This window comes from Ambystoma mexicanum, chromosome 3p, assembly GCF_040938575.1.
Source record: "Ambystoma mexicanum isolate Mex_15411 chromosome 3p, UKY_AmexF1_1, whole genome shotgun sequence".
In the NCBI taxonomy this organism is placed as follows: Eukaryota; Metazoa; Chordata; class Amphibia; order Caudata; family Ambystomatidae; genus Ambystoma; species Ambystoma mexicanum.
In genome coordinates, this window is record NC_090925.1 from 78,138,487 (window position 1) to 78,210,575 (window position 72,089).

Below are 72,089 nucleotides of genomic sequence, written 5' to 3' on the forward strand. Positions count from 1 at the left end.
GCCCCTCTGGAAGGCTCTTTCTGTGCAGATGAAACCTCCCACTCTGTGTCCTGACTCGGAGGGTATTGGGAGAGAGCAAGTAGGGAGCTATCAGTGGCAGAAGTGCCTATTGCCAATGAAGGAGAAAAGGCCTCCTCCGCATTAGTTTTTAAAGATTCCTCCATGCTAACCACACTATTCTCTTCAGTCTTGCTCTGCCCTGAGTCAATCAAGAGAATGTAATCACCACCCACAAAAATATAGGGAGCTCACTCCCCCAAATCTCCTCGAGGAGAAGGGGGGGAGGGGCATTGATAAAGCCATTTTCATAGTTCCCTTCACTGGTGTAAAAACCAGTGGAGCAGACAAAATGTCATCGTAATCCCGGACCCCTGACATAGTTTCCCTTCTTGTCAAGGGTACTGTTCTCTTATAGGTGTATTTTGGGGGCTTCATACCCCGTATTAGAGAACAGGAAACGCAGAACACCTAAAACAGTTAGCACATAGACAATAGGAAAAACGGAATTTCAACTAGTCCTGAGACCATACAGGTCGGTTATTGCCAATGCTGGTTTAAAAGCAGAATGCTCAGTGAGGAATAATTCGGCCTCAAGAGCAACAAACGTGCTCCACGCTTATTCCCCTCAAGCAACCAGGCTTATAAGACTGCCTTCAGAGTACGTAGCAGTCAAAACAATAAGCAGGGGATAAGTGAGACCATAAGGTCCTATAACCACAAAATACGTCCAAAGGATTATTAACATCCTGAGAATGCTACACAAAACAGCGTACACAAAACAAGCCTTGTATATAGACGAGCCGCTCACCCCATCAGCCATATCAGCACACTTGCAGAAGCGCACTTCTGGGAAGCGCGTGTAGGTAGGTAGTTAATGCTTTCTGAGGGATAGAGGGGCCATGGCACAGCTAGGAAAACAAAATGAAAACAGATAAATGGGTTGCAAAGTCCATGTAAAAGTCCATGTCAACGGTGTCTTGTCTCAATCCATACCGTAGCTTAAAGTCCCAGTACACCATAAGGTAGGCAGCAGCCACAGTTTAGAGCAGCACGCAAGCACAATAAGGCACAGCAAGTGGAGTCAGCCGTATCGGCACACTTACAGAAGCGTACTTCTGGGATGCATACTGAATAATGTCCCATTGCTTCAAGACTATTTGTTTAACTCGATACAATTTAGTTGACTTGCTTGAAGTATTTTCTTGGAGCAGTGTGTCTCTGGCCAATTAGGAGGCTTTGGTTTTAGCAACAGATAAAGCTCCATCTTCATAATGCCTCGCTCTAAATTGCTCAAGCATCACATTACATTCTTTCTCATATTCAATTGGATCAGAGATGATACGGCGGTCTTACCAGTTGACTAGTATTTGAGGGATGGAAGCTTTTCTCATATAGAAAGCTGTTCCTGTAAATTGGTTTTCTGTATAGTAATGTAACAAACCCTCATTGAATTGAACATGAATGTCCAAAAAGTGTATTGTGGTCTGATCTGTACAGAAGGGAAACTTGATATGATCATGTAGGGTATTCCACCCCCCCAGAACTGAGGTTAACTCCATCTCAGAACCTTGCCAGACCCCAAAAATATTGTCAATAGAGTTTATAGCATGCTAAGTGTGACTGCGCCCTCTATCAGTATCAAGTGCTGCTCAAAATGGTACATAAAGACATTGGCATAATATGGAGCCATAGTTGCTCCCATCAGGGAGTGGTTTGGAGCAAAAAATCACTTTTAAAGCAAGATAAATTATTGTTTAACACTAATTTGAGTAGTGTAAGTGAGAAGGGTGGTGATTCAGAGGTTGGAGGTAAGGGAAAAACGATGCTGGTAATTGATTACCGGCATCGTTTACCGCTACAGGCTATTCTGACCTGTCGGACCGCTATTTACGGCACCGTAAACAACGATGCCGTAATTATCGGTCTTGGGTAGCGCGCGCCCCACCATGCCGAAATCAGCGGCATGGCGTAAACCGGAGCTGATCACAAGTAAGGAGCACACGTAAATAACAGCCTCCTTAAGGCCATAAAATACCTTACCGCATGTAGTACATACAGGCATCTGAGAGAAGGATTAAAGAACCCTGAGCAGTGGTTCCCAGAGCCACAGGAGCAAACATCCAGCACAGGTGGAGGCAATGGAGTCTGCCACAGCAGAAAAGGAACACACCCACACCCCCTCCCACACCAAGATGAGACGAATCGTGCCAGCAAGGGCACAACCACAATAACTACACCAACAACACCAGCCCCCCCCACTCCCATTGAGGAGACACAGGGGGAGAAGGAGGGGGAGACAGGCCCAGCATGCAGCACCAGGGCAGTGTCCGTCACCAACCCAGCAGCACCTATTCCCACGCAGCATGTCCGGTCCCTCAAGGAAACCCCTGAGCAGATGCACACCCCCTACCAGCTTGACTGTGACACCATCACCACCATATTTGGCCCGAGATAAGCGAGCAGCATAAAAATACACACTGCTATCCTGGCACAACTGAAGGTGTTGCCTATGCCCCACACCCATGCCACAGGCACCTACCAGCACACAGTGGGGCCCCATGCATGGCATGTCACAACCGTCCATTACACGGACACAAACAAGTGCTGCTTCACCTCCCCAAGCACACAAGGGCCTACAAATCCCTACCTAACATGGACAACCCAGGAGATATACAACACTAAAGTTGGCCCCCATGCATTGGCAGGCATGCCAAATGACATGGGTGCCCCTGACAGCACCCACATGTCCTAGGTGGACCAGCATGGCATGCAGGTGGCGGATAGCAACTGCAAGCAATGCCACTCCCCCCTTACATGCAACTTGCAGATGGAATGCAACGCAACCAAGAACATCACAAATGGGTGGGCCCGACATCAAGGAACAACTCATGACTGAATGGGCCAGCTGATCTCCACGCTACCGTGCCGCATGGGGCAACATGCAGGATGACATGCCTGGCTGCCTGGTGAGTCGTCTGACTGTGTCATGCCAGTGCATTGGTGCCATGAGGTGGGTGCCTGCATGAACAAACTGGGTCGAAATGATGAAGCCAGTGCACGATGTTCACCCCACCAACCACCCTGCCACAGAACCAGTGCAACGGCACATGAGTACTCCACTTCGATGGAGTAAGGCACACACAAAACACAACATTCCCAACAAATCCCACAACATATGCACCATTCATTTGCAGCCACCACAACCGTAAAGGCATATAGGAAGACCCACTGCATGTGTACAATGTGGCTGCCCCCAGCATTGCACCACACTGCAGACTCATCCCTGGGAGTGGATTGAACTGAGGGCAGCAGGGATACCACACCACACCACACCACGTCACCGGTTTGGCACACCCATGACATTCGCCCTATCTGGATTGGTTATTAGGAGGTCTATTGTTACCACAGCAACATTTGCCGCATTCAGAACATGAGTCTGCCACCTCATTGCAAAGGTTTTCTGGGAAGTCATTAAGTCCTGTACTAAGCGATTTCCAATATTTGGACTCAATACGATCCGAAAACAAACTACTTTGTCGGAGTGAGGCTTCCGCTCCATACAAGATGATTGGTATGACTTTCATTTTGTAAAAACTTAAGGTGTGCCTTAGCGAAAACTTTCCAAACTTTGCTTGTAGTATTTTTGATTGGGATATTAGAGATTGTGAATTGTTTAACTGTTTTCTTGTGCTGAATGGTTACGCCCAGGTACTTATATTGATCCACACTAGAGTTCACATTGCTGTAATTGCCATTTGTCTATATTTTTCCTCCCGCAATTCCTGTTACAAACCATGATTTGCGTCTTTGGTGTGTTGACTAAATTGTTGTCTAATGCATATGAGTCTCCCTGTTTGAGCATGTTTTGAAGGCCCCTACTGGTTTTAGACAACAAGATGAAATCCTTTGCATAGAGTAAGTATGGTATTCTTAATCCCCCCAATAGCGGCGGATCACCCACACAATTCTTGATCGACTTCCCAATGTCCAAAATGAAGGAGTTAAACAAGAAAGGGGCAAAGGCGCAACCGGTTTGGCACACCCATAGGAGTGTTGGAATTCACCATAGTACGGATCAGAGCGTATGATGATCATGAGCCACTGACTACATCCAACACACCCAACTACGGATTCGCACAGTACACAGCACTACATGGATATAACATCAGGACTGCTGCATGCATCAACGAAGCATGTACCACGAGATGTCCATGGCCCTCATTACGACCCTGGCGGAAATCGAAAAACGATGGCGGAAATGTAATACCGCCATCGAATACCGCTCGGTGCGATTATGACCCGTCACCGTAAAGTACGATGCCATTAGCGACACCGTAGTGAACGCTAACTGCACCAAGGACGCGCACGCGCGCCATGCAAAACCGTAATTACCACCATGGCGCAACAGTACGCGAATTCTGACCCTAGCGGACATTTACTTAACGCCATCAAGCATGGCGGAAAGTACCATTCCGCCATGGTGAGAATTACGGCATCGTGAACCAACCGTAAATGGCCCTACTGAGTGCCTGTACACCACTCCCTGCCCACATTGCATAACTCCTCGTAGGTGCAATGAAGTTACACAATGCAACCAGTGAAATGTACAAGTCACCCATGCATGCCAACGAACAAATGAATGTAGGGGCTCCAAGTGCCTTGTGAGTGGCCATCCATATTTGGCATGTCACCATTGCCGTACTGATGCAGCACAGGCATGTGAAGGTTCAAGTACAGCAATATGAACTGAAATATGAGACAAAACAACAGGCCCCCATCGCTTGACACCAGTGTAAGGCAACATTCAAAGCAGTATCCTGAGGGAGACTGCACCAGCCCTGTACTCTTGCCAGTAAACAAACCAACCATCAGCATAAGCATGTACCACACAAGTTGGCAGAGTGACTGAGCAGCCAGGCTCATCTCAAGAGGGGTAAATGGGAGCTGGAGGGCACAGATGGCACGAATACAGAAGCTATTCCAATGGACATGACCTCAGTCTCCCTCCAAGAAACGCACGCAAACACAGGCACCTGTGACCAGCCATTTTCTGATAATCACATCATTCCACCAATCCACCTGGCTGACTGGCATCTGTTACACAAAAGCTAATCCCCCGCCCCTGAGCATGACATCATTAAAACAGTCATAATGGCAGCCCCTATCCCTGACCTTACTGGGCTTCGTAGGCAAACGCGGCCAGTACAGTACCACGCAACTATACTCAGAAGCCGGAACCCAATGCAGATCTTCTCACAATACATCGCTCCACAAATAGGAATATGCTACATTCCTTGCAAAGAATAACGCTACACGGTTAATATCAGAATAAAAATTTAATGCACATCAAATTCACCAAGCCCATTCAGCTATTAGGTCATAAACTCCAAAATATTTTTCATTACTGTGGGCTGCATCCGCAATAAATGACCAGCTTCTTCTTGTGTGACGCCCTGTTCCTTCATGGTACACAGGGGCTACATTCACGTTCAAAAAGGCAACATGGAAGCGCCTAGAACCGCAGGGCCGTCCCATTAGGTAGGCACTAGTCCAGCTGAAAGGTTGATATGTTGCTCCTAGCCACTAGTACTGCGTTAAGGGCATGTGGCCCATTGGCGATCGTCCCATAGGATCGTAATGGTGCTCCACTGATTAACTCGAAGCAGCAGGTGTCGGGAGTAAAAGCCATCTGCAGGAGTGGCATACAGATGGCAGCGGCAAAAGGGGAGGAGATACCTGTCACCCAAATGAAATGAAAAAGAATAGTATGGGCATCAGAACTTCATTTGTATTACTCACTTCAATGATCACACTAAATCTACAGCCATATGCATGCTAGCCCACTCAAAAGGATTATTTCCACCCAAAAATCACTTCCGAATCATAACTATATAAATCGAGGTGAAAACACTATTACAAACGAGTGTTTGTGTGCATGCGTCTGTTAAAACAGAATCCATTAGATGGGATTAGTAACGTGCATAGACACAAGTGTTTGAAGGCGCGTCGAGACAGGGAGGGTTCAACAAGGGCAGATAGACGATGGTCCCACTATGGCAGCTCTGCATCACATAGCGCAGGGGAAGGGGATACATTCCAAAAAGCCATGTACATGGCAAACTGTCAATTAAATCATCTGTCCATGCATCCATACATCATTCCCTCATCCCGGTATAAAAACGCCTGATTATTTACTCACATAACATTTGAAATTTCCATTGAGCCTGTGCGTAATGCAGTCTGCAAAATCCACTGTGCTCCAGCCCGGAATTCTAGTGTTGTGAAGTAACATGTATTTGGGAACGTCCTGCCTTATCGTCCACTACGCCATTGCGCATCCCATACTATTCATATCAATCATTGCATTCTCGCCATGGCCCCTGTCCCAAGGACATTAAACAATAGAACGTTATATTTGCAGTCAGACCTGTGGGCGTCTCCTCGCCGCTAGCTGAGAACCGAAAGCGCTGTCCTTCGAATTCCTCATTTGCAACATCACGTCGAAAAGGCATCTGTGACCGCTAGAAATCACAAATTCATCCATGTAGTGCGGCAGTGTGTGAAAAAGGCAACTGGCTTCACTCACAAATGGGACGCCCCGCCCGTCGGTGAACCTCGGTACAGTGCTGCATGAGGGTCCACCGTTAATCGAGTACTACATTCCACTGACCCTTCACAAGTTTGTTCGCGACTGCAAAGATAGTATGTGAAACAATGGGTCCATAGCAGAATGAACATATAAACCAATATTTCACTGCCATCGGGATTAAATGCATGATTGTAATAGCAAGATGCCATGCATCAAATTGCAGCGTTGTGTGCGGGACGTGCTCGCCCAAAGGGGATTGCAGCTGGCACAGGTGGAATGAATCACCACAGGTGGAGGCTATACAGCCTGAAAACACATAAATTGCACACCCAACCCCCTCCCACAACCACACCCACTCCAAAATGCTACGGGCAGGACTAGCGATGTTGGCCCTGGGGGACCTGATAGCACTGCAAGTACTCCAACTTCAAGAAGAAGACGAACACAAACTACTACAACAACCGGCCGCACAGAGGAGACGCAGGAGGAGGAGGAGGAGGGCAAGGCAGGGCCAGCAAGGCCCACCAGCACAGCCACTATCACCACGCAGGCAGCCCGCAATCCCACGCCTCCGAGCTCATCCGTTCAACCTCACTGCTGAGCAGATCCACACCCTCTACCGTTTGGACCGGGACACCATAACCGCCATTGTGAACATGACACACGCTGACCTTGTCAGCATGATAGATAGCCCAACCGCCATCCCACCCCTACTGAAGGTGGTGTCTGTACTCCACTTCCTGGCCACAGGCACATACCAGCACACAGTCGGACAGTTGCATGGCATTTCTCAGCCACTGTTGTCACGGACACTATTGCAAGTGCTCGATGCCCTCCTGAAGCATGCAGACGACTACATCTCTTTACCATGCTCGGAGCAGGAGATTACAAACACAAAAGTGGGATCCCATGCACTTGCCGGCATACCGGGTTGCATTGGTGCCATCGACTGCACCCATGTGGAATTGGTTGTCCCACATGCCATGGAGGTCCAGTACCGCAACCGGAAACAATATCATTCTCTTAATGTACAAATGGTGTGAGACTCCAACAGGATCTTTACACATTGTTGTGCCCGATTTCCTGGATCAACCCATGATTCTATGGTCTTGAGGAACTCTACAATACCACGCTACATGGAGCGACACGCAGGGAACAGATCCTGGCTACTCGGTGAGTCTCATTTCATGCATGATAATGTGGGGTATGTGATGCGGCAATGACATGGCAGGAAGGGGGGGGGATGCGTACGTAGCAATGTCATTCCACAAACATCCTTTATTGTCCACATACAGGTGATGCCGGGTATCCACTGAAGAGATGGCTCCTTACACCACTCCGGAACCCACAGAACCAGCATGAGGAGGACTACAACCATGCCCACTCACGTACCCGTGTAGTCATAGAACAGGCATTCGGCCTACTGAAGGCTCGTTTCCGCTGCCTCAGCAGGTCTGGCGGGGCACTCCTGTACCGCCATGAGAAGGTTGCAAAGATGGTCATGGCATGTGTCATGCTACACAACATGTGCGTACGTAGAAATGTGCCCATGCCCCTGACGCAGAACTGCAAGCACCTGAAGATGGTCATGATGAGGGTGGGGATGTGGCAGCACCTCAAGGAGTCCGCGAGGCACAGGAGGCCCGTGAAATTCGTCAGAATATCATAGATTCATGCTTCTAGCACTCACGCCTGGTGGCTGATACATGGACACGGGACTTGTGGCACTGTGTGTGTCTGGAACATGCACAATGTGGACTGTACGCCTATAAAGGCCTCGTACACAAAGATCAATGTCGACACATCTCATTGGATGATTATGAAATGTTTATAGCATATGTGAAATTATATTACACACCCCATCGACCCGCCAGCCAAGATAGCCCAACACCCCATCCACCCTCCTACCTCCCCCCGAACACCAGTGTCCAAAGATGCTCATTGTCAGTGGGCAGACGCTATTGCAAGCCCCCTCTCCGGGTATCAGGGGCACCCCTGCCTGTGGAGCGCAGGTTCCTCCCAGATCTACGTTGGGGGCTGCCCTGGACGGAACTTGCAACGGATGATGTCTCTGCCTGCTCACGTCCATGCATGTCCCTAAGGCAGTGGTCTTCAAACTTTTTATGCCATGGCCCCCCTGAGCAGAAAATAAATTGTTCGGGACCCCCCTGCCCTGCCCCTCTGTGTTGGTGTTATTTTTTTTTTTATAGAGAGGGCTGCAGAATGCGTGGTGCCATAATTATGAAGGGATATGCTGTTGGGGAGACATTCCAAGACACTAGGACAATCACATCCAATCCAAACATAGAAACCGTGCAAGTAAACACAAAATTCTCCAGTAGGGCTTTTATTTTCTCAAAATACATTCCTATTAGTATATTCAGCAGAAGGCAATTTGATTTTACAGAGCAAGCACTAATGGGAAGGGTGGGCCTGTCTCTCTGCAGAAAGTGAGTCAATGTGTGGCTTTATTTTTGAGACCGCCACTCTGAGGTTGTCCTCCACTTCCAGCCTTGTGCGGTATTTAGTTTTCAGTACAGCCAATGCTGAAAAGCCTATTTCGCACAAGTAGGAAGACCCAAAGGGTAAGAGAGACTGTATAGCAGACCATGCCAATGTAGGATACTCCAGGATTACCTTCAGCCAAAAGTCACCCACTGCAATGTTCCTAAATTCAGATTGCAGAATAGTGTCCGACTGAACCTCAATCAGCTCCTCCAGGGCATCAAATGGAAGATGCACCACCTCCTCTGCCAGAAAAGGCTGCATCACCCAGTCATTAATGCCAGCATTTTCTTCAGGGAAGTATTTATCAAAGCTGGACCTTAATGTTGTTAGGTGACTTGTGATTGGTTCTAGGACATGCAGCAGGTTGTACTCTGTTTCCTCAATTGCTTCTGCAAGCAATGGGAACTGAACTGCTACCCCAGCTCCAATTGTTCGTTTCCAGAGGTCTAGCTTCCTCTTGAAGGCAAATACTTTTTTATTCATTGTAAATGAGTTGGCATTGGCTCCTTGCAAAGACATATTGAGGGTATTTAGCTTATCGAAAATATCAGCAAGGTATGCCAAGAGCACAAGCCAGCGGGGATCACACAGATGGTTTGCTTTGCCAGTGTCCACATCCAAAAGGAATTGCCGCACTTCATTTCGGAGTTCAAACACACGTTGCAGCACTCTTCCCCTGGACAGCCATCTGACTTCTGTGTGAAAGAGCAAACCATCATGTTCTGACCCCATTTCTGCACACAGAATTGCAAAGAGACGTGCTCTTGTTGGCTGTGCTTTGATGGCATTAACTATTTTTACAGCTGAACTGAGTACATCAGAAAGTTCATTGTCCATATTCCGAGCAGCAAGCGCTTCACGGTGAATTATGCAGTGTCCATACAACATGTGGAGCGACTGCCAACACTTTGGCCTTCAATCCCGATCTATCTCCACACATTGAAGGGGCACCATCTGTGCAGATTCCTACGCAGGCTTCCCATCTCAAACAGTGGCTGCTCATAAAATCATTTAAAATGTCAAACAGTTCTGATGCTGTTGCCCTGGTTTTAATGGCCTTACAAAACAAAAAGTCTTCCAATATTGTAGTTGCCCCACAGTACCTTACATAGGCTATTAAATGAGCCTCTCTGGATATATCTGTTGCCTCATCCAACTGTAATGCAAAGAGACTCGTTTGCAGCTGTGATTAACTGAGCAGTGATATTGTCTGCCATCTCAGACACACGTCGGCTGATGGTGGTGTCTGACAAAGGAATCATTTTTAGCTTGTCCGCTACACTTTCAGCACCCATTCTCCTGCACATTGCGATGGCTGCTGGTAGAACGACTTTCTCGGCATCGGTGAACGGTTTTTTATTTTTGGCAAGGAGGTAGGCAACATCATAAGATGCCTTCAGTGCACTGGCTGGAGTAGAAGCAATATTTTGCACTGTACTTTTCTGCTGACTGATGACTTGTAACTTGCGAGCAAAGAAGTCTCTGCTCTTGCCAATGAGCTCCCCATGTTTTGTTTCCAAGTGGCGTCTTAATTTGGCTGGTTTCATGCTCTCATTGGCTAAAATTGCTCCACACACCACACACTGAGGCCTCGTTTCACCTCTGATCACAACGGAAGTAAATCCAAGGTCTAAATATGTGCCATCAAACTTTCTGGCTTTTGCAGGTTTTTTTCCTGTGTCAATGTCTGCGTCTGCCTTCCTTTTCATACTACTGTTTTTGGGCAAAAAAGTGCTCCATTTCAAAATGGGTTCCTCACCTATGAAAAAATGTAAACTCCCATATTAATGCCTTTTCATATGCTTTGTTGATAACCTCATTTATGTACCGAATGAGGTACAGTAGGATTTGAAAACGATAATTCAAAAACAAAAATGCAAAACATGTAGCTGTGACAAAATCACACATGCACTAGAAGGCTTTTGAGCAAAAATGAGGGGCTGAAAAAAACATGGTCCTCCAATAGTGCACCACATGTTTTGTGGTGTTCTACATGTACTATGGGTCCCGACTTGAAGATCTGGTTAGTTTGTAGAATCCAAAGAAAGGCAAGGGACATTGCTAACTGCTTGTGCTGGCCACAATCCATTGGGGCATTATGTGGTGGTCCTCCAAGAAAGAAATTGTACCTTTGCCTCCAATAAGCCTTGAGACAACCATAGCCGCTTCACCCACCCCTTCACAATTCACTATTCACTTGTACAGAGACCTCATTTCTCACCCGCTTAGAGTGGAACCAGTCTGCGGCATACAGCTTGTAATGCAAAGCGCACATATTAAGCAGCATCACAAAAAAACAGGACTGAATACATCACTGAGCTAAATGAATTCTGACTGGCAACATGGGGGCAGTTGCTCCCCCTCCCCGAAGACTTAGTGAAGGCCCCTCTCATGTGAAAAGTTTGAAATGCCCTGGCGCCTCCAATTCGAAAGGGATATAATGCCCTGGCGCTGTCCCTGGACACTGCTGCTGCAGGAGAAATAAGGACCGTTGGGACCTCTGTTCTATCAACTAGAACAGAGGCCCCCACGCCTCGATTTTCCTTGTGTTTCTGGTCACTTTATTTATTGGTCATGTATGTAAATGCCACTTACCTTTTTGAAAGTAAAAAGAATAGAAAAGCAGGAACCTCGTGACCGCATGTAACTCCGGAGTTGATGGACGCAATCTGAAGCAGGATCACTGAAGCTGCAGGTGAGTACTATTTATTGTTGGAAGACGTGGCGCCTTCCATCCTCATTGGCTGTCAGTCAGCCAGATTGAGCTAGCAGCACAGCTTGAGGCCCTTGCCAAATGCAAGTTTAGAGAAGCTGGCTGTCATGGATTGGCTCACTCTCCCTACCACCCCTCCCATCTGAAAGTAGGGCAGTTTGTCACTAATGTGCCATCATTAGTGGTTTCCTGCTCTGCATTCATATGGGAGGGGCTGGTCATCCCTGCAAAACAAGGTGTGCGCTTTACCTTGTTTCATGAATAGGCTCCTAATGGAGCCTGCAGGGCCTCACAAAAGCCAGGCCCCTGACCTCAGTGTGACAGGGGTCGGGCCTTTGTGGGGCCTCAGGCTCCATTAGGAGCCTATTCATGAAGACAAAAGAATAAGCGCACACATTCTTTTGCCGCGATGACTTGTCATCAGGGCAAACCAAGTGTGTGTTTTTTTTTTTTTGTCTTCCTAAATAGGCTTCTAATGCGAGCCTGAGGCCTGGCCCCTGTCGCACTAAGCATGTGTGGCAGGGGCCGTGGATCGGGCTGTTGCTCTTTGATGAAGCAACAGCCTGATCCTTTGGTAATGGCTGCCAATGTTTACTTTCAAGCTGTGGATGCGCGGACCCCTGGGCATGAGGCTGCGACCCACCAGAGGGCCGCGACCCACAGTTTGAATAACGCTGCCCTAAGGGTTTGTGAGAGCTCAGTGAGCACACGGCACACGGCGCACAGCGGCAGGTTCACCACATACGTCTTTGGACGTCGCATGCAGTTCCCCCCCTCAGGCTCTCGGTGCTTCTCTCCATTTGTACCCTTAGTGTCTCTGTACTTCTCTCCATTTGTACCCTTAGTGTCTCTGTACTTCTCTCCATTTGTACCCTTAGTGTCTCTGTACTTCGCTCCATTTGTGCCCTAAGTGTCTCAGTAGATGTTTCTATGGCTGCCTTAGAACCCCCACATTCATCAGCATGCTCCTTGAGGAGCGTGGCCAGTTGCTGCTGTTGCACGATCACCTGGTCGAGGGACTGTTGCCTCTGCTGGGCCATGCCCATTTGCGGTGGTGTCAGAAGGGCTGATCACCTCATGTTGCCTTGCCACAGGGCTTGTGGGTGCCCCTGCGTGGTATCCTCATGGTGTACGGGATGAAACAAACAGGGGGATTGCGACAGGTCATGGATGGGTCCTACATCGACAGCACCCTTTTCTGTGTCGGAGCATGCTGGCATTAATCCAGTGTCACCTATGGTGCTGCTGCCACCAGAAGCAGTGCCTTCTGTGGCATCCATTGGGGGGACCTGTGGTGCTGCTGTTGTGGGCATGCTGGCTGCTGGGGTGCCTGTTGAAGTCCCCTCCTGTGTGCTGCCACTTGATTTGTGCTGCTGCCGTGTCTTGATCCGTGCAGCTGAGGTGGAGGGTCTTTGGCCGTTGGTCTTGGCCCTCTTTGCAGGTGTGCTGGTAGGGGGGTCCTGAAGCTCGTCGTTTGAATCGGACCCTGTGGTGGAGTAAAGGAGGGCGAGCGTTATTTATGGGTCTGTGGAAATTGGAATGGCAATGTATCACATGCATTGGGGTGGTACCTGAGGGTGATTTGGGTCAGGGCCTTGGAGGTGGTTTTATTTTTGTGTGGATTGAGGATGCAGTTGTTTTGCAGCCTGCAGTTAGGGTGTGCATGCTGCACGTGTAGAGGGTGTTTTTAGGATTTTTAATTATTTATGTATTTAATGTGACTTTTAAAGTGCGCTATCAGGCCAATGTATGTGGACGTTCTCCTGGACATGTGTTTCTGTTGCACTATGTGGACACATGGTACTTCACATGATTGGACATTGTGGATTTAGCATTGTTTTATTTGGCCCACCTACCTGATTCTTCGGATGTCTGCACTCCTTTCTCCATCCCTCCGACTCCCTCTATACTTTCCATTCCAATGGTGGAGGCACAGATTTCTTCCCAGGGGGTCAACTTGATGGGTGATTCCGATCCTCCCCCGGTAGCTGTGGCAATGTTACGGTTGGCTGATAGTATGCTCCGTACGCGTATCCGCAAGTCGTCCCATCGCTTTCTGCATTGCTGTGGGTTGCGGGGTGCGGTCCCCACCGCACTTACCCGCTGTGCCACCAGGGCCCATATGGCCTTCTTGTTCGCAAGTGCCGTCCTGGTCATTTGCGTGGAGAAGACGACGGCAGCATTCTCCTGGAGGGTCTCTGTGAGCACGGTGAGTTCCTCATGGGAGAAGTGGACCTGCCGCTTGCGGTCGCACGCTTTTTTCCCATTTTGATTGTTTTAACTAGGGTGGCTAACGGGTTGGGATGTGTCTCAGGGTCGGATTTTTAATGGTTGTGTTGGGATTCTGATTTTATAGGTGTACGGCGTGCTGTTTCCCGTTCCGGCCCCATGTTTTTACTTCCGTTTCCGTATATTTACGGTCACCGTATTTTGCGATTACCGCTCATTACGGTGACTGCTATGATGGGTGGCGGAATTGCACCTAGGGCGCCGTACGACGGCGGTGAGAGGTGTTTTGCGGACATTTCCGCCATCACGGACTTTGCACTTCCGCCATGGCGTAATGCTCGTGCCCGATGGGTCAGAATTAGCCGCACTTTACTCCATCGTGCAATGGTGGAAACGCTATTTACGCTATGGCGGTCAGGTCAGTTACTTTCCGCCACGGTCGTAATGAGGGCCCATGCCACTGTTCATGGACCATCTTGTAGACGCATCCCCCCCCCCCCACAGCATTCCATTGAACTGGACACATATTGTGGCCATGAATGGGCGGAATGCATCCATGGACATGTGCGTATGGCCATCAGTAACACGCTGCCATGTCAGCTAGGTTCAGTTCTCCTCCGTGACAGTTCAAACACTTAGCTTAATTGGGTAGACATGCAGGTGTTGGTGGCTGACCCTTGACACCATTGTACATGACCCCTGTCAGTAACCCACAGAACAGACCCAGGGAGCACTAAAACACTGGCCATACCCGTGCATGCGTGGAGATGAAGCAGTCACCTGGCTTGCGTAAGGCATATATGAGTTGGCGAAGCTGGACTGGTGGGGTAACCATCTACTGCTATGTAGTGTCCAAGATCCCCATGTCATGTGTAAAGCTGAACAAAATGTGCATCCCTTGGATTGCGTCTCTGTCCCCTGACATGGGACTGCTAGCAGCACATGAAGATGGAGTGAAGGAGGATGAGGAAGTGGCAAGAAAGCATCATGGAGGCGGTGCACTTGAGGGACATGTCGTGTGCCAAACAATGATTGGACATAACCAGGACACAAGTCAGCAGAGGGTGGCATTACATGGGCACACAGGGTACTGGGTGTGTGTGTATACTTGTAGACCATGCACTGTCAGTCGTCATGATACACATGGTCAATGATGAATATCCACAACGGTTAAACTTTGCAACACCAATAGTGTATTGAAAAAAATGGATGAGTGTGAACATTACCCCCACCCACCCCCCTCCCCCCAACTCCACAACAGTAGTCCCATGTAGTACGTTAAGGCCACATCTGGCAGCATTGACGATTAATTCATGCTCCCGGGGGAGGCATGTCCCTGCGCCTCATGGAACGCAGAGTGCGTCTTGGTGGGCTTGCTGGTGTGGCCCCACCAGATGAGGGCGTGTCCTCCTGCTGATGCTGCGGATTTGATTGGGCAGCCTCAAGGGCATTGGCTATGCGTCCTAGGACGTGACACAAACGGTTGGTGCTGTCAGTGACTGTCTGGCGCATTTCCCTGAGTACATTTTGCCATTCCACCCTGGCCTGGCGGTTGTCCTCCATGAACTCGGTGATTAGATCAGTGAGCTGATTTGCACGACATGTGCCAAATGATGGAATCCATCACTGAAGCGACTTGGCCCTACGCGAGGACTGTACTGGTGAAATTTGCCCACGATCATCGTACCCCTGCGTGTCTTTAGGAGCACTGCGGCCAGGTGTTTGTGGATCTCCAGAGTCACTGCTTGAGGCCAGGGGGACAATTCTGGGCTCCGGAGTGTGGACTGTGGGATGGAACTCCTCCTCGGACGCCCCACAGATGGATGAAGGGCTGTCCACATTCTCCTCGGGGCCTGTAGCTGCAACCTCCCCAGAAATGCTGGACTGTGCTGACGTTGGGGTGGGCATTGTGGCAGGCGCCGATGCTGGGAGGGATTGGGGGGTGGTGCAGCCTCCACTGACCTTTCCGGAGCCGGGGTGGGTGTTCTATTCGGTGCTGGAATGCGCCGGACCCTGCCACTGCCCATGGAGGTGGTTGGCCGGCTTGTCTGTGGCTCACCGCTGTCATGATCGGTGCCTGTGGGGGTAGAAGAGAGGGTCAACATGAGTGATTGTATGATGTCCAAATTGCATACATGGCTGCATTCACATTTCAGTCAATTGGGGTTTGTGGCCTTTTGGGTGTAGCAACAGCAGTGGTACATGTGCATGAGTATGACATGTACACAGGTTTCGGAGTGACTCATCCTGGCCTGGTAATGTGCAGTCTGGCTGGCACACTGTCGAACCGGCTGCACAGTGTGCATGATGGGATGTGCAAGTTAATGCACCATCGTTGATGTGCGTTATGTACTTGCACTTGGCCCTTGATTGCGTGGCAGTTGGCTCCCCATTAGTTGGATGGGGGGGAAGGCAACATGAGAAGGTGCCTTTGATGGCCCTTGGGGGAGTTTAAATCATGCAATGGCCATTGGCAGTGTAGACTTTGGACTCTTACCTCCTTCGGCAGATGACGTTGCCCCACACTCCATCTCGCTGACGCCCTCGATTGATTCCGTACCAATCAATGCGGCACATGTCTCCTCCCATGGCTCAAGTCTCACAGGGGAACTTAGGCCCCCTCCGGTCTGCATTGCCTGACTCCAGTTGGCGTGGAGGAGGCCCCACACCTGCAAGTCATCCCACCGCTTGCGGCAGTCCCTGGAGGTGCGGGGGGTGGTGCCTACAGCACTCGCCCTCTGGCCGATTTGTGCCCAAACGTTTTTTTTGCGGATGATGGACTCTCTCCGCATGTTGGGGCTGAACACAACGTCCGCATGCTCTGCCAGGTAGTCCACCATGGCCTGCAGTTCTTCAGGGCTGAATTTCTTCTTGTGGAGCCGGTCCGCAGTCTTCTTTGGGGCTTTTGGCATTGTTCCTTGTTGTGTGGTCCTTTTCCCCACTTCAGTTTGCTCCCAAGGGTGCTGGCTGATGAGGTTGGCAATGGATTGTGTGTGTAAAGATGGCCGCCGCGGTCCTTCCCGTTCCTGTGCGATGACGAAATTTACAGTTCTGTTGTTTTGCGGTGACCGTAATTTACGAGATCCGTAAATTACGGTCACCGTTATTTACAGACGCTGCTGCTTCCAAGGCGGTGTTATATACGTGTCGCAGCATGCCGGTAGGGGGTTTTGTGGGTCGTTTAGCGGCATTCCGCTCAGTACTTTTCCGGCATGGCGAAAAGCGCGTGTCCGCGAGGTCGGAATGGGCCGCAATTAGCTTGTCTGACGCTAGGGCGGTGTCTTACTTTCCGCCATTCCGGAAAGTACCAGTACTTGCCTCCTAGCTCAGAATGAGGGCCAAGGTCTTATTCACTTGTGATGCTGTAAATGCATTGGAGGGACAGGGCCTCCCTGTCCTTGTCCTGTAGTCCTTTTTCATATGTGTTCTGTATTGTTCTCTGCCCAGGAGTCCATGTGGGACTCTTGGCAGAGCAGCTCTTTTTTTTTGGTTTGGTGTACAGACCCTTGGGATACCCTTATGGCACCCATGGGTGGGGGTACAACCCTGTGCCCCTAGTGTATGTTTCTGGGGACCTGTGTGGGGGCCACAAAGCAGGGTATGGGCTGGTGGGAGCTCCATGCTGAATTTGACAGGTGCTCAGAGTATCCTCCATTTTGGGGATACCCAGGCCCTGGCATTGGAATCAGTTGATTCCTGATAGAAAACAAGATGGCCCCTGTGGCCTCTTGCTTTCTATTGCCTGTTACCTTGTTTTCCCAAAGTCCTGGGAAGCCCTGACTCTGTCCCTTCCCCCTGACTAACTCTTGGTTGGAAGTTCCATATATGGTATTGTGGGGGAAGTCCAGGCCAGACTGGCTGGAGCCTTCCCAGTGACTGTATGTTGTGGGTGGGACCTGGGTGAATGGAGTGTGTGACATATATGCACTTCTTGTTGTGGGTGTCTGGTTTCTGGTATGAAACACAATGACTGAGACAGCCCTACCCAAAACTGGTATGAACGCAGTGTGTAGTGCTGAATGGCTGGGTACTTGTCCCAATACATATAAGTATGCCTAATACCGTCACTGTGTTAAAGTTGAACTTAGAAGGTATTCCCAACATCATTGAGAGTGACCTAATAGCGTCAGTGTTAAAGTTGTGAGTCTTAACTATCAGATGTTGCAAGGTTTCTTTCTGATGGATGTTTTTAAACGGTAACAACAAAAGTTTAGCTTTGGAGTGATTAGCTTCTTTCTACACAGTATATCCATGGTTGGTGTTCCACTGATTCAATCTGAACCTCAGAAATGTACTCTGAAAATGCTGAGAGGGACATTTTGCTAGATAGTTCGCCAAGGTACCATATTTTTTGCTGCCAAATAAGTGAATGTTAAAGTCTTTATGATTAAAGCATTTCACTAGAGTCTCGGACCAATCATGCTGAAAAATGTTGACCTACGCCCTATCTGGATTGGTTATTAGGAGGTCTATTGTTACCGCAGCATCAGCTGCTGCATTCAGAACATGAGTCTGCCACCTCATTGCAAAGGATTTCTGGGAAGTCATTAAGTCCTGTGCTAATGCTGCCAAAATGGTTGTTTTCATTAAGCCCTCCAACATTTTGCGAAGGAGAGCACATTGCTTCCATGTCACCTGTGAGTAAAGCGATAATACACCCAGCTCATATTGTAGTATCGCTGATGGAGTGCTGCAAGGTAGATGTAGAAGCGATTTCCAATATTTGGACTCAATACGATCCGAAAACAAACTACTTTGTCGGAGTGAGGCTTCCGCTCCATACAAGATGATTGGTATGACTTTCATTTTGTAAAAACTTAAGGTGTGCCTTAGCGAAAACTTTCAAAAACTTTGCTTGTAGTATTTTTGATTGGGATATTAGAGATCGTGAATTGTTTAACTGTTTTCTTGTGCTGAATGGTTACGCCAAGGTACTTATATTGATCCACACTAGAGTTCACATTGCTGTAATTGCCATTTGTGTGTATTTTTCCTCACGCAATTCCTGTTACAAACCATGATTTGCGTCTTTTGTGTGTTGATGACTAAATTGTTGTCTAATGCATATGAGCCTCCCTGTTTGAGCATGTTTTGAAGGCCCCTAGGGGTTTTAGACAACAATATCAAATCATTTGCATAGAGAAAGTATGGTATTCTTAAGCCCCCCAATAGCGGCTGATCACCCACACAATTCTTGATCGACTTCCCAATGTCCAAAATGAAGAAGTTAAACAAGAAAGAGGCAAAGGCGCAACCATGCTTCATTCCTCTTTGGGTTGCTATTGTTGGGGACAATTTTCCATTAAGATCCGTTCTTACCCGCATAGTTGTATCAGTATGAAGCAGTATTATCAAAGCTAGTAAGGAGTGAGGGCAATGATGTTTACACAATTTTGCAAACAATAACATCCTGTCTACCGAATCAAATGCAGCTTTAAAATCAATGAGGGCCAAATATAAAGATTGGCAGCCTGCTGCTTGGTTCGCTTGCATCATGTTAAGGGCAAGAATGTTTGGAATCATACCCAATCCTTTTACGAAGCCCGATTGCAAGGGGTCTTTCAGATGTTTCGCATCAGCCCATATATTGAGTTCGCTCAATTAGCCTTGCAAAACATTTTCCAGGGGCATCCAGCAATGATATTGGCCGGTAACTTACAGGCAATTTGCGGTCACCTTTTTTATAAATTGGGACTGTGATTGATTGTGTCCATGTTTTCGGCAATTTTTGTTTTTGATTAATCGCCGAGAATATGTTGACAAGTATGTACGCCCACATCTCTGGATGAGATTTCATGACGTAATTTGAAATGCCTTCCGGGCCTACAGCCCGCGAATTACTGGCTGATTTAATTAACCCCAAAATAGCACTTTCATCAAACTCAAGATGAAACTCAATTACTGATGGTAATGATTCGTAGACCCTAGGCCCAGGTGGAAGTGAGGACACACATTCAAAGTATGAGACCCACTGATGGGTTTCAACTAGGGTGATTTGTAGATCTAATTGATGTGCACCAAGGGCTTGATTTAATACGGTCCACATTTTTGCGTTATTTCTTTATGCTTGAGTCTTCAACATATTAACACCATCACTCTGATAAAGCATGGCCCTGTGCCCCTGCATCCAATTCTTATGTGGTGTTTGTATTTTCCAAGAGAGAATCGCTCTGAGGGGAGGAGGAAGCCTTGCGAGTTTTCTTAACTCTGCACAATACAACTTTTTTCTTAGATGAACTGATGTATCAAAAGTGTGAAAATGACTCACGTGATGGCCCGCCGCCGTATTCCGACAGCTAAATGATTGAATTGTATCACTTTAAATCGACCCCATCTCGAAACCTTTGTTATCTTTTACATTTGATTGTGTTATTAACTGGTTGAAATGGATCAAGGCATCCTCTGTCCATCAGAGCCGATTTCTACCCGAGTTTACTACCAAACAGCCTGCACATGCGAGTGCTTGACAGGTTGATTGTCACCATTGACAAGCCATTCGGCACAGAGCATGTTATGATCGCTCACCTCATTAGTACAAACATGAAATGTTTGCATTATTGACCACAAAGCCGCATTTATATAAATATAATCAATTGTCGAAGAAGACTTGCCTTTGTGCCAAGTTGGAGCAGGAGGAATGTCAGATGAAAAGGCACCAGTCCACACAAAGAGGCTCCTGTGTTTTACTAGACAATTCCAGTGTATGAGTCGCTCGCTGGGTCGCTTCCCTTTTTTCATGAAGCAGTTTAAATTTAGATCACCCCCCAAGATTACATACGTGATGCTCTGGTCTTGTGATATCATGTCCAGCAGACAATTCAAATCTCTAAAAAAGCACTCATCAGAGATCCCAACCGTATTCCAATACACATTGAGAATTGCATAGTTGGCCCTTAGATGTTTCACTTTAATTAACAACATGAACTTATTGGGTGCTGCCCAAAAACTAGAGGACAACCCATTTTTGATCTTAACAGCTATCAAAAGGCCAGAGGTAGGTCTTCCCAAGATGGCTTTCGATGCAGGATTTAAATGAACCTCATGGCCATCCCAAAAAGGTGGGAGTGTCAACCAAGTCTCCTGTAAGAGGATGATGTCATATTGGTTCAGGTTGTATTGGTCATTATTTAAAAGATGTTTAAAGCCTCTTGTGTTCCAGCTAAAGCGGGCTATTGTATACTGCAAGGCAAAGGAGACTAGTTAACTCGACTTTGTACTGCACTCACAAACACAAGTTTTGACCGATGATTGTGACCTCTTTGAACCTCTGACCTCATAGGGTCTATTTTTTAAAGTTTCAGCTTGAGCCTTCACACCAGGTAGTGAAGCAGTTCCACTATTATCAATACATAGCGTGAAGCCTAGATAGTGTAAAGAACCCTTAGATTGCCATCTCACATTTTGAACCACCCTCGATTGCATCCACAATCTTACAGCATTGAGATTTAGTTTATCAATAAACTCAACAAGTGTTAGGTCAGAAGACACTATGTCCTCTAATGACTGGTTGTCGGAGAAAATCGCCATTACAGCTCTAAGATTCAAATCGAATTGGGTGCTCGGGCTGTGTCTTCACTTTAAAATTAAGGAACATAACGCAGGCCTCTTCCTTGCATTCGAACTTTCCAGTTTCGCTTCACCGTTTTTTAAATTTTTTTTATTAACCACCTTGGAAAACATTTCTTTATGACATTCAGCAGAGTTTAAATTAATTAGGCAAAGCATTTTCAATAAAAGTTAGAATAGCATCAGAAAGCTGAGTAGGGATCAAAGGGAAAATGAGAGTCTTGGGGACACTACCCAAGTTTGGTTGAGGCTCCGTAGGGAGCGAAGGGTTCGAAATAGAACCAGAGTAAGAGACTGGGCAGACAACTGCTTGCTTATGGTCAGGTAAACTTAATCCCTGGGATTTGTTGGCTGAGATTTGATCCAGCATTGGAGGGGAGGGTTTTAGAAATGTGTCTAAGTGAGGAGGAATATGACCAGCCATATATACGTCAACAGCCCTCCGTATTTTAGCTCTGTCTCGCCACTTCACTCATCAAGATCCCTTTCGGTCCCTTATCAATACCAGAGCCTTTTTTTTTTCTTTTTATTGCTAGTCTGTGCACTAATCAGTGTAGTAGATTCCGCAGACATCGGGTGTAAGATCTCTCTCACTAAATCATCAAGAGGTTCATATGAAGAGGCCTGCACTGGATTAAATCCAGTGAGATTACATTTAAATTTTGCCTGATTCAATAACATATATTTCCTCTTGATGGTTTTGGATACTGCGATTTTGTTTTTGCTAGGCATGGAGATCATTTGAAAAATTGTTTTGCCGCTGCCTTCCCTGCACTCTTGGGCGCAGATTGATTTTTCGGGAGTTTGGGTGCATTATTAGGGCCATCAGTCGGGCCGCCACAAGGATTTCCAGAGGGTAGCGGTCTATCATGAGCCTTGGGAGCACCTTTAGATTGGGTGAAGATTGAGTATAGCTCTTTAGGATGATTGGGCAACATATCCGACAATGGCTCCTGGGAGGAGGGGGGAGGGTGCAAAGAGGCACACAGAGGTGGAGAGTCAATCGAGTTTTCATAGATGATTGCTTTAAAACAAGGAAGGACACCCACTGGTGCAATGTTGGAACTTGCATGGGTGGGACACGGAAGAATCTGGATAGTACATATCTCGTTTGTTTGACAAGCAATAGAAGAAACACATGTTTTCGGGGGAATAGGGTGAACACATGACATGAGCAGTTGCTTATTTCTATTAACCCCTTCCATTTGCAAAGGCAGAATTTTTTTTAAAGTTTCCTCTTGCGCCAATAACCTGCGGTCAAGAACATTGTATAAATTACCCAGAGCATGCAGAGCTGAATTCATCAGCCTGAAAGTCGGTATTGCGCAGATGCAAAGATGTATTCGTACTGTTTGAGTGAGTACATGAAATGTTGGGCTGGAAATGCATTGACATACTGACAGGCTTCACAGAAATACGTGAAACCTCAGAGTTTGTCAGACAAAAACTTGTCTGAGAATACAGAATCCACAGGATCGAGATCAATAATGGCAACATCCTCAGGTTTGAGCAGGGCTGGACATAAAAGCTGAAGCTCTAGGAGCTGTTTCTAAATCGGCAAGATCGCTGATGGATTGAACAACACCAGGGACAATAACTGACACTTTGGGAGCCAATTCTAAAGACTTTAATATGGCAGTGTCTGTTAGGGACATGTCATTTAAATATGATTGTGTAGACTGAACCGAATCCAAACAATCAGCCGTAAAAGACACCGGCGACAAACATTTGGAAGGATCAAGAGCAGGAAAGGGGATAGTCTGCTTGTTACTCCCACTCGATGATACACTAGGTGCAGTATTCACAACCAATGTATTTCTGGCTCTATGGGCTGATAGTGATCCTTTGCAAAACAGGCAAATGTCTGCGTTAACAAGACCAGGATCATTACTTTTCCCTCCAACAGGTGTAGAGTATTCATGGTTAGAGGACCAAGAGAGTCCAGCAGGACTCATACCTAATGAAAGCGGAGCAAGTTTTAGAGGCATGCCAGTTTTAAGTGTGGGAGGCATCATTTTTAAGGAGCTAACGATGAACGTCAAACCTCACCAGCAAAATGCTAAGAGTGAAAAAAAAAATAAGAACACTTCAAGAGCTTTAAGCCCTCTCTAATTACCACAACTCAATGATTATGATCACAATCATGCACAAAAAACCCAGCAAAAGACCATTGCCCATCGCGCACCGTGAACAGTCAACAGTACTTGGCAGTACTTCACGGTGCGCGCGCGAGTGCATTACCTTGTGAGTATTAATAGAACAGGTGGGAGGTGAATGGGAGTGACAGAGTTCAGAAGGCGGAGCCACCAGTCAAATGGAAACCTTTGGGAACACAAAAATAAAGAAAGGATTTAGGAACTATATTTCAAATGCAAAGGCAGAGACTTGAGCATTTAGTCCAGTTCAGAAACTTCAGCTTTGTTGTTAAAGGGCTAGGAGCGCTTGGGTGACACAGCGAAAACACTCCTCCAAGGGTACAGCCGACCGCACCGCTCAGCACAACATTAGCAATGTTCAATGTTCACAGATGCACAAAATCCGGAAAGACAGCACTCGCGAAGAGCCACGCCACAGTCAACAGTACTTGGCAATACCTGCAACACAATTATAGTGCAATACAAATGTCCAGAGTCTGCTTATTATTTGTGGCTATACCCAGCAATCAGAATAAATTAATTTCAACTTTATGATTGTCAACACGGCCAAACACACTTTGGCTACATTGTTCTTCTTATGCGGCGACCAGCTGACAAAATTACAAATTCCTTGCTTCCTCCCTTTTTCCAACCATCTCCAACATTATTTGTTAGGCCAAAGCTCCCACAATTGGAAAGTGTACTCTATCTGCCTTCGCCTGCAGGAGATCCTGAGCAGGAGGAGTGCCGTTCATGACAGGGGAAGCTGGGCTCTCATCCTTTCATGTAGCCCCTCGCTGCTGGGCCTCAGAAGGAGGTTGACCACGGGAGAAGCGAAAACCTCTCCTATTTATCAAGCTCACTTCACAGACTTTAAAGTCCAACTGTACGCTGGCATGCCGCCACGCACCAGAGGGGTCTATGCCCCTCTTTGGCTCCCCCTACCGCGCCATATCACAACTCCATCAACTTGGTGCTTATGTTCCAGGAAAAAAAGATCCATGCCACTCTTTGACAGGTGTAACCCATCCCTTTCATGATACTCTGGTGACTGCAAATTGATCAGCCCGTGGGGTTCTGCGTGAACCTCATGCCATTGCAACACTTTGCCATTGCTCCGTTCAGTTTTCTTTGAGACTTCGATTGCCTGGTGTCACTCCGTCCCTCTCCATAATAGTGTCAGTATTATTTTGGACCACATCATTTCTGTGTCCCCCAGGTAGCACCCAACCTTTGCAAAGTCCCCATCATTTCTCTGAGCGGAAATCCCCTCCCAAGGTTCATTAGTTCTTTGCCCCCCAGGTGCATTATCGAGACCTTGTGTTTGCTGTGTCTCTAACAGTCTCTCCAAATGCTCTTCCAGCAGTGCCCATCTCATATTTGGAATTCCCACCACTGCACCTTGAGGTTTTGTGTGGTAATTTCTTCCCTTTGTGTTGTCCACCTCACTTTGGCCGTTGTCGAAACAAGTGGGTACCCACCCACACTGTTAGTCTGTTCCTACGTGGTCCTGTATGTTGGGGAAAGGGGGGGGTAGCACAATGATCAAACTTTGTCCAGCCTCATGTACCTCTTAAAACAGTTACACTTCCAACCCCCAATTCTCTTAATACCTTCCGGGGGCATGGCCACACCTGAAGCTGATCCTAGAGGAATGGTTGCCGAAGACTCCTTCTGTTACCCCTGTGTCTATGAGCACCAAATCCATCACCCCTTTAAACGGAAACCTGCTCAATGCTGAGCCGTCCGAGTGTAATAATAGAGGCGCCTCACCACTGCTGCAGGATGTCCTTGGCAAGTACCGGTGGCATGGCTGTCCTTGATGCAGTGCATCACAACTGACCTCTGTTTTCCCCATCTGGTCAATTTTTGTTCTCCGTAGGTGCAGGTGTGCTGTTTCCACTGAAACTGTTATATCGTCCAACTTCAGGAAGCCTATACCTCCCTCTTCTTTGTTGCACGATACCAGATCACTTATCTGGAGAGCCCCGAAGAACACCAAGCAAAAGGCTGCTCCGAACATGACAGGTTGAAAGCTGTCTCTGAACAGCCTAGCCAGCCCCTTGTGTATGACTTGCAGTTTTATTTAGTCTTTCGGGAGCCTTGCGTCCTCCTTTCCTATTATCCTGGCCCATCCTTTCATTGCCATCCTTACATATTGCTCTTTCGTCGGATCAGCCCCCCTTAACTTGTTGTAATGTGTGATCAATGGCAAGTGGTACACAGCCCATGCTCTATGCTTGTGACTTCTGACTCTGTATGGATCTTGCAGGCTGCTGGTTTTCCAGCTGCGGTATGTCCACAGGGGTGTTGATTAGTGATGCGCTTTAGCCCCCGCTATACTCCCAATGCGAGACAATGCTTCACTTTAGCTCCCTGGAGGTTGCTAGGGGTTCAGTAAGTGTTCGCCGGCTCAGATTTCATATGAGCACTGCTGTCTGCAAAAACGGCATGCAACATTGATCCCCACTGCTAGCACCTTCTTTCCCTTCGCGGAATTGTTGCGCTTCTCAGTTTAAACACCCTATATATGGGCACGGCGCAAGAAAGCAACTAGCGCACGGTTTTGTTCCTTCCTGCCAGCACTCAGTCTAGTAGCCCTGCAAAATAGATGTGCAGCATGCTTCTGTGCTACCGGAATGCCTCTTGAGATGCGCCAATGATCTGTGCGCTCCAACCTATTTCAGCTGCTCTGCTGCGCCAAACTTTATGCAGTGGTTGGGAAGTGCTTTGCCTGGAACCCACTGCTTCGGCTCATGCAGGCGATTGTACTGCAGTCACTGCTGCCCCTTTCAGCTGCAGCAGCCGGTTGATGGGTGGTCTCCGACCTGCTTGCCTTTGTGTAGTGGAATGCACCACGCCAACCTTTATGCTGTGGTCAGGATGTGCCTCGCCTGGCAGACGCTGCTTCTGCTCCCACAGGCAATTGTACTGCAGACAGTACTGCCTCATTCAGCCGGTACAGCCGGTTATGGAGACCCGCTCGCTGCACCTGTGTACTTCTCCCAAACTCTGCCCTCATGGATATGGATACTCCTGGGAAGTCACCAGCAAAAATAAGCGAAAGAGATCGCATGAGGCGGGCTACCCATTCATGTCCCTGTGACAGCAAGACCACTTGGCTGCCGTCTTTTCTTCCGGCTGCCCCCTCTTTAATTTTCCTGGGCTTGGGCTCCATTTTGCGCGCTACTGCCCATTCCTTTGTTTCACTTCCCAGACCATGGCCCAGGTTAAGCTTGTTCTTCCTCCAGGGTCAGCCTTGCCTCCCTCATCACCACCATAGCGGGGGCAACCCATTGCCGCGCCCCACCCTCCTCCCACAACTTCCCCTTATTCTGCCTGCCGCATTCATGCCCCCGCCCAACCGGAGTGATGCATTCTTGGAAATAACCAACAAAACACAATTTTCAAATTGGAAATCACAATTGCCACAGCAGCTTTATTTGCATAAAGTCAAGGAGTTATCTAACAGGCGATCCGTGTATCCACCACACCACAAGTTCTTCTATGCCGAGTGGGGCTTCATAGGTATACCTACCCCTTCCCCCTCCACCGTCCGCGTCCGGTGGACGCTTCTGGTTGAGCCCGGCCCTCACTACCAGTTTCACCCTACCCATGGCCATTTGTTGCTTAACTTTCCGGGTGCCCAACTATCACAGTTTCTAACTCACAAACACAACCTTTCCGGTGTCCAAATATCACAGTACACCTTTTTTTTTTTTTTTTTTTTGAGGTTTTAATAACTTTAATAATGTATACAATGTTATTATTTAATGTATAAACATTATATTATGTATAAAAAAAAATTGAGCCTTTGCCACCACATCAACTACGAGGGTCCTTTAATCTGTTAATCGCCTCCTGTGACCCATGCTGAGCCGATTGTCGTGCTCACGGAGCCGCCTTGCAAAACCGCCGTCCGGTCCCCGCTTCCTGGCCTTGCCCTTGACTCCGCGCTTGTGTTTTGCCGTTTTATCACCGCCCTCGCGCATAAAGCGGCCATCGACAGATCGAAACCTGGGCTTTTTAGCAGGCGATGGCGATTCTGTGGAGGTGGAAGGCAACAGGGCGGGGGATGCAGATGGTTCCACATCTGGGGAAGCCAAGGAAGCAGGCGGTTCCGGGAGGTTCACTGTGGGCGGCGGCATCCTTCTTTTGCATGTAGCCGGGAGGGCGGGGAGGCGGGATGGAAGTGCGTCCAAAGTATGCCCTGCAGAGTGAGTCGGGCTAGGGGGAAGAATGGAAAGTAAGAGTCGCAGAGGTCGTGGAAGAGTCCAGTGGAGGGACAGGAAGCATCCTGGTGTATGTTGAGGTCTCCAAGGAGGAGTTCAGTGGTCGAGGTCAGGAGGGAGGAGAAAAGGTCAGCCACTCAGAGAGGAAAGAGGTAGTCTGACCAGGTGGGCGATAGTAGCAATGGTGAGGGAGGGCCCAGGAAAGAGAAACTGCAGAATAGGCATTCAAAAGAGGAGTTGGCCTGCATAGGAATTAGAGGCAGGAATTCACTCCAGGAAGAGAATACTAAAAACATTCTCAATTTTCCCTTTTTAAAATTATGCCGCCCAACTTAGGGTGAGGGTGGGTGGGGATCACAAGGTGTCAGGGGTGTGGAGGGTAACAGTGTCCTGATGCAGTCGCCCACCTTATTAGTGTCCCCGAAGCACCTGCGACCGGATGTCAGGCCTTGGGGGGCGGGGGGTGTCGCCTCTTCAACCTCAAGTGGGAGGAAGAGTAAAGTATGACCACCCCCTGAATGGGATGGCCAGAGAGGACTGCCCGCTATGTAGGCAGTCACTCTAGCCCCCCTCCGGGGGCCGGTCAGCCTCTTAGCAGGGCAATCCCCCATTGACGCCCCCCCAATCTTGTGGACACAGCATGTGAATATCACCTTACATAATAACCACAGACACCATTGAAATGTATTTGGAAACACAAGGTCACAGTTTCTTTTGGAGCAACATAACATAGAAGGTCCCAGCCACATACTTAATGTAATACACATTTCCAGGATGACCCGTGTCATTCCCTCTGTGCCCTGTGGCATAAGCGGACATACGCTTCTGGTTCTGACTGTCAGTCGGTAAACATTTTCTGGACCACTGACATCAGATGGTGTAGCCTCAACTGCCCTGGAGGGGAATCAGCGCCCGTCACTTGGAATTGGCTCATGCCGGGCCATTCCTGAACTGCTCACAGCTGAAGCCGCAACGTCAAAACTCATCTCTGGCTAGGACCGCCCGACACACTGCCATGCTTTGGAGGTGCTTTCCTGCTGCCCCCACACAACTAGGACATACTCACCAACAACTCTTATCTGCAGCCAGCCCTTCACAATGCCACTTGTATTGAGTGAGGACGACATCCATTCCATTATCAGACAGATATACACCCTCTGAAGCAAAATACGATGGAAGAGAATTCAAACAGCAATGTCCAATGAATCTCAGACCTTCACATTTCACAGTTTTCCACAATCCTATTCAAGCGCCTCCTAGATTCCTCCATCCCTTCCTGGTAAAGGGCGCCATGCCAGAGCTGCCACGGGGCAATCTCTGACCAAAATATGTCTGTGCCAGGTAGCTCCTGAGCCGCTTTGATCAGGGCCACCTGTACATGGGCCAGCAAGCGACCCCAACCCAACTTGGCAAGGTCGGTGCCGCCCAGGTGGATGACCATTATTCTAGATGCAGGCCTCCACTGAAGCTGCCAATGTATTGCAGGTAACAAGGAATACCACCTGTTAAGGATTCCATTTGGGCCTCACATACTGGACCAGGATACTTGGTCTTAGCCTGGGATGTGGTGCTCAATAGGAATGCTTTTTCTTTAATTTCAATGAATTCAAATTGAGCCGGTACCAGACCCATCTCTCACCCCCTTTTACAAATACCCCTGGTCACAATGGACCATGAACCAGGCCGGTTGGTGAAAATACAATATTTATTTTTAAAAATCACAAAAATCAAACACATTTTAATATTGTCCAGCAATCACCAATGGGGTGATAATGACAATGGAAATGGAAGTAATACACTTGGTTAACCTTCTAGTAGGACATATCCAAATCACAATTGAATAGGAACACTTTTTGAATTAGGATAGATGGCACCCAAGTTAAGGTTTCCCCCTGCAATGTTCCCTCAACCCACAAATAATCGAAATCTGATTTTGAACCGTTGCAAAGGCCTAAAATGACACTCTGATTTTGACAAATAATTAATTATATGTGTTTAAATAAGGATATAGATATGTTTTATCACTATCAACCATAAGGTAAGGTATCACAACAGCATACAGTTCACAAAACAGATTGAAATTGAAAAACCATTGCAGCCGAATTCACACATGGAAAAGTTGCATTTTTCTTAGTTTGCAGTTTTAAATGCCAATGTTTTTTTCAAAAACGGGTGAAAAACACAATCGGAATGCGGTTTTTGGGCAGGTTGATAGATGCACTGCACAGGGACGATACAGAAGTGAAAGGAGGTCTGTAGCTGGTGAATTGGGAGATATTCGGAAGGTAGAATAAAGTTTGTTTTTAGGAAAATAGAGCAGTGAAAAAGAGAAAATCGGTTTTAAAAATGAAAGGCGAAGTTTACTTAAACTAATTTATCTAGACTATAATGTTAAAGAAAGCCATGGTAAGTTCAAAGATTGATTTGCGACGTTAACCTTTTCCCTGCCGGGTTCTGATCTGTGTGGGAATTAATTTAAATTACTCCAAATATTACTGAGTTACAAGATGAGGTGAATGAAAGAGTTGCGCTAACACTAGGAAACAAGAACAAGGTGCACAGAGAATTGTAACAGTCAATACAAGTTATCAGGGTATGGATAGGATTGCATAGAGCGGCACAATGACAAAAGTCAAGATGGGGTAGACTATATGTTATGGGATACTCACGGTCCGCTCTTAGATTTAGGATTATGAACAGTCAACCGGTTTCTGGACTCCAGGGCTCGGGTCACCATGTAGCGGCAGACTCTCCTAGCAGAACAACAGCTGGGCCTGTCTGGTCACCGGATAATCAGGACAGCTGGATGGCAGGGTTGCAGGGACATGCAGTTAGTGGGCAAAAAGCCAGGCTGGTCTCGGGGTGCTTCCCAAAAGAAGACCACAGCTTTTCCCTTTTTGGTTATTGGGATTTCTGGATTGAGGCCTTGCTGGGACGGCAATGCTTTGGGCTTGCAGTGGAATCTGGAATCAGATATGCTTTGGCTTAGCAGAGGGATCTGGAATCTGGCAAGATGAATGTAGAAGATCAGGAACGCAGGCGCATGAAATTCAGGAAAGAGTCTGTGTGTCCAAAGTTCTGTCAGCCACCCTTTTTATAGAGCATTGTCATCATAGAAGTATATGGTAGGGCATGCCTCTAAAAAACTGGATTGGTCAGGAGTGATAGTTGCTGCCTTCCTCTCAGCTGGTTGGGTTTCAAGGGCATGATGTCAGATTTATGATGTGAGTTTTACAAAGTCCAGTCCAACTCTACAATTTGTAAGACATTGGCCCTCATTACGACCCTGGCGGAAATGCAATACCGCCATCGAATAGCGCTCGGTGCGATTAAGACCCGTCACCGTAAAGTACGATGCCATTAGCGACACCGTAGTGAACGCCAACGCTAACTGCACCAAGTAACGGTACGCGAATTCTGACCCTAGCGGACATTTACCTAACGCCATCAAGCATGGCGGAAAGTACCATTCCGCCATGGTGAGAAGTACGGCAACGCGAACCAACCGTAAATGGCCCTACTGAGTGCCTGTACACCACTCCCTGGCCACATTGCACAACTCCTCGTAGGTGCAATGAAGTTACACAATGCAACCAGTGAAATGTACTAGTCACCCATGCATGCCAACGAACAAATGAATGTAGGGGCTCCAAGTGCCTTGTGAGTGGCCATCCATATTTGCCATGTCACCATTGCCGTACTGATGCAGCACAGGCATGTGAAGGTTCAAGTACAGCAATATGAACTGAAATATGAGACAAAACAACAGGCCCCCATCGCTTGACACCAGTGTAAGGCAACATTCAAAGCAGTATCCTGAGGGAGACTGCACCAGCCCTGTACTCTTGCCAGTAAACAAACAAACCAACCATCAGCATAAGCATGTACCACACAAGTTGGCAGAGTGACTGAGCAGCCAGGCCCATCTCAAGAGGGGCCAATGGGAGCTGCAGGGCACAGATGGCACGAATACAGAAGCTATTCCAATGGACATGACCTCAGTCTCCCTCCAAGAAACGCACGCAAACACAGGCACCTGTGACCAGCCATATTCTGATAATCACATCATTCCACCAATCCACCTGGCTGACCGGCATCTGTTACACAAAAGCTAATCCCCCGCCCCTGAGCATGACATCATTAAAACAGTCCTAATGGCAGCCCCTATCCCTGACCTCACTGGGCTTCGTAGGCAAACGCGCCAAGTACAGTACCACGCAACTATACTCAGAAGCCGGAACCCAATGCAGATCTTCTCACAATACATCGCTCCACAAATAGGAATATGCTACATTACTTGCAAAGAATAACGCTACACGGTTAATATCATAATAGAAATTTAATGCACAACAAAATCACCAAGCCCATACAGCTATTAGGTCATGAACTCCAAAATATATTTCATTATTGTGGGCTGCATCCGCAATAAATGACCAGCTTCTTCTTGTGTGACGCCCTGTTCCTTCATGGTACACAGGGGCTACATTCAAGTTCAAAAAGGCAACATGGAAGCGCCTAGAACCGCAGGGCCATCCCATTAGGTAGGCACTAGTCCAGCTGAAAGGTCGATATGTTGCTCCTAGCCACTAGCACTGCGTAAGGGCATGTGGCCCATTGGCGATCGTCCCATAAGATCGTAATGGTGCTCCACTGATTAACACAAAGCAGCAGGTGTCGGGAGTAAAAGCCATCTGCAGGAGTGGCATACAGATGGCAGCGGCAAAAGGGGAGGAGATACCTGTCACCCAAATGAAATGAAAAAGAATGGTATGGGCATCAGAACTTAATTTGAATTACTCACTTCAATGATCACACTAAATCTACAGCCATATGCATGTTAGCCCACTCAAAAGGATTATTCCCACCCAAAAATCACTTGCGAATCATAACTATATAAATCGAGGTGAAAACACTATTACAAACGAGTCTTTGTGTGCATGCGTCTGTTGAAACAGAATCCATTAGATGGGATTAGTAACGTGCATAGACACAAGTGTTTGAAGGCGCGTCGAGACAGGGAGGGTTCAACAAGGGCATATAGACGATGGTCCCACTATGGCAGCTCTGCATCACATAGCGCAGTGGAAGTGGATAGATTCCAAAAAGCCATGTACATGGTAAACTCTCAATTAAATCATCTGTCCATGCATCCATACATCATTCCCTCATCCCGGTATGAAAACGCCTGATTATTTACTCACATAACATGTGAAATTTCCATTGAGTCTGTGCGTGATGCAGTCTGCAAAATCCACTGTGCTCCAGCCCGGAATTCTAGTGTTGTGAAGTAACATGTATTTGGGAACGTCCTGCCTTATCGTCCACTACGCTATTGCGCATCCCATACTATTCATATCAATCATTGCATTCTCGCCATGGACCCTGTCCGAAGGACATTAAACAATAGAACTTTATATCTGCAGTCAGACCTGTGGGCGTCTCCTCGCCGCTAGCTGAAAACCGAAAGCGCTGTCCTTCGAATTCCTCATTTGCAACATCACGTCGAAAAGGCATCTGTGACCGCTTGAAATCACAAATTCATCCATGTAGTGCGGCAGTGTGTGCAAATGGCAACTGCCTTCACTCACAAATGGGACGCCCCGCCCGTCGGTGAACCTCGGTACAGTGCTGCATGAGGGTCCACCGTTAATCGAGTACTACATTCCACTGACCCTTCACAAGTTTGTTCGCGACTGTAAAGATAGTATGTGAGACAATGGGACCATAGCAGAATGAACATATGAACCAATATTCCACTGCCATCGGGATTAAATACATGATTGTAATAGCAAGATGCCATGCATCGAATTGCAGCGTTGTGTGCGGGACGTGCTCGCCCAAAGGGGATTGCAGCTTGCACAGGTGGAATGAATCACCACAGGTGGAGGCTATACTGCCTGAAAACACATAAATTGCACACCCAACCCCCTCCCACAACCACACCCACTCCAAAATGCTACCGGCAGGATTAGCGATGTTGGCCCTGGGGGACCTGATAGCACTGCAAGTACTCCAACTTCAAGAAGAAGACGAACACCAACTACTACAACAACCGGCCGCACAGAGGAGACACAGGAGGAGGAGGGCAAGGCAGGGCCAGCAAGGCCCACCAGCACAGCCACTACCACCACGCAGGCAGCCCGCAATCCCACGCCTCCGAGCTCATCCGTTCAACCTCACTGATGAGCAGATCCACACCTTCTACCGTTTGGACCGGGACACCATAACCGCCATTGTTGACATGACACACGCTGACCTTGCCAGCATGATAGATAGCCCAACCGCCATCCCACCCCTACTGAAGGTGGTGTCTGTACTACACTTCCTGGCCACAGGCACCTACCAGCACACAGTCGGACAGTTGCATGGCATTTCACAGCCACTGTTGTCAAGGACACTATTGCAAGTGCTCGATGCCCTCCTGAAGCACGCAGACTACATCTCTCTACCACGCTCGGAGCAGGAAATTACGAACACAAAAGTGGGATTCCATGCACTTGCCGGCATACCGGGTTGCATTGGTGCCATTGACTGCACCCATGTGGAATTGGTTGTCCCACATGCCATGGAGGCCCAGTACCGCAACCGAAAACAATATCATTCTCTTAATGTACAAATGGTGTGTGACTCCAACAGGATCATTACACAGTGTTGTGCCCGATTCCCTGGATCAACCCATGATTCTATGGTCTTGAGGAACTCTACAATACCACGCTACATGGAGCGACACGCAGGGAACAGATCCTGGCTACTCGGTGAATCTCATTTCATGCATGATAATGTGGGTTATGTGATGCGGCAATGACCTGGCAGGAAGGGGGGGGGAATGCGTACGTAGCAATGTCATTCCACAAACATCCTTTATTGTCCACATACAGGTGATGCCGGGTATCCACTGAAGAGATGGCTCCTTACACCACTCCGGAACCCACAGAACCAGCATGAGGAGGACTACAACCATGCCCACTCACGTACCCGTGTAGTCATAGAACAGGCATTCGGCCTACTGAAGGCTCGTTTCCGCTACCTCAGCAGGTCTGGCGGGGCACTCCTGTACCGCCATGAGAAGGTTGCAAAGATGGTCATGGCATGTGTCATGCTACACAACATGTGCGTACGTAGAAATGTGCCCATGCCCCCTGACGCAGAACTGCAAGCACCTGAAGATGGTCATGATGAGGGTGGGGATGTGGCAGCACCTCAAGGAGTCCGCGAGGCACAGGAGGGCCGTGAAATTCATCAGATTATCATAGATTCATGCTTCTAGCACTCACGCCTGGTGGCTGATACATGGACACGGGACTTGTGGCACTGTGTGTGTCTGGAACATGCACAATATGGACTGTACGCCTATAAAGGCCTCGTACACAAAGATCAATGTCCACACATCTCATTGGATGATTGTGAAATGTTTATAGCATATGTGAAATTATGTTACACACCCCATCGACCCGCCACCCAAGAAAGCCCAACACACCCCCTCCACCCTCCTACCTCCCCCCGAACACCAGTGTCCAAAGATGCTCATTGTCAGTGGGCAGACGCTATTGCAAGCCCCCTCTCCGGGTATCAGGGGCACCCCTGCCTGTGGAGCGCAGGTTCCTCCCAGATCTACGTTGGGGGCTGCCCTGGACGGAACTTGCAACGGATGATGTCTCTGCCTGCTCACGTCCATGCATGTCCCTAAGGGTTTGTGTGAGCTCAGTGAGCACACGGCGCACAGCGGCAAGTTCAGCACATATGTCTTTGGACGTCGCATGCAGTTCCCCCCTCAGGCTCTCGGTGCTTCTCTCCATTTGTACCCTCAGGCTCTCGGTGCTTCTCTCCATTTGTACCCTCAGGCTCTCTGTGCTTCTCTCCATTTGTACCCTCAGGCTTTCGGTGCTTCTCTCCATTTGTACCCTCAGGCTCTCGGTGCTTCTCTCCATTTGTGCCCTTAGTGTCTCTGTACTTCTCTCCATTTCTGACCTAAGTGTCTCAGTTGATGTTTCTATGGCTGCCTTAGTACCCCCACATTCATCAGCATGCTCCTTGAGGAGCGTGGCCAGTTGCTGCTGTTGCACGATCACCTGGTCGAGGGACTGTTGCCTCTGCTGGGCCATGCCCATTTGCGGTGGTGTCACAGAGGGGCTGATCACCTCATGTTGCCTTGCCACAGGGCTTGTGGGGGATGGCCAGTCGTCTTGTGGGTGCCCCTGCGTGGTATCCTCATGGTGTACGGGATGAAACAAACCGGGGGATTGAGACAGGTCATGGATGGATCCTACATCGACAGCACCGTTTTCTGTGTCGGAGCATGCTGCCATTAATGCAGTGTCACCTATGGTGCTGCTGCCACCAGAAGCAGTGCCTTCTGTGGCATCCATTGGGGGGACCTGTGGTGCTGCTGTTGTGGGCATGCTGGCTGCTGGGGTGCCTGTAGAAGTCCCCTCCTGTGTGCTGCCACTTGATTTGTGCTGCTGCCGTGTCTTGATCCGTGCAGCTGAGGTGGAGGGTCTTTGGCCGTTGGTCTTGGCCCTCTTTGCAGGTGTGCTGGTAGGGGTGTCCTGGAGCTCGTCGTTTGAATCAGACCCTGTGGTGGAGTAAAGGAGGGCGAGCGTTATTTATGGGTCTGTGGAAATTGGAATGGCAATGTATCACATGCATTGGGGTGGTACCTGAGGGTGATTTGGGTCAGGGCCTTGGAGGTGGTTTCATTTTTGTGTGGATTGAGGATGCAGTTGTTTTGCAGCCTGCAGTTAGGGTGTGCATGCTGCACGTGTAGAGGGTGTTTTTAGGATTTTTAATTATTTATGTATTTAATGTGACTTTTAAAGTGCGCTATCAGGCCAATGTATGTGGACGTTCTCCTGGACATGTGTTTCTGTTGCACTATGTGGACACATGGTACTTCACATGATTGGACATTGTGGATTTAGCATTGTTTTATTTGGCCCACCTACCTGATTCTTCGGATGTCTGCACTCCTTTCTCCATCCCTCCGACTCCCTCTATACTCTCCATTCCAATGGTGGAGGCACAGATTTCTTCCCAGGGGGTCAACTTGATGGGTGATTCCGATCCTCCCCCGGTAGCTGTGGCAATGTTACGGTTGGCTGATAGTATGCTCCGTACGCGTATCCGCAAGTCGTCCCATCGCTTTCTGCATTGCTGTGGGTTGCGGGGTGCGGTCCCCACCGCACTTACCCGCTGTGCCACCAGGGCCCATATGGCCTTCTTGTTCGCAAGTGCCGTCCTGGTCATTTGCGTCGAAGACGACGGCAGCATTCTCCTGGAGGGTCTCTGTGAGCACGGTGAGTTCCTCATGGGAGAAGTGGACCTGCCGCTTGCGGTCGCACGCTTTTTTCGCAACTTTTCCCATTTTTATTGTTTTCACTAGGGTGGCTAACGGGTTGGGATGTGTCTCGGTAGGATTTTTGATGGTTGTGTTGGGATTCTGATTTTATAGGTGTACGGCGTGCTGTTTCCCGTTCCGGGCCCATGTTTTTACTTCCGTTTCCGTATATTTACGGTCACCGTATTTTGCGATTACCGCTCATTACGGTGACCGCTATGATGGGTGGCGGAATTGCACCTAGGGCGCCGTACGACGGCGGTGAGGGGCGTTTTGGGGACATTTCCGCCATCGCGGACTTTGCACTTCCGCCATGGCGTAGTGCTCGTGCCCGATGGGTCAGAATTAGCCGCACTTTACTCCATCGTGCAATGGCGGAAACGCTATTTACGCTATGGCGGTCAGGTCAGTTACTTTCCGCCAGGGTCGTAATGAGGGCCATTGTGTCACCCTTCTAATATTTTTTTGTCATTTTAGTGTGAAATATTCTGCCTAAAATTCTATAACTTTACACATGTATGGATTATCATTAGGCATGTCAGTATTGATTTTCACATTGGCATAAGGTTTACTCTCTGTGGAATACCCAATTCGCTGCCATTTCTGTTCCCAAGGTGGCAGTGAAGGCTACAGCGTCTTAAATTAAAACCCACACAATTACATTAAAACTGTCAACTTTTTACATTCCTGCAAATTTCTGTTGCAAAAATAACCGTCTTCAAAGTTTCTTAATAAAATAGTCTTTTGAAACAAATGGGCATCCTTTGTCCTTCACTGGAACAATTTTTTTCTCTTCAGCTACCACCAACTGTCGATTCAGCCCAGTGTGGGGAGGGGGTTACCCAGTTTGTTTGAAGGTTTATAGTCCGCTGCACTTCACAGGTTAATGTCCCAGAAGTTCCATTGTAAGAGGCCTCAGCCCAGACAAAAGTCGGCCAAGTTAGCAATTATCACTTTTGTGTTCTAGCATCTACTGTGAAGGACCTTCTGTTGCTGGCAACCCCCAAGCAGAAACCTGTTTGGGGCTGATTTTTCCCCATGTAGCCAATGCAATTTAATTCCTTATTATTTTTTTAAATCAGAATAAAGCCTGTTGAATAAGATCTCCCCTATATGTTTCACAGCACATGTTTGTAAAAGTATATTTAAACATGTGGTGACTGCTGACATTTTCCTTGCAAATTTGGTTTATCTCAACCATCCGCATTTCCACATTGTTTTGTAGCCATAGTTAGCTTCTTGTATGCAGCAATTTCTTTAAACTCAGATGCACTGAAATTAACATAGGACCAGAGAGCCAGGGTCTTTTTGACGCATTGATCTTTGATCTTTGAAATTTTGTAGCCCTAATGTAAAGCGTTTCCTGCGTCATTCAAGGATACTGTTCTTGTCTGCTGGAGCACAATGTGAATGTGGAGGGGCATGGCAAGGTTTCATTAATAAAAGTATTGCGATGAGGAACAGAGGAAAAGAGCATCAGAGCGGCATCATTTTTAAATGTAAATATTTCCCTTTTTCAATGGGAACATTGGGTTTGCAGCAAAGCAGCACTGCTTTGTCACTCCTCTTTTGTACATGCAAGAACACAATGGCAGGCTTTCTCACTGTGCCCCCTTCTTCCAGCCTGCCCAATATGTGCTTGGCAAGATGGTGCAGACATCTTTTTGTAGCTTAAACAGTTTTGGTGTGAGGCAGTGGTGCTCACAGGAGCCAGCAGAGCCCTTTTGCTGCTTCTGCTGAAGTGCAGCTTGGTTATGGGAGGGAGTACAGCTGAGTGGTTAAAGATATCTCTCACACTTCATCCCTGGGGGGACCAGCCATATCACCCTTGTCCCCCGAAATCATAGGTTGGGGCTTACTTTCCATTGCAAGACCATTTTCTCTGCCCGTTTTATAAAGGGATGATTTATTTATTTTTATGTTTATAAAGCGCCACACGCCCGTAGGCCTCAGAGCATACACTTAAGGCATGACAAGACAAACACAGAGAAAGTAGCAGAAAGGTCAGCCGTGTTAAGAGGCAAAAGAAAAAAGGTCCTAAATTTGTCCAGGTTACGATTAAAGAGATGGGTCTTTAATGCCTTTTTAAAAGTAGATAAGTTGGCGGCTAAGCGTATGGAAGCAGGAAGAAGATTCCATTGTAGGGGAGCTTGGACGTTAAGAGTTCCCTCCAAAGCGGGCCAGTTTTTATCTGGGCTGAATGAAAGTGGGCGCTGTAGAGGAACAAAGATTCCTTTGTCAGTCTAGAAAAAAGGATACCTCTACTGTGTGACCCCAAACGTATTTTGATGGCCGTGGGCCAACCGTCTCATGCACGATATGACAGAATATAGGTTTCCGAGTTTGCCAATGAACGGCCATTTTGATGTAACAAGAATCGCCATTTTGTTTTCTAACCATTGCTCATTGCTTTCTGTTCTTATTGCTTCGCAGTACATTTTCCGCTTACACTGCTCGACTGTAAAACATTGTTGTCTGCACGTAAAAGGACAAGGCCGCAGGGCCGGGAGGATAACGAGAGTTCGTTGAAACACAATGTAGGCAGCGCCAGGAAGAATGCCCGGCTCCCTCCCGAATGTAGCCTTGAAGCAGAGCTGCATGGCATTTAATCATTTCGCAGCCCCCAGCCAGTCTAGTTATATGGTAGAATATGTTAGAATAATGCAGCTAAAGGCTTGAATTATGCTCTTCCTACGGCCCCCCTTTTGCTGTGCCCCGTTAGAATGTGTCGGCTCCCAGGACACGAATAGCACCTCATAGATAGCAAGGTCTGGAATGCAACTTCCTCCCCCCCCCCCCTATATGTAGCTCGCTTCCAAGAACAGAAGCGCTGTGTTCTGTTCAACAACTGAAAGATGCCTCCGCACTCACAAATTGCAAATTGTTACTAGAATAGATGCTTGAATGTGTCATAGTTGTCAAATGTCCATCACACCAAGTTCAAAGAAACCCAATAAAGGGGGGTGTTAAACATGTCCTAGCTGATAGTTTGATATGCATTTTGTATATATGTAACTGATGTACGTAATTCACTCTCTTGCGTCCCTCGAGGTCTAGAGATACACGTCGCGGGGCGTGAGACCGAGTTGGCCAACTGAGACTTTTTGCTTTGTAATAAACCCTAGCTTTGGGAATACAACCTCGTGTCTGGCGTATCTATCGTGTGTGGTGACTCGCCTTGTTTACATAGACGTAAGGGACCCCTTTCACCTTGTGTTAATATGAGGCTTGACCTGATCAGTGAGATAGGCCGGGCATATTTTAGAATGGCATTTGAAAGCCAGGGTCGCAATCTTGCGTGTAATCCTGTGCTTGATCGGAAGCCCGTGCAGGGCTTTCCTGGCGACAGAGACACAATCATCCCAACTGCATCATCTGTTGGTACAAATCACATGTGTCATCAAAATCACTTCATTCCTCAACCCCCCACCCCCCAACCCGCTCGTGACACATTTCAAAGCCTTGTTACCTGGAATGTGTGCCCGCTGTTGGGGTCTGCTTCCAATGAAAAACCGTGCATAGGGCCCGCTTGGGGCCATACATACATCCATCCTGTAGCAGCCGGATTCCCATCAACCCACCCTCATATTAGCTGGTGCTGACATCCCCTGTACAAAGGTTCTAGTGGCTGCCCCAATCCTGAAACCGTGCAGGGACCAACCCTTACCATGAATGCCCAGTGCCCCCAGGGTTTCCGACAGGACCTTCCTGAATTGGAACCTGTGAGGGGGCCAGCCTTCTTTGATCCTATGTTTTAGAGCATCAAGACAAGTCCCGGACAGCTGTCCTTCAGTGTGGACTCGTGCATCTCCATACTTGTATCCTTCCCTAACTGGTCCGTTTTGCATTTCCTCAACTTAATCACGACCTCTTCCCCCGTGCTCCTGCTGAACAAGGAAATGTCCCTTAAAGGAATGGCCCTACCTGATGGCATTCTTTGAGGCAGAGACCAACTCGCTAATCCTAAATGCCCCGGAAAAAAGCCCATGCAAAAGCGAACCTAAATAGGGCCAATTCATATGCATTGAAACACACCCAGGCCAAGGTGGCCAGCAACCTTACCAGTAAATAAAATTCAATTGGTTTCACCTGTCTTGTTTGATAGGCTCCATCCTGCCCCAGCCCTTTAATGCAGCGCGCAAGAAAAATCCTTTTGTGGGGTCAGGTTTCACTCTCAATTTGCAATAAAAAGGCACTGCTGCCAGGTGAGCTGTTGCCCAGCTTTTAGTCTTTCATTCCTTATGTGCCCACGCCACAAATGCACAGACCTGTTCCTCAAGTGTGCTCAGTACATTGCAATGCCACAGTTACCCTCAGGAACTTAGCATAGCTCTGCTGATTCCTGGACCTGATGCCTGGCGTGAGCGATCGCGCCCCCAATTCACAGAGTGTCCTGTCCACACTACCAACTGCCACCACTCCTTCTGAAACTGCGCCCATCTCGGCTTCACCACCGGATGGGCCCTCCGAAAGTTGGTCGACTGAAATCGAGAAATAGCATCAGCAGCAACATTCACAGTGATCTGCACATGCCGGGGCCCTAAACTCAATATTACTGTATAAGCACACCTCAACCAATTTCCTAAGCAGGCTAAGCACCGCAGGGCACAAGGCCGACTGTAGATTCATGGCTTGCACCACAGCCTTGTTAGCGGACCAGAAACGTACCCGCTTGTTAACTCCTTTGGCCATAACATGAGTGCTACCACAATGGAAACAACTCCAATGTTTGTTGTCTGTACCTTTATGTGCCATTGCTACAGCCAAAGCTGAGCACAACACTCCTGTCCCAAGATAATGCCAAATCCTTCACTGCCAGCAGTGTCTGAATACATTTGTAACTCGACGCTAGTCTCCTAGGGTGTCTTCCCAATCTGAACCCCGCTGAAGCTCTCTAAGAAGGTGAGCCACATTCTCAAGTCATATTTAAGGCCTGCACTGAGGCGGATGTGGTGGTGTTTATTGGAGACCCCTGCCGTTGCCCTAACTAACCTGCGTGCAAACACCCTACCCGCCGGGATTACCTTGGCAGCGAAATTAAGCTTTCTCAAGAGTTGCAGATTTTTTTTCTAGGGTGGTCCTTTCCTTGACCAAGTTGTTTGCAATCTCTGCTGGCAATCCCTTGATCTTTTCCTTTGCCAACTTGCAAATGCCTTCCACAGTATCCATTTCTATGCCCCAAAAAGTTAAAACCTTACAGTGGCCCTGCATCTTCTCTGGAGCCAATGGTATGCCCATCAAGTTTTGAAAGGAAGACCGCACGTGGGCACTGTCCTCTGACCCATCCCTGCCAGAAAACATGAAATAATCCAGGTAGTGGACAATGCTCCTCCTTTAATCCCCCCTGCAGGCTGCTCATTCCAAAAAGGTGTGCAAGACACTGAGCAACCCATAGCACACATTTCCCGACATAAAAGCTGCTCTCCCATTAGAATCCCAGTAAATGAAAGCTGTCGGGGTGTACTGGCATAAGCGGAAAGCTGATTCAATTTCTACCTTGGCCAACAGTGCTTTCCTGCCCATGCCGGCCACCACAGCCATGGCCTGATCAAAAGAAGCATAGTGCACCGAGCAGTGCTCCGGACTGAGCCAGTCATTCAATGACTCACCCCTTGGGTATGACGGGTGATGAATTAACCTGAACTTTCCTGGTTCCTTTTTGGGCACGAAGTTTCGAGGCTATACAATGAAATTGGGGAGGGGTGGTGGGGAAAGGGACCAGTAACCCTCCCCAACTCTAGCTCCTTACATATTTTCTTCCCCACCACTAGGGGTTCGTCAGCAGTGGAGGGTAGGTTTTTGGCCACCCAGCCAGTCAGGGGGCCCTCGTAGGGGATGTGAAATCCCTCTGTAAATCCCCCAAACAGTAAATCCCTCTTGTATTGCTTGGGATAATCATTCAAATTCTCCTGTAACACATGGAGATCGGGGGAGGGAACCTTGACCTGTAGGCCACTCCTGGCCTTCTTTGCTCTGGCCCCTGCCGCCACCTTCAGTTTTGATGCATTTTCGCCACTGGGTGGATGCCCCGCATTGTGCACACTCATGGGGATACCTGCACTTGGGCCCCCATGTAAAATTCCCTTTGTTAAAGGACTGGCATGGGTAGCCACCTGCTTTTTGACCTTCAGAAGGTCTTCCTGAGCTAGCATTGTTGGACCCATGGTTGTGTCCCCTCCCCCTCTGTCCCTGGGGGCCATTGCGAAAGGGCCGCCGGTTTGCCTTCTGGTCGTACTTACCATACAAAGACCTTCGGAAACCTTTTTGTGCCTAATTCAACATACTGCTGGCACCCTCTCTGCCCCCCATGAAGGAAACCCATTCCTACAGGTCTTTCTGATCCCAAGACATTTCAGAAATTGAGGCAATTTTTTTGTCTAAAGTCCCTATCGTAATCAATCCAACCAGTTGAGCCATATTTCTTTTGCTCATTCACAATTGTCTACCTATATTTCCACAAACCCGGGCCATGCTCTGGAAATGTTTCCATACCGCTGCCAACAAGGAAAAGGCCATATTCTATCTAAATATATTTTCCTCTCCTCTATATTTTTTCTGCCTTTCTTGTCATCCTCTTGGCTGATAGTTATATCAGGGGCCAGCATTCTCAACTGCCAACAAGGAGTATATATCGAAATACTCCCTCGCCCAAATACGCTTTTTAACCTGAAGGGGGGGATGTGCCACGCCAGAGAGTATCTGCCTGAAAGCAAAGGAGAAATGGTAACAAGTGGTGTGGAGGCCCCTGCGTCCCCCCTACAACTCGCACACTTTGCTGCGAAGGTCCTGCGGGTATGGGGGCCAGATCAGGTGACAGGCACAACCTTGTCCCCTTGGCTAAGTGTAGGGACGGTGCTACAAGCCGTGGCCGCTGGTGCCATCTCTACTCCTATGGTTGGTGGCGTTCCTACTGGACCCTCCCAGACTCCCCTTGTCACCTGACCCGTGCCAGTTATGGTGGGCGTGCTCCCACTTCACCTGATCAACCTCCTCATTTCCTCCAAGGCTATACCAAATGTTTCCATTGCTAACACATTGCTAGTCGGGAGCACAAAGGCTGTGCAACATTCCGCCCCTTGAGCTTGAGGAGGTGCCGGTGCCAAAGCCAGCGCCCTGTTCCATTCAAAGCACTGCCATCTGCAGCGCGCTTCTCTGCAGTTTGTAACGGTACTGGTTGCAAATGCTCGCTACCCACATGCGGAAAACCATCACTTGGAACCCTGCCTGTGTTTTCTTACCCTTGGGATGGCGCTTCCTTTTGGCAGGATGTGCCTTCGGGGGTACCTCGGTCGGTGGTGGGGCATCAACAGTGGGGGTGATGGGGGAGTTGGCAAATCTGCACCTGGACGACCAAGGGCTGGGTCGGTGTGGTGCCTGCTCACTCTGCAACTCCTTCGCCCAGCCCTTTCCCTGACTGCATATTTTCCTGAAAGAGCCCAAAGCTGGCGCTCATCCTCATCTTCACCCGCAATGGGGCTGTTCGGAATCTCCTCAATACTATGGAACATGTCCTGTGATCCTTCAAGAGACCTGCTGACCTGAGATAATGGGCACAAAACTGAAAATGAATACCGCAAGCACGGCCTTGCAGACACTGCGGCTGCCAGTGGCACCATGCCTAACAGCCCCCTTTATAATGAACTGATCCCGTTTCAACATGTAGTTCAATTTCTAATCACCGGCATGTATGCCTTACCAACTTTCTTCTGGTCTTTCTTAGCAAGTTAAAGGAAAGGACCCTTTCATGCCACTTCACGCCCTACGGTGGTTGACCTGCATTCCCTACATAAGACATGTCTTGTTAATGCACTTACCCCATGTCACATTGACAGGTAATACAGTCCAAAGTGCAAATTTAATGAAACAAATATTGCATCTCATTGTCCCTCCACCAGGGCATCCTGCACCAGCTCTGTGCCCAACCTACAGATATAAAACAACCAGATTGTAGAACACACTGTACATTCAGTACCAAAACCTAGCTAGCAAAATTATTATTCTTTTATAACACACTTATTACCAACATCTGGTGTCTAAGGGCGGGATCAGTATTCAAACCTGTTGTGTTGTGGGGTCTAGCTTCCAAGACAAGCGTGTTGCACCTCGACTATCCTTCCTCCCTGGTACTCTCACTCAATGTCTGAAAGCTATACAGTTGGTGGTTAAGGCTTGGTGCGCCGTGAATGAAAATTGCATTTCCGCAAAACATCGAAAAATGTGCTAGCAATATTCAATAACACAGTTTATCCTAAATCACATATAAAACAATAAACCTGTTTGCTCCACAGCATCGCCATTAAAGCGAGCAATTAAAATGTATTCACCAAATTAAATTCAGCAATGTTTCGGATGCCGTATCGTATGCCCGCAATGAGAAACGGCTATGCTATCTCAAAGGTACACATACTAGTATGCACCCAATAAACCAAACAATTTCTCTTCATCCTGCTACTCTTGGGCTACACCTTCCTGAGGGGAAAATATGAAATGTCTGCTGTTCCCTTTATCTTTGCTTGCTATCCATTCCCCTAAATGGCCTCTCTGTTGTGTCATTGCGCACCAATTTTCAAAGCTCAGGGGCTGAATCTAAACAGAACATTGCCCAAGATAACAGATTGGTCCGGAGGAACCTGTTTTAAACAAACCACCTATTTAATCCAATGCACCAGAGGCCATGTTCAAGCAAGGAGAAGATAACACCCCCACCTTCCCCCATGGCTGGGGTAGCACTGCAGAAAAAGTGGCAGGATAACAACACGGTCGGCGACCATTAATACAAAACATCGAGATCCCTCAGGCAGCTTGGAGGACGCGAAACGCACATATACATATAGCCCGTGGCTCAGCAGCAGCACCAAAGTAAAGCACCAGCTGATACTAATGACAAAGACATGGCAATTAAAAGAACTGCACGTAGGCTAAATGCACCAACCGATTCATCTCCCATACAATCGTAAATCCAGTGTGATGGCGCGTGGTGGAGGAGGACAACAAAAGACATCAAAATTCCTACATTGTTAATACACAAGCACGCAGCAAGGAGAGCCGTGAAAACAAAGCTTGCTTGCATACATTCTCTCATAATATCAACTGAACAGTGCATTCATGTAAAACAATGCCCAGGGGGGCATGGAGGCCATACCGGGAGTACAGCATGTAACAGCACCACACCCCAGCCAAAAAGGAAGTTCATCCTGGAATCATTCTGGAGTCAATGACTCCATTCTAGAGTCATCCATGGATAGTTCAGGAAGATCATCCAGAAGTATGTGTACAGGCCAAAATATTTAATGAGATGGATGACTCTTGATTTATCACAGCAACTACTCCAGGATGAGTTTGGATTACTTCCAGTGATGATCTTGGATTACTCGAGGATGACTCTGTGGCAACTTCTGGATGAGTGGGGATTACTCGAGGATGACTCCAAAAGAACTTCAGGATGAGTTGGGATTACTCCAGGATGGTTCCATGATAACTTTAGGATGGGTTTTGAATTGTGAATGATTATTGCAGACCGCTCCAGGATGAGTTTACATGATTTCAAGATGCTTCCAAATGATTTAGGAAAAGGGGTTGGATTACCCCAGGATGTATCCCTTTTGAGTAAGATTGGTGGCATTACTTTACAATGAGTCTAGTTAGACTTCTGGATAGTTTACTGGAAAAGAATCTAGGGAATTTTGCAGCTGTCACTTTCCATCTTTGCTAGAGAACCCGTTTACTGAGTTTGCCGATTTAGAGCACGCAACAACAAACACCCCGCCATGACACAAACCAACCTGTAAACTCCCTCATTTCAATTCTCACCTCAAGCCAACATGGCCTCTCACCCAATAAACTCCCACAATTACAAAGCACTGCACTAAAATACACACTTCCAGCGACCTAAACAGAATATATTAAAGGTCTACCTGCATGACAGACGGCCGCCAGTCACTTCACCCAATATCACTAAGAGCAGCTCACAATTACCTAGTTCATATTATAGTAAATTTCAGCAGCTATAAATTGTTGATATTTTAACATAATATTGCTCTGGCTAAAAGATATATTCAATCAAACAGGCTCAGAAAGTATTCAACATTTCTTTTTTTAACAAATTCAGTTTAACGGCATAGTTGTATTCCATAAGCATGAATAGGTTTGCAAAAATACAAACAAATAATAATCATCGATTCTGCATTTTGAAAGGCAGAGTCCTCCTTGGGCCTCTTCAAGCATTAAACATTTTTGGTGGCAAGCTTCCTCCTTAACACTCGGCAGTCCATAGTAGGCCAACTGTTAGCCTTGCAGACAGATCTCAAAAATTCTACAAAAAAAGAAAGGCTATATGAATATAAATGGACATCCGAATAGGCATTGCTGAATTCGCATTTGTACACAAAGGATGAAACATGCTTAAAAGATAGATTTGAAGTGAAAATTAATCCTGGTTTTCTGTGGCTCCATTCAGAAGAGCTCTGGTCTTTCGTGTAGCTATATTGATTTATATCACACAGTTGGAAATAGAAGACATAAGTGGAAATGGGGAAATGGTCTTTTAAACCCTTTGCTAATTAACATAACCAGAAGGTCCGCAAACACATGATCCCAGAGATGCCAAAGCGCACCCTGCTTACATGGGTGACCCAACGCCTTCCGCCTGAAAACCATTCATCACTGATTTGTTGAATACTCGGATAACTGCTTGATTCCTTTAAAAGACTTTTGAAGGCTTAGATATTCAACAATGTATCATACTTGATGGCTTGGAATTTATTTTCTTGATACTGGCATTTACTTTTCATTCATGTGTACACAATCTTCTGGTACAGTTTTCAACACCAATACAACTAATACGTCAAAGTGATGATTAAGCGTTAGCTTTGGACAAAGAATGAGACTCTTCAATGACCGACCGTGCAATGCATCAACCTTTTCTACATCAAGGACATCCCTCCCAGCTCTGGCTGTTACTCCTTTGGCAGAAGCAAACTAATTCTGGGAAAAAAGAAGCTTGCGGTCACCATTCAAAAGGAAGCTTGCACCATCTCGAGCAGCTTTAGCCCCCTCCAAAAGTTTGTAAAGCTCTCGCTTTGATACAATTATATCTCTAAATCTGGTGGGGTCAGTGGCATCCGTAACCAGCTGTTGCCTATTAGCCTAGAAATATAGCACAATATATAATAACACAAATATTCTTGATGTGTAAGTACAGATTGTATTATAAGCAATCATGTTTTGTTACAAAACATGGTGAGGTGAATTCCCTGCATAGAAAATGTGATCCCTAAACAGTTGGGTTGATATAAATCATAACATTTGTACTTAAGCAATCAAGACACTTTCAGCTGCTTTCTAGGCTTGCACTTTGGCCGTCATGGCACACTATGAATTATTAACTGTAGGAGAACAACGTTCTACTGCTAGGATACATATATTGTATATGGAGTGGTTGCTGGTGAATAGCAGGCGAGTAGAGGCACAAACTATAGAGTGTCTGCAAACATTTCAAATCCAGCCATGCCTACAACCATGGTGCAAATATACATCATCTAGGTGATGTTTTATTTTTTAAACTATTAATGAAAAAAATGGGCCTGGCCGGAATCTATGCAGAATAATGCCTCTTAATTTATATTCACACAAAGATTTGGTTATACGCTGTAAGATTAAGGAATAAAAACATGTTATAAAAGAAATGAAAAAGTATCACCTTTTGTTGTGTGGTTGACCTAGTGTCCATTTCAGGAATAAATCGGTCCTGGTCTGAGCTGCCAGTGATGCCTGCAAATGAAGCATTGCCAACTGATTGTGGCTTGTAACTATTCTACAATGAAAAAAATAAAACAAGAGTTAAAAGACATGTACTCTTTGTCATCACAAACAAAAACAGTGGGTGAGGAGTGAATAGGCCCACATAAGCATTATTACTCAAAGTTACACATATTGAGAAAAAAGTGTTATGCAGATGATTGAAATCTGGAATGGAAAGTGGAAGGTGGAGCTGCAATCTAGCCCCGTCCACCTTCCCTCGCTGCTTCAACCTCTGATGTCCTGTTACAGGCGCGAGCCTTATAGATGGGTTACTAGATATTGGTCAATGACTGCACCAGTCACCTTTTAAGCAATGGTTCTCTTATTCCTGCCAGTAATTGTGCTTTATCTTCAGTGTGACTATTTGTAGGACAATCCGATGATTGAGAATCATTTTCATACAATAAAGACAAATAATTATTCACTATTTCCTTGGGATAAAAACAAAATAAAAATTAGGAATACAAAATTGTAGCATTGCCAACTGGACTATTAACTAAAATATTGTAGGTGTATACTCTTTTGTGAAAAGTTTGCATTTCTCCATTTCGCAAGTCCACAAGTCAATTTTGCAGGAACGACAAAAATGAAGCCTGAAAAGTAAAGCATTGCCAAATAAACAAACATTGTCTTGGCATCATTTATTCATGCTACGAATCAATACCAGTAGTATTTTAAAGTCTTATTGTTTGACGTAAGTTTTAATCTTCAAAGTTGTTAGTCTATGTACTAGATGGAGACCAACCAATAGCCTAAGATGGGGATCAATATTAGCACAGGAATGAGTTAAGACCTATGTAAAGTCAGTGGACTGACTAATACGTCACTCAACGGTCACATTGCTAATGTGTTGGGAGTTTCATAGGAGTCCACTATTGCATGAATGATGTTTACTTACATGTGAGCTTTCATCCGCACAAACAATAGGGCCTGCATGTTGGGGTGCATGCTGTACATCCAAATCCATCCTAGAACTAGTGAACTAGTCACTGTCCTTGGCGTTGTCACATGCTTCATTGTAGTTATGAGTTTTTAGAGGAGTTGAAACAGATCGCTGCGGGCAGGTAAACAGTCTTTTATGAATTTTCCCTTGACATGGTGATACACTGCTTATTCTGTCACCAGTGGAGGCTGACACAGCAACCAAACTCTGTTTTGGGGATGTTTCCAATTCCACAGTTTTTAAAGACTGTACTCTGACTGATTGAGCAGGTTTGTGGGCACGTGTGGGTGTCAACTCGCTGACTAGACAGGCATGACCATCATTCTGCAACAAGGACACACTATTGAGAGGACATGGTGATAGAGTTAAGCATGTCAAATTAGATCTATCCAAAAAAAAAATGTAGCAGACAATTCACTGTTATTTGATAGTCCATCATTTAGTAGTTGTTGCACAGCTGCATCTTTCTTACCTGCAACATGGCACAGAGACGTCTGCAGATTTATTGCTGTGTCTTTATATAGTCCAGGTGAAGCAACAGAGGCGGGCCTGAGGAAGGTATGAAAGAATGAAGAACAATAGCCATCCCTGCCAAAAGAGTTAGGTTATCCAGTTTTTGTGACTGTAGCTGTGAACAGTAAATACAATAGAATACCCATAATGTAATGGGTACTCCAGTCCCCTGCACACCAATCAATACTGAAGTTAACCTATCCGGCAAAGTTTAGTGGGACTCATCCAGCTAGTGGGCCCATGTGTTCAAACTTGCATTGCAATTTCTTTAAAACCACGTTCTGTGTGCTTTAATTAAGCAAGGTTTATTAATCATTAGATAAAAGGTAAGAAAGAGAAACAAATTATTTTTCTTTCAAAATTACTCTGTTGCATATATCACCTTAAATTGGTTTACCTTGATTTTTACTTTACAATTTGTTCATCAATGAAATCAAAGTTTTTGCACATTCAAATAAACAGTGAAATAAATACGTTTCTCAATTGTGGGAGCTCTACGCATTTCGAGAGAACTCTCTTCTTCAGGAGCTTAAAACTATAAGAAACTTTGAATAGGTTGTGGCTATTCATCAATTCAACATTTTCACGTTTCTGGAAACAGTGCAGTCTTTGCTGCCAGATTGAAGTAATGGGTACTTGTCCTCTGTATATGTACTCTTGGGTCAATGAAGTTAGTTGAAGTATTCCTATAATGTAAAGTGTGATTCCATTAGGAATCCAAAATGGTGTAGTGTGTGTTAGGTTATCATTAGTTAACATGTGTTGGTTACCTTGTGATATTTTGCTGATGTACTAGCTGGATGGTGGATGTCACCCCTTGATGCAGTGATGCCTGAGTCTCGTCTGTTCCTTATCCATACAGTTCTCATTCGTGTGTCACCTTCCCTGTAATACATATTCAATGTCCAGGTGAAATCTACACCCTTTCTAGGAAATGAACTACTGGAATTCAAATAATCTGGTAAGAAATTTTACTCACAGAGAAGTCAAGAGTAGTTCTGACCATTCTTGTTCATGTTGCCACGTCTGTTCTTTTGCCTGTTTTGTTCGTAATGTCACAGCAAAACAAGTAGCAAGAAAAGTCCAATGGAGTCCACTGCACTTGCAGTTATAATTGAGAAGGGTAGCAGAGGCTGCGGGTGGCTGGAGGTTGTGGGTACATTGACCAAGTAACCCACAGATTTGGAAAGTAACAGCACAGTTTCCAGTCGCACCACGCCAAAGTAAAGATTGTAAACTGCTTAAGTTGCAGAATGTTGTAATTGAAACATATGCAGCCTGACACGTGTGTCAAGCATGACCGTGCTCTTCCTCTGAGGCTGATTACATACCATGTAATGTACATTATTTCAAACCAAACAAATTTATTGAACAAATTGTTACAATATTCAAGTTTCAAAAATTGGGGGGATGGGGAGAGGAGGGCGTGTGCAGGGGGTTTGGTAAAGCGGACAAACACAATAATTATACAATCATGTTTTGAGAGATCGAGATATATACATCAACCATTGTCAGAAGGTTACATCCAATCAATGAGGAAAAAACAACGCATTACTGATGGGTAAAAGGAGAAAACACAATAGATACCGTAAATGAAGTATTCACCCATCGAAGAAGTACACATAAAAAAGGAAACAGAAAAATTATCATTAGTGTGGATTCTATTTTGAGGTGCATGCGTGATATACAGTAGAGCACCTGCTCACTGCCGTCTGAGTACATGTGCACAACAATTCAAAAATAAAGTACCTTGTATCTGATAAGATCTGTGGTTGGATAATGCAAGAGAAGAATGCTGGTAGCCAATCTAATTGTTTGGAACTGTGGCAAACGGAGAATACCACAGAGATTAGTACATGACAGACAATTTAAGAATAGTTGAACAGTTCAAATGCAGGTGATTAGTGCCCACATTTGAAGCACACTAGCCAAGAGTTAACAAAAACGTACCTCTACTTCTTCGCAATTGCGGAAAATTCCTGCATTTACAGAGACTGTGTCGCATGTAAATATGCAGTCAACCATCAATGCAAGATTGAAGAAGAAATCAGATGCAATAACAATTGGAAAGAAGAAAAATGAGAGCAGCTGTTATCCGCTGTGAACGGCTCTTAATTATATGACATTTAAATAGCTGAGACGTGCGCTTGACCTGTGTCTGAGCAAGGTCTAAGGGGCCATGTTACAATAGTAGTTACCTTGGTGGTCGGCCCGTCTGCTGATAGTGATCCCCACGTGAGTATCGTGCCTTCATTGCACAATATGTAACATTGGATGACTGACCTGTTGGCAGCTTGTTGGAAACGCGGCATATAGCCGCCACCATCTTAGGTGTGTATACACTCTTTGCCATATAGGCTGAGTGGCATTGTATGGATTTTGCATGATAATTCAAAATGCCAAATATGAGAAGGACTAAAATAAACATTGTGCTTGTTATTTAACTGGCGTATCGCAAAAATTGTTAATACTATATTAAGAGTGATATCTGTTGAAGGTTGAAAGATTCAGCCTTAAAAGCCAATTGGCTTTGAATCTTACCAAATATGAAGACAGAAATTACATGATTATGGGAATGCGAAAGTGTACTTCAGGTGTGCCAATTTCCAAGGTGAATTACATTTCTGGGTTACGTCCGTTCAGGTAGTCTACAAAAGCTCCAAGTTCTCTAGCTGGTCCTCTCCAGATCCCAAAGATGTCTTCAATATATCTTTTCCACATGGCCAATTGTGGGGTTGTCAAGGATGTAGCGGGTTTCAAAATGAAACATAAAGATGTTTGCATAGGCTGGGGCCATTGCCGAGCCAATGGATGTTCCCGATATTTGAAGGTAGTATTGACCGTCAAATCTAAAAAAGTTGTTGTACAGAATTATTTTGGCCAGTTCAATCGTAAATACTTTCCCCCCCGCATATGTTACAATTGACCTTCACAATTCAGTCAATTGTGAAAAGGTCAATTGTAATTCGAGCAATTTGCAAACGAACAATTCGTATACATCCGGATGTAGAGATGCTGTGAAAGAGTGGTGGGCATTGTGCAGCACTCATCTGTATGTTTGAGAAAAGGGGATGCCTCACTGTAGGGACATTAGATGAACCCTCCTCCCAAAACATCAAATGGAGGGAAATGGAGAGAAACGCATATGATTTCCTTACCTGCCGATTGGAAAAGCACTAAAGCTTTGAAATCTTTATTCACGTATTTCTTCTCCACTTTCATCAAGACCCTCTACCAACCATTTACAAATCCCTTCACCAGGTATTGTCAATGGCTTAGATTCCACATCCTTTCTAATACGGAGAGAGTTGTGGCAATCAAAGAAAAGCACATTAAAGACTGCCATGATTTGAATTATTACCTAAGAGAATAAAAATAGAAATTGGATTTTGTATCAAAGTATTTTTGTGAAGCTAGTCTGTACCCAAGACCATTAATTTATAGTCTCCATACTATGGACATGTTACTGGCTGAAGTGTCCGCATTTATGATTAAAGCTAATATCCTATGTTGGTTTAGTAATAGTCCTAAATATGCTGCACCTGAATGACTCGGTGTCCTCATTGCAACACGACCGGCATTGGAACCACCACCACCATCATTATTAACTTTACAGATACGTTCATGCCATTTTTTACAGTATCCTGCATTTGTATTTGTATTTTTTGTTTTATAAAGCGCCTTAATCCAAGGCGCTTTACAATGAACAACAATATATACATTAAACATGGAACAGTAGAAGCAATAACGGTAAACATGAGTCAAATCAGAAAATCAGCATGTAGAACAATTTACATATGAGAAAGAAGAGAAGAGGAGGGGGGTGGAGAAAGAAGGGGGAGAGAGTAGTGAGTAAAGTGAATAGTAGGAAGGGATATTTCGAAGAGAAGGGGACGATGAAGAACAAAGAGAAGGGGAGAAGAAAGAGGGAAAGAAGGGTGAGAAGGGGAAGGGGGGATCAGGGAGGGGAATGAAAAAGGATACTTCAATGAGGAGCGGAAGGAAGAATAGGAAGGGGAGGAGCGGATAGTGAGAGGTGGGGAGTTACAGTGTAAGGGGGCAAGGAGCTGAAAGGAATGGAAACGAGAAGAGGCACATGGAGGGGTGGGGGCACTGACAGTAAGAAGAGATCAGCAGAATGAAGGGAGCGAGAGGGGGTGTAAAATGAGAAGAGAGGAGAGGTAAGGAGGAGCAAGGTCGTAAAGAGATTTAAAGCCTAGACAAAGGAAGTGAAATTTAAGTTGGGAATGGAAAGGAAGCCATCCTAGTTGAGAAAGTGAGTTGGAATTGGAGTCATGAGGAGAGTGAAGACAGAGGTGAGGATGGCAGAGTGATAACGGGATTTGAGGGGGGCAAGGTGGGAAGCGGGAAGACCAAAGAAGAGAGAAGAACAATAGAAAAGACGAGATTAGATGAGGGAGGAGATTAAAAGTTTGGTAGCATGGAAGGTGAGAGAGGAACGAACTTTGCAGATGTTAAAGAGATGATAACGACATGCCTGAGAGGTGAGGGAGATATGAGTAAAGGAGAGGGAAGAGTCAAAATAAATGCCAAGATTACGAGCATGGTTGGAGATAGGGAGAATAGAAGGAGGGGGTGAAGGAGGAAGTGTGTTAGATGGAAAGAATAAGACTTCAGTGTTAGTGAGCCAGATCCTGCATTTAGCCCATCTGTGCTAGTGAGCCAGATCCTGCATTTAGCCCATCTGTGCTAGTGAGCCAGATCCTGCATTTAGGCCATCTGTGCTAGTGAGCCGGATCCTGCATTTAGGCCATCTGTGCTAGTGAGCCGGATCCTGCATTTAGGCCATCTGTGCTAGTGAGCCGGATCCTGGGCTAGTGAGCCGGATCCTGCATTTAGCCCACCTGGGCTAGTGAGCCAGATCCTGCATTTAGCCCACCTGGGCTAGTGAGCCAGATCCTGCATTTAGCCCACCTGGGCTAGTGAGCCAGATCCTGCATTTAGCCCACCTGGGCTAGTGAGCCAGATCGTGCATTTAGCCCACCTGGGCTAGTGAGCCAGATCCTGCATTTAGCCCACCTGGGCTAGTGAGCCAGATCCTGCATTTAGCCCACCTGGGCTAGTGAGCCAGATCCTGCATTTAGCCCACCTGGGCTAGTGAGCCAGATCCTGCATTTAGCCCACCTGGGCTAGTGAGCCAGATCCTGCATTTAGCCCACCTGGGCTAGTGAGCCGCATTCTGCATTTAGCCCACCTGGGCTAGTGAGCCGCATTCTGCATTTAGCCCACCTGGGCTAGTGAGCCGCATTCTGCATTTAGCCCATCTGTGCTAGTGAGCCGCATCCTGCTTTTAGCCCATCTGGGCTAGTGAGCCATATCTTGCATTCGGCCCATTTGTGCTAGTGAGCCACATCTCGGGGCACAGGGAACACAACACCCCAGGAGGCACCCGTGGGGGTGGCAATTGCTGCACACCAGAATCTATGACAGGGGAAGGCATATGGGACGCATTTAGTCAGAACAGCGGGGGCGGAAAGGTCCTGCTAAAAACTCACCCTTTTGCATTCACCTTCTCAAACACTGAACTAAACACACCCATACATCTACAGCACAACAAACGCCACACACTTCAACTAAACAAAAACCCACATAGTCTTGCCCAACACCACATGGCACCTGCCAGCCAAATAACACACCTATGCTGGTGCGCGACTGGACGGGCAACAGAACAAGATTATGCAGTACACATACAACAACATCCAGGAGCACTGAGGCCGAACGGGGAACAAACCAAGCAATTGGCAATAAGAACGCTGGTTCGGCGACCAGCAGACATAGCAAACAGAACAGGGCAATCGTGCAACAGCATAAATAACGCAACACCCGGATCCACGGCAGCCAAACTGGGAAGAACCTTCCAACACTACACTATTTCAAACCCATCTCCCCCCATGGGCACAGCGGCCCATTGCAGGCCATTGAGGGCAGTATAAATACCCCCGTAAAACTGGCGATCCGATACTACACGATGTGAGAGCGATCACAAGGTGGGGAAGGCTGCTGCAAAAGAGACTGTCCTGCTGCAGCCCCCCACCTTATAAACGCACTCAAGTGCCTGCGACCGGATGTCAGGCCCGGGGGGGATGCCTATTCCACCTTGAGGGGGAGGATGAGTACAGTATGACCAGAAAAGATTGCGCTCACACCATATTCTTGATCTAAGTTTTACATTTTTACAAGTCCAACATCATTATTCATAAAGTCACTCCAAGTGTTCCTTCAATATGAATGTTTTTAATTCTTCTAGAGAAAAACACAGCCGACACGTGTTTCGACCACCGGTCGTTCTCAAGGCTGTACAAAATTACACATTCATTCAATATAAACATTTTTCAAAAACCATACCACATTGTGTCACATGCCAGGTCAGGATGATGGAAAATTCACGGCATAATCAAGAATTCCAATCGGTGTTTAAAGAAAAAAACATAAATTTAAGACCACAAATTAGTGTCTCAATCAAAATATCTCCTTTTAATCAACAAAATAGACAGTTATTATCTGTATTCCACAATTAGATCCACTAATGTATTCATTATCAAATTAAATTAAACTAAGTCAGCATGAAAACAATTAGACTGCAATATATAAACTTCATGCACGGTTAGGTCCTCCAAAATAAGAAACTTGTACCCAAACACCTTGTGAAGCCATTCCAACATGACCAAAATGTTAGTTGCCAAAATAAAGGTATAAGTGTGTCTTAAATCTTATTAGTGCTCTGTTACTGTGTATGTTTTACTAAAATCGCTGCTTACCCCATGTACACTCCCTATATCTCTTAAACTTGAGATCTCAATGTCAAATGATCACACTTGATCTTATGTTGAAAATTCAGAGTTCCAATCCTATATAGAGAAAACCTTGAATTATTATACTTTAGTATGTAGAACTGAAATGCCATAAAGTATATTCATAAATGATTGGAAATGCTCACCCACCTGTACGGATGAGTCTATTGAGTCAAATGAGTATTAGAATTTCGCGTAGTGTTATAATTGTGAGTTCTAGGCTCCAAAATTCAAAAATCACCTACAAAAAACACAATGGGCTGAACTTAGTACAAGTATCTGAGTCCCATCTCTTTTACTTCATTCACTTGCTCTGGTAATCTCAGTAATAGGCTCCAATCTGTACCATTATATCAAAAACATCACCTCCCTCAAACTATTTTTTTCCTTTATCAGTCAAAAAATATATATGTAATGAGTTCATCTTGATCCTAGTATCAAAAAACCATCACCTTCTTTAAACCACTTGTTGATATAATGGACATTATTTGATATTTTGGAGCCTAGAACTCACAATTATAAGACTACGGGAATTTCCAATACAAAATAAAAAAGACTGTACTGTTAGGAACACATACAGTCACTGATCCAATCTTTACACAGGTAATGCTGAAGCGAAGCCAATACCCAAACCCATAATCGTTAAAACACCTTAAGGTCCACTGTATCATAAGACAAGTCTTCCCTTGCCACAGACAGGCAGCTGTTCATTGCCTGCGCGCTGTGAAAACAATGTGGTCTGCAATCACTTTAACTTTTCCTCCAACTATGGACTCACTGAACGAGCCCTCGGCTCAAGGCAATAATGTAGAGGGGTGTCTGCAGGCAGAAGTCAACGAGAAAGGGACAGGGGGCGACACGATTATAATCAACCGGGGCTTTCAATTGGGTTCAGACACATCCTTAATCTCACTGGCCTTCACTATCTGCAAGGAGGCACGGCCGCCCTGCGCACCGTAGAGGGATGGCAGAGAAGGGGGCAGAAAGAATCTGTGGGCTGCCACTTCTACGGCTGGTGCCCCAATAAAAGACACCTCCTCTGGCGATAAAATGGTTGACGGTAGTGGGGAGAGTTGGAGAGGGTCTGGCAGCCCGAACTCGCTTGAGTTGCGCGATGGTTAGGTTGACGGTCCACAAGTCGGGTTCGGTAGCCGGTCCCAAAGAAAAAGCAAGTACAGAGGCCTTTCAGGTCTCGAGTAATTTCTCAGTGAAAAGTTGGCCCATTCAGTGCCCTGCAAAGCAAAGGGTTAGGAGACTTAGCCACCTATTTCACTCGCCAGCAGCCTCTGAAATTAGTTGGTAGCTTGCTATGGCTTGCCGTGCATAGTAATGAACTAATGTTCGTAATGGAAATATATGCACTGCATAATGATGCATAAAGGTGCAGTATTATGTCCTCAAGGTTTTTTACATACCGTTCAGCTACTTCAGTTGCTTTTTCGGGTAGTTTTGGATCGCTCCAATGCCATGGGCTCTGTGCTTGTTATGCCACGCTGTAATTTTTCAGTTGTGTCCTCTCTGATTAAAGTCTTGTTTGTCCCCGGGCCCGAGGCAAGGCCACAGCCAGGGAAAACACCACGCAAGGGGCTCTGCTCCGGTGTGTATTTGGGAAGAATATTTGGGAGAACAGTGTAGAAGGTGCAAGGTGGCCACACTTATGTGCGCGCCCATCACCCCACCACACAATAACGAATTTCATTGGCTGACAGACAATGAAGATTCATAAATCTATGTTGCTGTGAGGCCTACAGGCACTGCAGCCTCTAGGTTCACCCTCCTATTCCAAATATCCACCTTCTCTCCTTCCGGTATGTGCCAGCTAAAGTAATTATTCTCTGTGATGGTTGGGAATCTGTCCTCTATCCTGCCTGTCCCTGGCCCCCCTGATCCTTCAGAACCTCCCATGGCTGCACAATACTCAGGCTCTTGAATGGAACCTTGCCCAATCCAACCCATACCCTGCTGAGGCCAGCCGCCCCCTGATAGACGGGTGGGTATTTCGCCTGCAGCCGTGCCTCACTGCCTCACAATAAGTTCCTGATGTCCACTTTTTTGCTCCAGTCCAATTCACCCTCTGAACCACAGACTTTGTCTCCAGATTCCACCGCCCTGCCCTTGGCTCAAGGCTATGTCATCCAAAGTTACATAGTTCGTTGACCAGTACACCGCTCTGTTACACTGGGCACCTGTGTGTGATGTAGACAGCTCTCCGTCCTTACCCCTCCCATGAGGGTGGTAACGCGGCCAATTCTTCCTCCAGCTGCTCCTTTGTCCTCCTTCCCTGAGGACCACCACTCATTTTCATTTGCCTTTTGCAGGAGCTTATCGAATCACCCACTCCTGATAAAGACTGCGAGACGAGCTGGTGTTTGGAGAAGAGGAGATCACAGCTTTCGTGCTGACTGTCTGCCCTGCTGTCTGCCCCCCCGCCATCTTGGCCATTGCCGCTTCCCAGCCTATGCTCTGGGCCAAAACTGCAAATCTGGCCCACACCTACACGTCCATAGACCGTCCCTGCGGTGGTTATTCTCCGATTTACACCTCTCTGTTTGTCTTCTATCTGTGTTCCGCATAACCCCTTGCCCAAGCTCTAGCATCCCACCCATGCTCTCATTACCCCTATTACCTTCTCTTGCACGATGCAGGTAGTCGATGCTGTGAGAGTACCAAAACCTTTGGTGAAATAAACTTTGAATTCCTGCCCCTGCATGATATACTCTTGTCAACCTACATACCTGAGGAATGAAAGACACAAGAATGAGCAAGCCAAACACATGGAGTTCGCCTCATGCTGCTCTCGTTGCCCCCGAGCTGCCAGCTCAAGACTGCTGTAACGGTCCCTTTGCCCTGCCTCGTGTCTGCCGTATAGCCACCCCTTGCACCTGCTTGCAAGCTTGCTGCTCTCGTGCCCTGCTAATCGCCACCCGATTTCCTTCGGTCCCGGAGCCCCTTAAATTGAACCTGAACATCATTGCCCTTGACATGTATATAAAGCGCTTTCTAAATTATGGATATCATTCGAGTTGCAATTCCTGTAACATTGCCAGTTTCCTGCCAGCCTTTTGCACCCTGCATAGGCCCTAGAATAGGTAATAAAGCTTGTTGCGATTTGCGCCTGTAGATGCTGCACAACTGTTTTCTACATGCCACTGGGGAGGACTAACGGATTACGTATGCGCTAGATTGGACAGAACGGAGGAACCCACGCGGCAATGCCATCTAAAACACTAATCATAGTTTGGATTTCAAGGCCTACAGTAATCATTTCTTACAGAGTTTCTTATAAGAGCACAGAGTGCACAACAAAGCTACCGGACAACCCACAAATCCCTGTTGCAACATGCTAAGCCAAAAGAATCAACAGTGGCCTGAAATTTCACATCCCAATTGACTAAACTACAAGTCCCAGAATGCACGACAATTCATACCATAAAACTCTACTGAAGCCCCTGCACTTCTAGCAATCCAATACACGCACAATGAAGCTGTGCAATAAACTCAGATGCAGAATCTATGCATATGAACACTTCCGTAAATGCTGTTTAGTGTGTCAATCCCCACATCTGAGCTCAGATAGATTTATGGGGACATGGACATTGGTAGGAGTTTGAAACTTTAGACACGCGTTAATCAGCAACACTCAAAATCGTGTGAATACTACTGAAGCCTATAAAAAAGCCCAAGGAGGGCAAGGTGCCCCAGGCCAGCAAGCCCGACCGCCTTTTGGCCTGGGATCACACCAGACAGGAGAGCTGGGATTGCCGCACCCTAAGCTGCTGAAAGAGGAGGAAGCCATAAGCGCCATGAAGTGTGGGACCGGAGGCAGAGCCATAAACTGCGGGAAGTAGAGGGCGTCAAACCCAACCAACTCCTTGTATCACCCCGTTACAGTGAAACATATTCCCGCATTTCGCTGAACGCTCTGCTCTGGCCGACTCATGCATATGCCCCATGATGCTAGTGACTGTCTCTAGCGCTCTAAACCTCAGACACATACCCATCATCAGTTCTGTTCTGCCATTCACTCCCCTTCCCCCTGGAACGCAATACCCCTTCTTTTTTTATTATTATTACATTTCTTAGTTTATAACTAACTTCAAATTACTTTACACATTATTCACATTTCTCATCACTCATCACTTCCACATACGTCTGCCTGCCAATCCATCAGTGAGTACTACAGCTCACTTTGTGTCTTTAAGATGGAGTCATGGTAATCTACAACTGCACATGTTAAATGAACATTTCCCCAGACAAGATATCCCACCACCATGTCTCTAAGTCATCATCCCAGGTGGATAGCTCAACGGCAACGTGCGCGCCTTGGAAGCAAGACGACACTAAGCAACACTGGTTCCATCCCCGGATCCACGCTTAAATTATAAATAAGCAACTCAGACAAAAAAAAAATACGCAACTAAAAAACAAACCATTCTTGTAACAGCGCCTGGATGCCGCGGGCTGTCTGAGCGCTTTAAAAATGCAAAATAAATAAATAAATAAATATATTGTCGGCATATATTGCCCAAGTTATTCGTTTGCCATTTACTTTTAGTGGAAAAGCATTGCAATTTACAAAAGCCGATGGAAGGTCGGCCATATAAAGCTTGAATAAAAGATGCTAGCGGGCATCCTTGTTTGACCCCTCGTTGTGTTTGAATTTTCTCAGTGAGGTCTCCTTCTGCATTTAATCGAATTCTTATTGATGTTTCCGTGTGCTGCATCTTTATTGGCTGTAAGATTTCTGCAGGACATCTCCACTTCTCAAGCTTTGACCATAGCATTCCTCTAGTTACTCAGTCGAAGGCCTGGCGGAGGTCTATAAATGCCAGAAACAGATTTTTCTTTTTTTTATTGCTTCTAGCTTAAGTTATGTTAGTTATGTTGCTAACCTATGTAAATATACTTCACTGTAAATTTGACAAATCTCATACTTGTTCCTGTAACTCTATGGATTATTATGTATATGCAACTAAGATATGTCTGTAACAAGCGCCACGATGCCCCCGGGCTGATGTGCGCTCTACAAATCCAAATAAATAAATAAATAAATAAATAAGTTCACTTCCACGCAAACTCCTCGTGTGAAGCCAGTTTGTCGACAATCCAAAATGTCGATGTCCTCAGCCACTTTGACAGTCTTTGTTGCAGAAAGGAGACAAACATTTTCACGATAACATCAAGGAGGGCAATCGGGCGGTAGTTGTTTGGATCTGTTCGGACTCCTTTTTTGAAAATCTGCACAACTACCGCCGATTGGCAGGAAGATGGAATTTTTGTCTTTGTGGAAATCTGCACAAAGAGAAGACCTATAAACGAGGCCCAATGCTCTGATGTTTTTTTAGCATGATGTTAGTGAGAGCGTCTGGTCCAACAGCACTGGAATTCTTCAATTTGCAATTGCCGTCAGTATGTCTTCCCTGATCACTAGGAAGTTCCACGAAAGCAATCTTTTGTTATCGTCAACGTTTTCATTGGATGAGCTCGCCTTAAAGACTGATAAGTAGTGTTTCATCCATGCTCCTGCACTTACATTGATGGTCATTATTGCCTTTTGTGACAACGACCCCTCGTTTATTATCATCCAAGTATCTCTACTCTGGTGGGCAAGAATAGATTTGAGCATTACTTCTGCTCTTTCTTGATCTCAGAATTGCTTGAATGAAATAAGACAATTCTGATATTTTTGTCGGCGTCGTCTGATTGCCAACTTACTCCCAGCTGTCAAGTTCTTCTTAAAGGCTCTGATATCCTTTTCTATATATTTTTTTTTTTTTTCCAGAGATACTTTCAAGCTGAATGGATATTTGTTATGAAGGTACTAAAATTTAAAGCCACTTTGTCCTGTTTGAAATTGGGTCAACAGAGGAGCATAATCTGAATCATCAATATTGGCATCACATTGTGTTACGAATTTGCTTTGGAGCTCTTTAATTGTGTTTCCATTCAATCTTAGCAGATTTCGGCCTTAGTTCACTCTCAATTTACAGCTATGTCTGTTCGCAGGAGAGGAGGCATCCGAGTGCTATGTTACCACCACTGCATCATGATCACTTTGTTGAGTCTTCAGGACCTCTAGCTTTATGATCAATGATCAGAGGCCCAGATGTAGTCTGGAGTTTTTTTTGACAATCGAGACGGGACCAAGTTGGTTTGGCTGGAATATCTCCAGCAATATGTCCGTTTAGCATTTCGCAATTCCTTACAGACAATGCCTCTTCCAAATATTGGCACGTAAATAAGATGGATTGACTTGCATCGCATCTAGTTATATCTTTAGGCCTGACTGGTTGAACCATGATGCATTCAGGTCACCACATACTAAGATAAAGATATTAAACTCCAGGATACAATCATCCAGTATTAACTCAACCGAGTTGATAAACTCTGTGCTTGAGATCATAGCCGGGTTCCAAAACACATTAGTGATTAGCAGGTGCTCCATTGTTGAATGTTGGTGCAGATGTAAACGAAGCACTGTGGCTTGGACAAATAGATTTTGGTTGTAGGACCGTATTATTTCCCAGCTTCTATTGTTCTTGATCATTATCAACCCTGAAAATGGACGACCTGATTTATCTTTGCCAGCCACATTTAGTAAAATCGTATATCCATCACTTAGTGGAATATCGCGCAACCAGGTTTCTGGCAAACAAATTAATGAGTAATGGTCCTTGCTAATCCCGCTATCACAAAATAAATCTTTGAAGCCTCGGGTATTCCATGATAACGAGGCATTGTGATGAGGGATTGCATTTGTTTGCTAACGATCACACATTCTATGATTCCTTGCTGAATCTGCTTTGCACTGTGGAAAAGCAGCTCTAGTGTTTTGCTTATTACTGCTTATTACTGCTGCTGATGTTCCATTCCGTCGTCTTGGCGTCGATCTTCACGACATCTGGCAGCCTCGAATATTGCTCGACTTGAAGTTTATATGATGATTTCTCAGCGTGTAATGTTAGCTCATAGCCAAAGGACAGCAGGTCTGCACCAGCCGCCATCAAGGTATTCTCAATCAATGAAGTGTTAACATGTAAATATACACAGTCAGATCTGCTTTGGAGGCATATTCGACTATGGAGATGGCGTCCAAAATTATTGTTCTTAACATAGGCACAGAATGTAGCAATTTCATTACATTGGCCCTCATTACGACCCTGGCGGAAATCGAAAAACGATGGCGGAAATGTAATACCGCCATCGAATACCGCTCGGTGCGATTATGACCCGTCACCGTAAAGTACGATGCCATTAGCGACACCGTAGTGAACGCCAACGCTAACTGCACCAAGCACGCGCGCCATGCAAAACCGTAATTACCACCATGGCGCAACGGTACGCGAATTCTGACCCTAGCAGACATTTACTTAACGCCATCAAGCATGGCGGAAAGTACCATTCCGCCATGGTGAGAATTACGGCATCGTGAACCAACCGTAAATGGCCCTACTGAGTGCCTGTACACCACTCCCTGCCCACATTGTACAACTCCTCGTAGGTGCAATGAAGTTACACAATGCAACCAGCGAAATGTACAAGTCACCCATGCATGCCAACGAACAAATGAATGTAGGGGCTCCAAGTGCCTTGTGAGTGGCCATCCATATTTGGCATGTCACCATTGCCGTACTGATGCAGCACAGGCATGTGAAGGTTCAAGTACAGCAATATGAACTGAAATATGAGACAAAACAACAACAGGCCCCCATCGCTTGACACCAGTGTAAGGCAACATTCAAAGCAGTATCCTGAGGGAGACTGCACCAGCCCTGTACCCTTGCCAGTAAACAAACCAACCATCAGCATAAGCATGTACCACACAAGTTGGCAGAGTGACTGAGCAGCCAGGCTCATCTCAAGAGGGGCCAATGGGAGCTGCAGGGCACAGATGGCACGAATACAGAAGCTATTCCAATGGACATGACCTCAGTCTCCCTCCAAGAAACGCACGCAAACACAGGCACCTGTGACCAGCCATTTTCTGATAATCACATCATTCCACCAATCCACCTGGCTGACCGGCATCTGTTACACAAAAGCTAATCCCCCGCCCCTGAGCATGACATCATTAAAACAGTCATAATGGCAGCCCCTATCCCTGACCTTACTGGGCTTCGTAGGCAAACGCGGCCAGTACAGTACCACGCAACTATACTCAGAAGCCGGAACCCAATGCAGATCTTCTCACAATACATCGCTCCACAAATAGGAATATGCTACATTACCTGCAAAGAATAACGCTACACGGTTAATATCAGAATAAAATTTTAATGCACATCAAATTCACCAAGCCCATACAGCTATTAGGTCATAAACTCCAAAATATTTTTCATTACTGTGGGCTGCATCCGCAATAAATGACCAGCTTCTTCTTGTGTGACGCCCTGTTCCTTCATGGTACACAGGGGCTACATTCACGTTCAAAAAGGCAACATGGAAGCGCCTAGAACCACAGGGCCGTCCCATTATGTAGGCACTAGTCCAGCTGAAAGGTTGATATGTTGCTCCTAGCCACTAGTACTGCGTAAGGGCATGTGGCCCATTGGCGATCGTCCCATAAGATCGTAATGGTGCTCCACTGATTAACTCGAAGCAGCAGGTGTCGGGAGTAAAAGCCATCTGCAGGAGTGGCATACAGATGGCAGCGGCAAAAGGGGAGGAGATACCTGTCACCCAAATGAAATGAAAAAGAATAGTATGGGCATCAGAACTTCATTTGTATTACTCACTTCAATGATCACACTAAATCTACAGCCATATGCATGCTAGCCCACTCAAAAGGATTATTTCCACCCAAAAGTCACTTGCGAATCATAACTATATAAATAGAGGTGAAAACACTATTACAAACGAGTGTTTGTGTGCATGCGTCTGTTAAAACAGAATCCATTAGATGGGATTAGTAACGTGCATAGACACAAGTGTTTGAAGGCGCGTCGAGACAGGGAGGGTTCAACAAGGGCAGATAGACGATGGTCCCACTATGGCAGCTCTGCATCACATAGCGCAGGGGAAGGGGATAGATTCCAAAAAGCCATGTACATGGCAAACTCTCAATTAAATCATCTGTCCATGCATCCATACATCATTCCCTCATCCCGGTAAAAAAACGCCTGATTATTTACTCACATAACATTTGAAATTTCCATTGAGTCTGTGCGTAATGCAGTCTGCAAAATCCACTGTGCTCGAGCCCGGAATTCTAGTGTTGTGAAGTAACATGTATTTGGGAACGTCCTGCCTTATCGTCCACTACGCTATTGCGCATCCCATACTATTCATATCAATCATTGCATTCTCGCCATGGCCCCTGTCCCAAGGACATTAAACAATAGAACGTTATATTTGCAGTCAGACCTGTGGGCGTCTCCTCGCCGCTAGCTGAAAACCGAAAGCGCTGTCCTTCGAATTCCTCATTTGCAACATCACGTCGAAAAGGCATCTGTGACCGCTTGAAATCACAAATTCATCCATGTAGTGCGGCAGTGTGTGAAAATGGCAACTGGCTTCACTCACAAATGGGACGCCCCGCCCGTCGGTGAACCTCGGTACAGTGCTGCATGAGGGTCCACCGTTAATCGAGTACTACATTCCACTGACCCTTCACAAGTTTGTTCGCGACTGCAAAGATAGTATGTGAAACAATGGGACCATAGCAGAATGAACATATAAACCAATATTTCACTGCCATCGGGATTAAATACATGATTGTAATAGCAAGATGCCATGCGTCAAATTGCAGCGTTGTGTGCGGGACGTGCTCGCCCAAAGGGGATTGCAGCTGGCACAGGTGGAATGAATCACCACAGGTGGAGGCTATACAGCCTGAAAACACATACATTGCACACCCAACCCCCTCCCACAACCACACCCACTCCAAAATGCTACCGGCAGGACTAGCGATGTTGGCCCTGGGGGACCTGATAGCACTGCAAGTACTCCAACTTCAAGAAGAAGACGAACACCAACTACTACAACAACGGGCCGCACAGAGGAGACGCAGGAGGAGGAGGGGGCAAGGCAGGGCCAGCAAGGCCCACCAGCACAGCCACTACCACCACGCAGGCAGCCCGCAATCCCACGCCTCCGAGCTCATCCGTTCAACCTCACTGCTGAGCAGATCCACACCCTCTACCGTTTGGACCGGGACACCATAACCGCCATTGTGAACATGACACACGCTGACCTTGTCAGCATGATAGATAGCCCAACCGCCATCCCACCCCTACTGAAGGTGGTGTCTGTACTCCACTTCCTGGCCACAGGCACCTACCAGCACACAGTCGGACAGTTGCATGGCATTTCACAGCCACTGTTGTCACAGACACTATTGCAAGTGCTCAATGCCCTCCTGAAGCACGCAGACGACTACATCTCTTTACCACGCTCGGAGCAGGAGATTACAAACACAAAAGTGGGATTCCATGCACTTGCCGGCATACCGGGTTGCATTGGTGCCATCGACTGCACCCATGTGGAATTGGTTGTCCCACATGCCATGGAGGTCCAGTACCGCAACCGGAAACAATATCATTCTCTTAATGTACAAATGGTGTGTGACTCCAACAGGATCTTTACACATTGTTGTGCCCGATTTCCTGGATCAACCCATGATTCTATGGTCTTGAGGAACTCTACAATACCACGCTACATGGAGCGACACGCAGAGAACAGATCCTGGCTACTCGGTGAGTCTCATTTCATGCATGATAATGTGGGGTATGTGATGCGGCAATGACCTGGCAGGAAGGGGGGGGGATGCGTACGTAGCAATGTCATTCCACAAACATCCTTTATTGTCCACATACAGGTGATGCCGGGTATCCACTGAAGAGATGGCTCCTTACACCACTCTGGAACCCACAGAACCAGCATGAGGAAGACTACAACCATGCCCACTCACGTACCCGTGTAGTCATAGAACAGGCATTCGGCCTACTGAAGGCTCGTTTCCGCTGCCTCAGCAGGTCTGGCGGGGCACTCCTGTACCGCCATGAGAAGGTTGCAAAGATGGTCATGGCATGTGTCATGCTACACAACATGTGCGTACGTAGAAATGTGCCCATGCCCCCTGACGCAGAACTGCAAGCACCTGAAGATGGTCATGATGAGGGTGGGGATGTGGCAGCACCTCAAGGAGTCCGCGAGGCACAGGAGGCCCGTGAAATTCGTCAGAATATCATAGATTCATGCTTCTAGCACTCACGCCTGGTGGCTGATACATGGACACGGGACTTGTGGCACTGTGTGTGTCTGGAACATGCACAATGTGGACTGTACGCCTATAAAGGCCTCGTACACAAAGATCAATGTCCACACATCTCATTGGATGATTATGAAATGTTTATAGCATATGTGAAATTATATTACACACCCCATCGACCCGCCACCCAAGAAAGCCCAACACCCCCCCTCCACCCTCCTACCTCCCCCCCGAACACCAGTGTCCAAAGATGCTCATTGTCAGTGGGCAGACGCTATTGCAAGCCCCCTCTCCGGGTATCAGGGGCACCCCTGCCTGTGGAGCGCAGGTTCCTCCCAGATCTACGTTGGGGGCTGCCCTGGACGGAACTTGCAACGGATGATGTCTCTGCCTGCTCACGTCCATGCATGTCCCTAAGGGTTTGTGAGAGCTCAGTGAGCACACGGCGCACAGCGGCAAGTTCACCACATACGTCTTTGGACGTTGCATGCAGTTCCCCCCTCAGGCTCTCGGTGCTTCTCTCCATTTGTGCCCTAAGTGTCTCAGTAGATGTTTCTATGGCTGCCTTAGAACCCCCACATTCATCAGCATGCTCCTTGAGGAGCGTGGCCAGTTGCTGCTGTTGCACGATCACCTGGTCGAGGGACTGTTGCCTCTGCTGGGCCATGCCCATTTGCGGTGGTGTCACAGAGGGTCTGATCACCTCATGTTGCCTTGCCACAGGGCTTGTGAGGGATGGCCAGTCGTCTTGTGGGTGCCCCTGCGTGGTATCCTTATGGTATACGGGATGAAACAAACAGGGGGATTGAGACAGGTCATGGATGGGTCCTACATTGACAGCACCGTTTTCTGTGTCGGAGCATGCTGGCATTAATGCAGTGTCACCTATGGTGCTGCTGCCACCAGAAGCAGTGTCTTCTGTGGCATCCATTGGGGGGACCTGTGGTGCTGCTGTTGTGGGCATGCTGGCTGCTGGGGTGCCTGTTGAAGTCCCCTCCTGTGTGCTGCCACTTGATTTGTGCTGCTGCCGTGTCTTGATCCGTGCAGCTGAGGTGGAGGGTCTTTGGCCGTTGGTCTTGGCCCTCTTTGCAGGTGTGCTGGTAGGGGGGTCCTGAAGCTCGTCGTTTGAATCGGACCCTGTGGTGGAGTAAAGGAGGGCGAGCGTTATTTATGGGTCTGTGGAAATTGGAATGGCAATGTATCACATGCATTGGGGTGGTACCTGAGGGTGATTTGGGTCAGGGCCTTGGAGGTGGTTTCATTTTTGTGTGGATTGAGGATGCAGTTGTTTTGCAGCCTGCAGTTAGGGTGTGCATGCTGCACGTGTAGAGGGTGTTTTTAGGATTTTTTATTATTTATGTATTTAATGTGACTTTTAAAGTGCGCTATCAGGCCAATGTATGTGGACGTTCTCCTGGACATGTGTTTCTGTTGCACTATGTGGACACATGGTACTTCACATGATTGGACATTGTGGATTTAGCATTGTTTTATTTGGCCCACCTACCTGATTCTTCGGATGTCTGCACTCCTTTCTCCATCCCTCCGACTCCCTCTATACTCTCCATTCCAATGGTGGAGGCACAGATTTCTTCCCAGGGGGTCAACTTGATGGGTGATTCCGATCCTCCCCCGGTAGCTGTGGCAATGTTACGGTTGGCTGATAGTATGCTCCGTACGCGTATCCGCAAGTCGTCCCATCGCTTTCTGCATTGCTGTGGGTTGCGGGGTGCGGTCCCCACCGCACTTACCCGCTGTGCCACCAGGGCCCATATGGCCTTCTTGTTCGCAAGTGCCGTCCTGGTCATTTGCGTCGAGAAGACGACGGCAGCATTCTCCTGGAGGGTCTCTGTGAGCACGGTGAGTTCCTCATGGGAGAAGTGGACCTGCCGCTTGCGGTCGCACGCTTTTTTAGCAACTTTTCCCATTTTGATTGTTTTAACTAGGGTGGCTAACGGGTTGGGATGTGTCTCAGGGTCGGATTTTTAATGATTGTGTTGGGATTCTGATTTTATAGGTGTACGGCGTGCTGTTTCCCGTTCCGGCCCCATGTTTTTACTTCCGTTTCCGTATATTTACGGTCACCGTATTTTGCGATTACCGCTCATTACGGTGACCGCTATGATGGGTGGCGGAATTGCACCTAGGGCGCCGTACGATGGCGGTGAGGGGCGTTTTGGGGACATTTCCGCCATCGCGGACTTTGCACTTCCGCCATGGCGTAATGCTCGTGCCCGATGGGTCAGAATTAGCCGCACTTTACTCCATCGTGCAATGGCGGAAACGCTATTTACGCTATGGCGGTCAGGTCAGTTACTTTCCGCCAGGGTCGTAATGAGGGCCATTGTGTCTATTCAAGTTAGTTTCATTCTTACCCCAGGCGATGTTTTCCAACCAGAGCTTGCTTATTGGGCTCCTATGTCTCGTGCTTGGTCCCTGTGCCCTATTGATTCTGGTTCCATGCCTTTCTGCTTGTGCCGAAATGAGTTTTGAATTAAGCATTAAAAATGTCCCCTTTTCATCAGGTTCGGCGCTATTCCTTTTATCACACATTTTCATAGTTGAACGAGATGGTGCATTAATTTCTATTGTATCAGCTGTTCATTCCGTCTATCTTTTTGTACTAGATGAGGATTCTGCGTCTTGATCCTCGGCTTTCCTTCCTGTCACCAGAGGGTTTTGGCCGTTAATTAAAGCCCTCCCGGTTGGAACCTTTATTTGTGGAAGTCTGAAGGAAACTCACTGGGGCTTGTCCTTTTGACTCGGAGTTAGAACTTCTAGATTGTTTAGTGGCCCAGAGTCTAGCAGCCTTGAAGCTTCCAAACTTGGCCATTCTTTGTCTTCGATTGAGTACGTGGAGAGATTTAGTAACTCATATTCAATACTCGACAAATGAATACTAACAGATTCATTTTCCACAAGTCTCAGTCATTTTGTACGGGTTACCTCTGTCAGCAACTTGAGTCGATTTTGAAATTTCAATGTCAGTTTGTTTGCTTTTTTCCTTAGTCGACTTGCGCTTAAATAGGGATACCGGTGGAGGAGGAGTCAAATTTCTTATAAAACGCCTTGAACTGTTGAAATTGTTTTTATTGGTATCCCTTTTTGTTCCCTTTGCTAGCACCGTACTAGCATTATACGATCTGTCAATCCTATTTGGTGCATTTCCTGCCACCATTTTAGTCGACTTAGAAAAAATGTTGAACGTTAGGGGTCGATCAGTTCTATTAGTGTCATTTACTTTTAATGGTAGGTCATGTGCAAGATGATTTTGGCTTTGCACCGTTGTTTTAGTAGCATCCTCAGTATAACTAATCGTGACCTCGGGATTCTGAGGACCACTAGATTGTGTTGCACCATTGTCAATTGATCTGATCATGTTGGTCGACACACTGGTATGAGGCTTAGTCAGAGATAATTTCGAACTACTGGTACTAGGACTTGGCTTATCTCTACGATTTGAGATTTCACAGTGGCATTCTTTGTTCTTTTCCTTCGAGTCTCATTTCG